This window comes from Miscanthus floridulus, chromosome 8 (assembly GCF_019320115.1).
Source record: "Miscanthus floridulus cultivar M001 chromosome 8, ASM1932011v1, whole genome shotgun sequence".
Taxonomy (NCBI): domain Eukaryota; kingdom Viridiplantae; phylum Streptophyta; class Magnoliopsida; order Poales; family Poaceae; genus Miscanthus; species Miscanthus floridulus.
Window position 1 is genome coordinate 204,987,107 of NC_089587.1, and position 71,791 is coordinate 205,058,897.

At 45.9% G+C, this 71,791-nt stretch overlaps 2 protein-coding genes across 8 annotated transcripts; both read right to left on the reverse strand.

Moving 5' to 3' along the window:
• Window positions 1–48,194: 48,194 nt before the first annotated feature.
• LOC136477987 (uncharacterized) lies at window positions 48,195–50,942 on the reverse strand. 3 transcript variants are annotated; one of them, XM_066476295.1, is made up of 3 exons: window positions 50,474–50,942; window positions 48,787–48,899; window positions 48,195–48,607 (listed from the first exon to the last, which is right to left on the reverse strand). In XM_066476295.1, the coding sequence occupies exons 1-3, from the start codon at window positions 50,628–50,630 to the stop codon at window positions 48,449–48,451; spliced, it is 429 nt and encodes a 142-aa protein (XP_066332392.1). In that variant the 5' UTR covers window positions 50,631–50,942; the 3' UTR covers window positions 48,195–48,448. The 3 variants fall into 3 exon arrangements, with proteins under 3 accessions (XP_066332392.1, XP_066332390.1, XP_066332391.1); XM_066476293.1 differs by having other exon boundaries at window positions 49,101–50,942; XM_066476294.1 differs by having other exon boundaries at window positions 48,750–48,899; window positions 49,101–50,942.
• Window positions 50,943–53,977: 3,035 nt separating this feature from the next.
• On the reverse strand, window positions 53,978–59,551 carry LOC136477988 (fatty acid desaturase DES2-like). 5 transcript variants are annotated; one of them, XM_066476302.1, is made up of 3 exons: window positions 59,410–59,502; window positions 56,229–56,286; window positions 53,978–55,659 (listed from the first exon to the last, which is right to left on the reverse strand). In XM_066476302.1, exon 3 carries the CDS (start codon window positions 55,653–55,655, stop codon window positions 54,492–54,494), a length of 1,164 nt encoding a protein of 387 aa, XP_066332399.1. In that variant the 5' UTR covers window positions 55,656–55,659; window positions 56,229–56,286; window positions 59,410–59,502; the 3' UTR covers window positions 53,978–54,491. The 5 variants fall into 5 exon arrangements, with proteins under 5 accessions (XP_066332399.1, XP_066332398.1, XP_066332396.1 ...); XM_066476301.1 differs by having other exon boundaries at window positions 56,229–56,291; window positions 59,410–59,486; XM_066476299.1 differs by lacking the exon at window positions 56,229–56,286 and having other exon boundaries at window positions 59,410–59,551.
• Window positions 59,552–71,791: the final 12,240 nt, after the last annotated feature.

A 71,791-nucleotide genomic window follows, 5' to 3' on the forward strand; every position in this document is an offset into this window, starting at 1 on the left:
GCCAAATCGATTTGAATCGTCATGCTCCTCTATTATGGAGACTTGACCCTCTGACCATACATCATAGTTAATCAATGGAACATGGTTACTTATGGATAAGAGATGAGATGCTTAATGAAGTGATTGATGTAGAATAGGTGCAAATTGGATATTGATAATAACTTAATACAAAGCTAAAACATTGAAAGTAAGCATCCACTTATAGAAAGCTTTTCTACAAAAGCTACTCTTGCTTCCAACTTTCCTTTAAAGCCCTCATACCCTTGTAGTCTTTTCTTTTAATCGGGTAAGACTTGTTGAGTACCCTTAAGTATTCAGGTTTGTTAACCCCTATTACAGGATCTGACTAGTACTGCTAATTAAGGTCATGTCGGTGGGCTTGACATGATCTAATGTTCTCTCCTACCTTAGGTGCTTCACCCAAGTTGTTTCTGTAGTTCTCCTCACCTTTTGAAACTTAAGTTAAGATTTACTTAATCATGTTTTGTAAACTAATAAGTCTTTCACACTCCCATGTAAGTTATTTTTGTACCAAATGTTGTGGTAACTCCATGTTGATCCTGTATGAGTTGTAAACTATGGATGATTCAGGGGTTTGTCGAGGACACCCGACAAACTACCAGAGTTATCTGGCTCTCATGTGTAGCAGTCAGAGGTCTTTAGGACAATGATAGGTGCACGTGGGCCATATAATTTAGGTGGTTCTGCCACACTATCACAATGCAAATGGCCAAGAGAGTGAGCTTGAGCTGGCCAAACACCTTTTATAGAGGCTCCATCGAAATAGAGTTGTTGGACTCATAGAGCAGCCCACTGCACATCGACCGGACACGCTAGTCGGGGCGACCAAACACACCCAAGCTAGCATCCGATCAATGGATGTGCACCATGTGTCCCTACCTTTGAACTATGCTCGTCGATCACCAATGGCTAGTTAGCCTCACGCCATGCTTTAAGTCATGACTGGACACGCCGTCCCAAAGACCAGATGCACCAGTGCTAAGTCAGCCCACACACATGTGCCACTACCATGCCATGACCAGATGCACCGCTCCCCATGAGATCCCAGTGTTAGGTCACTTATAGAGAGCATCTAGAGCCACAAAACTGCTACCGGACACGTTAGATGCACCATGACCAGACCTAGGCTAGTGTTTGATCAGTTCTCCTCCTCTGCGCACCAAGTTTCATGCTCGACGTCAACGTATGTCACCTATGACTGAACACAAGCCCTGCACATCCAGTCACCAAGACTGCAGCATTCGGTCAACCACCAGACCAAGCCCGAGCGTGCCAACAATTTTATAATTGACCGGACGCTGGAACCCTGAGTCCAGTCACTTTGAACTCAGCGTCTAGTCACTATTTGATAGTGAAAAATATCTCCTTCACTTCACTAACTTGTCCACCCTTGCTCAAATGTGCCAACCACCAAGTGTATCACCTTGTGCATGTGTGTTAGCACTCACTAGAATCTAAATGCATATGCAATGAGTTAGAACATCTAGTGGCACTTTGATAACCGCATTTCAATATGAGTTTCACCCCTCTTAATAGTACGGCTATCAATCCTAAATGTGATCACACTCGCTAATTGTCTCGATCACCAAACCAAAAAGCTCCTATCAAGTTTCACCTTTGCCTTGAGCTTTTTGTTTTTTTGCTTTCTTCTTTTCCAAGTCCAAGCACTTGATCATCACCATGGTCACACCATCATCATGATCTTCACCTTTGCTCCACCACTTAGAATAGTGCTACCTATCTCATGATCACTTTGATAAACTAGGTTAGCACTTAGGGTTTCATTAATTCACCAAAACCAAACTAGAGCTTTCAGGGGTGCAAGAAAGGTGGAGGAGATGGAAGGTCTTATGTTTGGCGAAGGGCTGCCTAAAGAGAAGCTCTAGGAGCCCTACTACGATGAAGAATGAACGGAATAGTAGAGGATTCAAAATGTCTAGAGTGGGTGCCATGGCTGCCCTTATATAGAGTTTAGGGCCAGGGCGCATACAAAGCAGGAGGTTCTCCCAACCGAAGGGTCGAGAGCCTGAGGGAGGTCCTAGCTAACTTGGCTTGCAAGCCACGCTGTCTTCTGATGCTTGTCTAGGCATGGCTATCATCATGGTCTTGAGGCCATGTCATGGTAGGGTGTGATGAGGTGCTACTATGCTGGCCATGGCAGCACTATAGATACGGTGGTGGTTCATCATCCATCTGGTGTGATGCGGTATCCGTTATGGCCTTTGTTGCCATCTCTTGGTTTCCCGAGGCATCGCATGGGAGTTGGTAGCCACCCTAGGTCATCGATCGCCTAGTCGCTTCATGGGGCTAAGGGCCACGACCCCATTTGTTGGGGTCGAGGCTTTTAGTCGGTCTGGATGGCCTTTGTGTTGAGACCTTCATCGTGGATCCCATCCTATAGTGGGTGGGATCGTACATATGTCTTATCGACCCATATCTGGATGGTGGTTTTTGTACTCATTGCCTTTGCTATGCGGTATTGTCTCATTGGCGTGGTGTGGCGCATGGATGGTGTCTAATGAGGCCAAGGTGACTGCTATCCCCTTGGTCCTTGCGAGGTTAGCATGGCATGCTTTCTCTTGTCAAAGCAGGAGCACCTAGCTACACTCAACCTACCCCCATCCCTCCCGAGGGTCATGATAGGGAGAGGTCATGCATCTTGTGAGCATTGTGTACTAAGGCGGGTGGAGGAGGTCGGGGATGACCCCAGCCTTGGTGGCTGGCCCGCTCCGCTCGGCTTTCGCTGGGCCTCGGTCATTTGGGCCCTTGCTGACTGTTATCTTCTAGGCCACACGACCTGCTAACTAATCGGTGCCTTGAGACACCTCGGGGTTATGACCCCAATAGAAGCCCCTGAGCGTTTTTACGATCCCTAAGTGATCGTGAAAGTGCTGATGTGTGTGCGTACTAGAGCGCATGTTCGTTGTCGTGGCTTTTCTGAGCTTTGCCGCTTGACCCTTTGCGGGCTTGGTGCATTTAGGATGGTAGTTGGACGTTGCGCTCTGTCCTGTTCTATCGAAGTGATATGTGATTCATGAGCCTTGCAATGCCAGCATGCCATTCATCGGGGTCTGTGACCCAGGCGGGGCCGTGTGGTCTTGTCGACGCTGTATCGGCCTAGCCTTTAGGGAGGTTTTGATTTTCCCAACCTTATGCGGGCGTCTGGTGTTGGTTGTGGCTTTCGCGATTCTCTCTTGGGTCAATAAATATTGGTCCTTTGCTTGAGCTATCCATCATTGTGTCTGAGAACCTGTTCTACTAGTTTTCTCAAGATGCTTGTTCTCGAGAGAGAGAGGGGGAAGGATAGGAGAGAGAGAGAAACATCATGAGTTTTTGTTTTGTTGATCTCTCCTAGAGAGGTCATGGACCTCTGACAGTTTGTGAGTCTCTAGAGCAAGCCTTAGGCTTATGACCTAGGATGCAGGGAGGAGTTAGTCATGGCTTGGCCCTGACCTCTTTCGGGGTCACGGGGACCCAACTTCAGTTTTTCCCCGGCGTCCTTGCGAACCCCGAGAGGCCATTGTTGGTATATTTTAACGCACACAGATAAATCTGCATACGCACAGATACCACTATAGCTTTCACCCAGAGGTATTCCAAGTATCGTATCCATAGGAAAACATGTGAGACTAACTACAGTCTAACTTAACTAGGGGTAGCAACAAGGTTAGGATAAATAGGAGCATAGAGAGGATAACTTAGGTTCTATAGTTCTAACTTGGGTAAGCTATGTCTTCTATTATTCAACTGAGGACATTACTAGGGAAAGACATTAGCAGAGGATGATTTCCTTCGCAACCGCGTCCTATGTGCGCCTATAGATGGGAGGTGGACTACAAAGGATCAACGAAGCTATATAGTATAGGCTATATAGAACTTATGTCACACACGCGATCTACCACCTTTTGAAATGCAGGGGGCCTCCACAATTAACCCAAGTCTAAGCACCATGCTTACACTTATAAATAATACTTTAACCTAGAGCGTCTATAGATTAAAGCACTCAAAAGAGAGTCGTGATCCTGATGAACAATATAAACAATTACTTACTTGAATTAGAAGTTGATTACCAGAGAGTTCTCGAAGGCAAGCTTAAGTAGAACTTGGATCCACCAAGGTATAAGCTGTAGAGAGAGCACCGATAGGCCAGCACCTCCTCCAAACTCTTCCCTCACTCTCTCACTATTCTATTTATAAGACTAGATTCTATGGAGGACTCATCTTCTCTTGATTGCTGGCTCTGATCCTGAAGATATGAATAAGGGTTTCAGCGATCTACTGAGGGAGGGGGGCAGGGGCTAATATATATAGGCCAAAGCATCCAACAAAAGCCCTTGGATCAAACCGACTTAAAGGATGGCATAGATGCAACCTAGGAGGCGATGGAGAACCGACATTGCGACACGGAGGCTGACAGGTGAGCCTAGGGGCTGAACGACCTATGGCCAGCCCACCTGGCAGCCCCTCGGCTCCTGCTTCGGTGTGGTGTCCTCTGGAGTCCTCTAGAACCTTTTGGTGCCCATTTTGTGGCGGATAAGCATGATTAATTCTGACATGTAGGTCCGCCTTGATTATTTTCTGGATAAACCCTACAGAAAATACAGATTTACCAAAACTCATGGAATTTGTTAGTTTAAGCCCCTAGACCTTTGTTGGTGATCATAATTGTGCCCTTATATATGTTCTATTGATGGTTTATAATGGTTGTTAACTACCATCAACAATCTCCCCCAAGCTTAACCTTTGCTAATCCCTTAGCAAAGCTAAACTCGACAAAAATGAATCAGTAGTTGTTACGATGCTTTCACTCCTCAAAAGTACACATGCGTTCAAATAAGAATTCTCCTCTAGATTAGAATAAACTGATCTAGCTTCAAACTTACCCATATTACCTTCAACTATGGGGCTTCTTAGCCTTCACTTGGGTCTTGAACAATTGAAAAATAGAACGATCAAGTCAAGCACTATGTCTCAAGTTCTTTGCTCAACTATTATTCTAGAGTTTTTTTCAAAATAAAACTCAGAGCTTCCATTGTATGACACTCTCAAATCTCTCAATATATGTGGTATTTGTGGATCCTCGCCAAGGCAATGAAGATGTTATGCCTTTTTCTTTTCCTACCACTAAGGTTTATGTGGAGTTCATAGGTAGGGAGAAAGCTAGACAATACTTGCAATGCATATATTGTAAAGTCAAACAATGGATCCAAAGAGAGTTAAGTCATACAATCAAATCAAGATGTGCATGTGTGTGGAATATATGATGGCTAATCCTAATTCTGCTTTGCTTCTTGAAAACTTATCTCTCTTTTGAAACTTGGAAACACTTGCTAGAGAGCAGGGGCTATCTTATTCATCTCTCTTCTTTTTTAGGCGGGCATCTAAGTACCCATTGTTTTAGATATCTCGGACACTTGTCCATTTTTTCTCAACTCTTTTTTTCTTCTTTTCTTTCCTTTTTTTATGAATAACTTTTGCATAGCCCCATGACTCTTTTCTGTAACAAAACTTTTGAGAGATAGCAACAAGAATTTGGAGCATTTATTTGGTGGATGGAAAACATAATAAACATATTTTTGTGTTCATCCCCAGTATAAGAGTAGAACATTTTTGGATGGATCTAGATGGAAGGCATGTTTTTGTGCCTACCCCCAGTGTAGGAGTAGTGCATATGTGGGTGGTGTGTACGTGATCTTGATTTTAAGAGCATGACAAACCTCTCATTAGGGTCAACAAAGCTTGACAAAACTCAATGCAAAAGCAAGCATCATATATCTAGAAGTTTCCTAGCCTAAATAACATGTATGGCTCTGGTGTGAATTCAAGCTTTGTCATACGGGAACTCATCATGTAGCATTTTTATGTTTTTCAAAAGATAAATCTCCAGAACTTTGGTGTCACTTGGAACAAGATAAACAATAGCTCAGACCTTCTCATATCATATCTGTCAATTACCTAGACTTAGATCAAGCATATGCTACCCACGAGTTTCAAGTTCAGAGTAAACCCTTATGTCAAAACAATCTTATCCAAAACTCGAGAGAATTCAAGGCTGAAAACTAGGTACTTGAAGGAATTACAACAAAGCAACTATTTATCATTTCCATTCCAGAGATTATTCTGAGTCCTCTTTATTTTATTTAGCTCTTAAAAATAAACTAAAGCAAACTAGACACACTTTTTATTTTGTTTTTAATTTTACTAGATCACATATTATTACTATAGCTATATATATTTATTATAAAGATAACTTTTTATTTTGTTTCATTTATCATTTTCTTAACTATTAAAAAGAAACTAAAATCTAAAACAAAAGGAGAAAGAATACTTACCTAGATACATGGAGGTGCTTCTCCCCCAAGCTAGCTCTTTCGGTGAGGGTTCGGTGTTGTAAGTCCTTCAAACTATACTTCTCCTTGTGAAGTTCATTAATACCTCAGTTTGTTCTGAAGATGAAGATTCTTATGAAGATGCCTCTAATGGTGCTATCACCTTCCACCAAACCTGTCTTGATTTTGGTTTGACAGGTTCAGGACCTTCACTTGTAGAAATTAGGGAATTGACTAATTTCTCCACATTTTGCTTGAAGTGTGTCCTACTATAAAATAAGGTAGAGATCAAGTGCATTGGCTCTGTTGGTGAGAAAACACCAATAGAACTAAAACTTTACTTATTCTTTTCTAACCTTAGGCACATTGAACAAGATGAAGTTGATGTTATGTGCTTTGTTCAATTATAACATAGGTGGTAAGATCAGAAGGTTGAGCATGAATGTAGCATTTAAGTTCATTTGGTAGAAAAGATTGAGTTGCTTAACCCATAGAAGGATTGCCTATCTGTGCATAATGTATCAATCTTTACATGATTATGACTACCAGCTTCCAGAGATAGGATGTCCATTTGTTTAGTTTATTTAGTTAAGACTATGGTCACAAGAGAGTGGTGCTAGGAACAAGCTCGAAGAACTAAACATGTTGAGTTAATCAGGTTGGATCAAGCAGAACTGTAACTCAAGCATGTTTATTTCTTATTTGTGTGCCTACCAGAATCAAGGAAAAACTTCTTAAATGATGACCATTTACCTTAGGAGGTTACCTTTGTCATTGAAGTGTGATGTCGCCATATGACGAAGGGTAGATGACTCGTGATAGTCCTTCCCATTTTGCTTGAAGTTTTCCTTGTTTGGCTAGCCTTGCAGCTTGAGCTGTTCATGAGCTTCTTGTCTCCTAGATTGCACCCTTTCTTTCTCATCCTTTTGTCATGCTATCTTTCTGCTCTTTGATTTTTTAACACCTTGTTAGACCTTTTTCCTCACTCATTGTTTATGCCAGCAAAGGATTAGTGGACAACACATACCCGAAGGAATATACAATTTTGAAACATGGGTTATTTGTCTAGGATTTTATAATTTCCCTCTATGCTAATGAAAAGACGGTGTTACAATTATTTTAGCATAGTTTTTGTTTATCATGTTCTGTATAGGCATGGCTCAAGGCAAAGGTAACTTGTAGCTAAAGACAAAGCAAATGACCATGAATGAGTTGTGTCTTCTTTGCGCAACGTTATTGTAGTTCATCATGTGCCTTGCTTCATCTCTGATTTAAATTCATCTCATAACTTACCCAAATTGATTTGAGAGTTTTGTGTATGGGTTAGTCCAACAAAATAACCAGTATCTACTAAAGCATACTTTTGGCTCAAAAATCAACCTAGACACCACGTCTAATTTAATTTAGGAAGGCGCCCTCGCTTAATTTAAAAGCCTTTGGAAGTAAAATTAGTATACCTTTTGGTTTAAACTATGCACCATGCCTAATTTAAAAGGTGTATGAAAATACTCCAAACCTTAAGTATACTATGGCAAACAAAGGTGGCATGAAAGCATTATAGAGATTTATTCAATTGGAGATAAAAAAGCATGATTGTTATTGAGCATGATTTAAATGTAGAGACAACCAAAATAAATTAGCAACATGGCATAAGATTTTTCAGAGAAGCCCATCCCCTTGGCTTGAATTTTGCAAGGCAAAGTCAAGTTTGGATGGATGTGATTCAATGTTGCATGATGATTGGTTGGACATACCTTGAGTCATCATCGTTCATTCTTTTTGCTTCAAACCTGAAATGGTTAGTGACAGAAATACCCAAAGGAATATGTTCAAAATTATATTTCTATGCTCACTTCATAATTGAAAAAAAGTAAAAGCTCATGTTATCTCCCAAAAGTGCTTGTTTTAGGACAGAAGCTCGTCCTTGGGAAACCTTTGAATTGTGTTTCTAATTGGTGAAGTGGTTTCCCTCCAACACCAATCCTTGTGTACCTATCTCAAGATTCCCACAACGAGATTTGCAATATTTATGATAAACATATGCATCTACAACCACCCTTTCAATGTCTTTATGAATAGGGAGTATGAGGGGGTTGAAGATCTTGTGTGTGGTAATGTTGGAGAGACCAATTGATTTAGGAGATTTCTCATGTAAGCATGGATTTGATGAGGTGTTCATGAAATAACTCCCATGCTCATCGATGTCACCTTCCTTTTCAAGCTTCAAGGATGTTTCTTCATGAATGTGCAATATTTCCTTGGATTGGAGGCTCTTGAGGTGATCTTCTCTAAGGCCTCCTCCAAACTTGGATGAGTCATGTTTATTAAAGAGGTTGATTTAAGCTCACCATTTGGATCTAAGCCAAGTTTGGATTCTACACATAAGGCTTCATCCTTGTCCATCCAATCTTTAGCAACGGCATATGAATTCTTAATACATTCTAGCCATTGTCATTGCTCATCTTGGTCATCCTTGTGGTCTTCATGATTCTTATACTTCGGTTATCTTAATGGATTTCTAGGGTCATCATAAGACTTAGGAGAAAGAGCATAAGAGGGATCATCGAGGTCAAGGATGGGTTGAGAGATGGGTTCAAATAAGACATGTAATGTGGGTATAGAAGGGAAGAAGATAGGATTGTCTTCTAAATGGCTTGGCTCTCCTTCTATGGCATCACTAGACATGCCATCCTTGAGTTCTTCCCAATGTCCCACATGGGAATAAGGACACTTTCTAAGAGATCCCTTCTTGAGAAGATTTGAATTATATTCGCTTGAAGGTCTTTTATGAGAATTTAATGCTCTCCCAAAATCAGCACCAAAGAGGTCATCCTTAATCTCAATAGGGATTTCCAAAGGTGAAATTCCTTCTTCTTTTGGGGGATTTTGGGGTATTGGTGGTTTGAGATTAATAGCTAAATCTTGGGATCGGAGTGGTTGTGATTTGGCTATCAAAACTTCCTCTTCTTGTTTTGGAGAGGATTCCTTCTCTTCTTTGAGGAGTTCATAATGAATGCTAGTGCAGGGAGTCTTTCCACTAATTCTATCAAGCATAGCCTTTGTTTCACTAGCAGATAAATGAAGGAAAGCTCCTCTAGAGGCTGCATCAAGGGATTCCCTAGAATCCTTGCTAAGATCCATGTAAAAATGTTAAAGAAGTACAAGGTCTTGAATGGCAAGGTCTGGGTCAGTGATGATTAGTTCATTAAAATGATCCTATGATGTACCAAGAGACTTTTCTTCTAGTTGTCTAAAATGTAGAACCTCTTTTCGAAGGCTGACTATCTTAGAGATGGGAAAGAAACATAAACAAAATTTAGAGCATAATGTTTCCCAATGTCCTTGCATATGTCCTACGGTTAGACTGTACCATTATTTAGCTCCTCCCAAAAAAGAGAATGAGAATAACTTCCATCTTAAGGTTTTGTCAGACATGCCAGTGATATGCAAGCATGCACAGGTCTATTCAAACTTCTGTAGGTGTGAGTATGGGTTTTCATCACCTTCTCCCGAGAAGGATTTATCTCGAATCAGTTTTATTAAATCTAGGCGCAGCTCATAACCAGGTGTTATGATAGGGTTTGAGGATTCTGGTGGCCTTAGGCTTGCGCTCGTGGGTTTAGCATATTGATAGATAGGAGTGGAATCCATGCTCAACAAAAAAGTAAAACAAAAGAAATAATAAAAGATAAAAGGTTAAGCTAGGCTCGTAGTCAATTCAGCAACTGTTTCCTCGACAACGGCGCCAAAAAGCTTGTTGGTATATTTTAACGTGCATAGATAAATCTACAAGCACACGGATACCGCTGTAGCTTTCACCCAGAGGTATTCCAAGTATCATATCTATAGGGAAACATGTGAGACTAACTACGGTCTAACTTAACTAGGGGTAGCAATAAGGTTAGGATAAATAGGAGCATAGAGAGGATAACTAAGGTTCTCTAGTTCTAACTTGGGTAAGCTATCTTCTATTATTCAACTGGGGACATTACTAGGGAAAGACACTAGCAGAGGATGCTTTCCTTCGCAACCGCGTCCTACGTGCGCCTATAGATAGGAGGTGGACTACAAAGGATTAACGAAGCTATATAATACATGCTATATAGAACTTATGTCACACCTTCTAGAATGCAGGGGGCCTCCATGATTAACCCAAGTCTAAGCACCACACTTACACTTATGATTAATACTTTCACCTAGAGCATCTATAGATTAAAGCACTCAAAAGAGAGTCGTGATCCTGATGAACAATATAAACAATTACTTACTTGAATCAGAAGTTGATTACTAGAGAGATCTCAAAGGCAAGCTCAAGTAGAACTTGGATCCACCAAGGTACAAGCTGTAGAGAAAGCACTAACAGGCCGACACTTCCTCCAAACTCTTTCCTCACTTTCTATCTTACTATTATATTTATAAGAGTAGATCCTATGGAGGACTAATCTTCTCTTGATTGTTGGCTCTGATCCTGAAGATATGAATTAGGGTTTTAGGGATCTGCTGAGGGAGGGGGTAGGGGCTGATATATATAGGCCAGAACATCCAATGTGAGCCCTTGGATCAAACTGACTTAAAGGACGGCATAGATACAACCTAGGAGGCGGTGGAGAACCGATATTGCGACGCGGAGGTAGATAGGTGGGCCTAGGGGCCAGGCGACATGCAGGTGGGGCTGGCCAGCCCCACCTAGTAGCCCCTTGGCTCCTGCTTGGGTGTGGTGTCCTCTAGAGTCCTCTAGAACCTTTTGGTGCCTGTTTCACAGTGTATAAACACGATTAATTCTGACATATAGGTCCACCTTGATGGTTTACTGGATAAACCCCGCAGAAAATACAGATTCACAAAAACTCATGAATTTGTTAGTTTAAACCCCTAGACCTTTGTTGGTGATCACAATTGTGCCCTTATACATGTTTTATTGATGGTTTATAATGGTTGTTAACTACCATCAATAGCAGTGTTGCCCTGTTGAAGGCAGGTTTGGTTTCGCCCCACGCGAGGAGAGGCATGTCCACCGTAACCATGTGGTTGGAGTGGTGCGCCTCATCGAGGTCTATGGGTAATTCGAGTGGGACTCGATATCCTCCCCAATCGACATGGAGTTCGGCTATGCCTCATGTGAGACGTTCCATAAATCATCGATCGTCATTCCTGTTGGTCCCTAACCGCCTCCGCAGTGGCCAGAGGACAAGATGCCTCCCCTAAAGGGGGTCCACTCGGTAGACTTCGAAGCAGATGACTCACACATAGGGAGATGGTCATGTGGCTCTACACCACTGATTAGAGCTATGGGGGCCGATCTCCTCCCTACCCCTATCCCTTTTGTGGCCTCGAGCCCTTCTAAGGGCCGGCCTAATAGAGAGTTTCCTAAGTATGACACGGGGTCATGGATATGTAGGGCCGCTCGACATGTGAACCTGGGGGGCTATCAACCTCCCCTAGCCACATTGCGTCTTGGCAGTGCCCTCTTGTAAATGGTTGTGCGCCATAAAACATGGGCGCATGAATCAAAAGATAATGAAACATATGAGGCTTACTCGATATATGCTATCGTGTTGGCGTCCACCACTTGGCCTTTCATCTGACTACTTCCCCTACATTGTGAGAAGGTGGTTAGTAAATGGTGGAGCGTACACGTGCATTTGATGTACCTCCTATGACCGTTGTTGGGTCTTGTGTCACCTAGGAGACTGAACCACCGTGTCTTCTGCCTCTTGATTGTGAGTGTGTCTTGGGGTTTGCACCCATCTTGAATGTCGACCATCATCTTCTCCACCTTTGTCTTCATGTCGCCTATTTAAGTCAAGGGAGAGGACGGCAGTGCTCCTCATCCTAGCTTCTCCCCTATCTTTTGAGTTTTCCCCGACGTACAATCTGAGTGAGAGAATGGCTATCTCCATTGGGCATCATGGTTCGTGGTCCGTTCCAGCGGCTTTGCCACCATCGGGAGGGACCCTCAGAGATCAGGCTCTGCCACACCTTGCCGGCATTCGTCCTCCATGGGTGTTAGAGGAAGCTCTGCGAAGATAGGGAGGAATGGTACCATGGGAGGCTCTGGCCGTTGGGCTACCCCATGATTGGCGGGCATGCAGCTCTTAGCTCTGGGTCTGGGAGCACTCGAGCATCAACTTGGTGGCTTGCTTGCTGGCTCATCACTAGGCATTCCTCCCCTACTCTATCAGAAGCGGCATCAAGGTGGTTCCTGGAGGGGCTTCTCTTCCTTGGATGTTAGAGGAAGCTCCATGAGGTGGTTGTCCTCAAGGCTTCTTTTGATAGCCCTCTCCTACCCGTGATGCAGCTCTGAAGGCTAGAGACACCTTGTACTAGTCTCTTTGATTTATGAGATTCTATCACAAGGGAGAGGGGATCTAATGATTATTGTAACCTCGGGTTCATCTAGTCCTATAATGTGCTAGACTAGATGTTTTTGTTCACGTCTTTAGAAGCCAATGATCCTAATGTTTAGGACAGTGTTGTAATTGGCAAACGCGTGAGTCCTTGAGGCTCTAATGGGCGCGTTGCTTTTTCTGATTTCTCTTTTGACATCGCCAGTGCCAATTGTTTGGATGATTTGTCTCAATGTTTCTCGGCATGAAGGGTTTTTGCCCAAGCTACTTAATCTCCGTGTTGTCGACCTTCATGAATCATCTTGTTCGGCTAGGCTCATCGTTGAGCCATCATTGGGCTATGAGGATTTGTGCCCGCGCGCCATGGCATGCTCCACCATAATCGAGAGGGGTGGCGTGTTTGTCGCTCCCCGCTAGGCCTCCCTTCGGGGGAGCGGTTGCCACGGACCTAGGTGGAGTGGCCCTGATACACCATTCAAGTATGCACCGAGGCGCCTAGTGTTCTCGAGTGGGTCGTGCTTCTTGGGGCCTCGAGGAGTTTTCGATAGTTTTGTTTGGTCGGATGATGCGCCTGCCATGGTCGTTTGGGCAAGCGTGAGTGCTCCACAGGTGAGTCACTCTTGTTGACTCGATCCTCATCGAGCTCATCATGCGGGATTTGTTCTTGCCGAGGTTGTTCACTTGGTCTTCTTCTCTTGAGAGTGTGGGGTCGGCTGTGAACAACTGTTTGCTTCTGGCTCGGGCAGGTCGAGTTACTCGAGCATCATGCATGCTGAGGGCTGCTTGGTTGTCATGTAACTTGCTGCTCCCACATGCGGTGTTGTTGGCGTGTGATCCCATCTCATCGTGTTGCTACTTGTGTTCCTCTTGTTTAGGTTGGAATGTGCTCCTTCTCCATCAGCTTCACGAGCACAGGTGCATGTTCTGGCCTAGGGGCTGGCCTGTAGAGCTAAACGTTATGCGGCCCAACGCTACGGTTGAGGCATTGAGGTTAGGTCACCGATCTAGTTTGATGCAAGGGAAAAAGCGAGCAGATGGCATAGGCTTTGATTTTCCTAGAAAGATGAGTCCAACCTCCACAAAAGGCAAGCTTGGGGGAGAGCCTCCCCTGCTCAGGTAAGAAAATCTTGAACCCCTTCTCTCTCTACATTAGTTTTCAATTTTACAATAACAATAATCATAAATGTAGAGACAAAAATTTGAATACCATGAAAATTGCGTAAAAAGAAACTCTGCACCAAAAGATGATGTTAAGTTCCTTTGGAAATGATGAATAGTTGCTCTGTGATACTTTGTAAAAGCTTGTTATACATCCTGATACTTCTTAAGTTTTGAGCATGATAATTTATAGTTCATCTTAAGTTGAATGCTTTTGTGGGTTGCAAATGCTAGAACCAAGTATAAGTTCTTGTGAGATATGTTGTGGCAAGGATTATAGTAAACCTTTTGACCTATCTAAGGAATGGTTAAGACAACCTAGAGTTTTGTTTTACATATTGCTAAAAATTTCTTGCTAGAAGTTCCTCAATGGTGATGAATTCCTACTAGAGCCAAAATACATGTTTATCCTAATACAATAAAGCCACTATAAAAAAGTTGCTTATTTATTTTGAGCTTTTTTTGAAATAAATGTTTTGAGCTTTTTCAAGCCTTGTTGATCTAAGTAGAGAAACTTGTCATGCTTTTTGATCAAGATCACATACACTCCACATATTCATGCTACTCCTACATTGGGAGTACACAACCACATGCTTTCCATATTTTTTCACCCTTGCTCTATGAGAATTATAGTTACCCCTCTAGCTATGTTTCATCAAAAGAGAGGCATGGGCTATGGAAAAAAGAAAAGAGAGATAGAGTGAATAAAGAGCAAGAGAAGCTCTAGTGTTAAAAAAAAGAGGAGTGAGAGAAAATAAGTAGTCATGCTCTCAAAAAGAAGCTAGAGGAGGGAAACTTCTCAAAGGAGTGCCACTTCCACCATATACACCACACATGCACATCTTGATCAATTTTGTATGACTTGTTGCTCCTTGTGATCCAAGTGTTTGACTTAGCAATATATTCAATTCAAGTAAGCTATGCTTTTATTCCCTGCCTTTAAGCTCCGCATAAGCCTTAGGATAGGATGTTAAGGCTAAGATCTTTGGCCTTAGTGAGGTTTCAAACACCATTGAGAGACTTGAGTGTACCATCTAAGGAACTTAGGCAAGTTTTCTTTTCAAAAATGTTGAAAACCTCTAGGAAGTCTTGGCTAAACCAAAGTAAGGGAAGAAGTATGTGTCTAAGCTACTCTGTCTTACAATTGCTTATGTCAAGGTGAAAGCTATAAGCCCCACATTGCTAAGACTGATGATGGGTTTCTAATACTAACATGTTCAACTACAGTGTTGGTCTATGTATAAGTTTTTGTAGGGTGTTACATTGTAGAAACTCTTGATCCAACATACTATACCCACATCTTTGCCATGCTAAACCTACATCTTTGCTCAGTACGAGCAAAGGGGTAGCTTGGGGGAGTTTGTTGATGGCTAATAACACCCATTTTGACCACCAACATTTCACCCAAAAGCTAAGTAAAGCAAGGTAAATCATCATCACATGTGCTAAATTTGCTTTTTAGTTCACCTAGTTCCACTTGTACATGGAAATTTATTTGTATGCAGCAATTTTTGCAAAAATTATACAAAACAAGTGCATAGGAGGCAAACGGACATGGCAGGGGCCTTGGGCCCACATGGCCACGTCGGTCAATGCCATGTGGCATTGCCTGATGCCCCCCTAGCCCTGCCACGTCACTGATCCATGGGAGAAGCCAGGTGGCACCCCTAGGAGGCCTCCCAATTGTTGATCAATGTCGGTTTGATCCAAAGGTGGAGGTTGAGCTCCCTTGGATCCATGGGCTCACTGTCATCCACTTGGAGGGGCCAAAACTAACCATCTTATCGCCTTACCTACCAAAGTAACTAGCCTACCTACCATGCAATCGCCTTTGGGAGCCATCCATCACTATTGGATGCAAAGGCGGTGCATCCAAGGGTCGACCGACGCCCCTAGGTATCGGTCGATGCCCAAGGAAGCTCCACCGCCTCACTTGGCTACCTACAAGTACCCCCTCACCTTCTACAAGCTATAAAAGGAGGTGTGGAGCTCGGTGGAGAAGTGCCCCATACATTCTCAAGCATTCCAAGCTTCTTCAAGCTCTCTAGCTTAGAGTAGCTCTAGAGTAGTAGCTTAGTAGTGAAAGTAGAGCTAGAGTGGAGCTTCTTCGGAGTCCAGAAGAGTCTTTAGGGTCTGGTATAGCTCCTTTGTAATTCTTTCATTTAGCATTTACTTTATTCAATACTTTACTTTTGAGTACTTTATTTAGCATTATTGTTTTGCTTTGTTCAAGTACTTGTTCATTATTGTTCATCATTAGTGATCTTAGGTGCTTGTTCTTAGCATTAGTATCATAGGTAGTATTTGTTTAGTTAAGTATTCGTTAGTACCGGTTCCACCGTCTGGTTAGGGTACTTTGATCCCATTTCATCGGAGCTCAGATCAAAGTAGTAAATTTATAGATTAAGCATGGTGCTTAGGCTATAGATTACATGTGGATATGGCTAAGCCTCTGGATAGATTATGGTAGGTGGTAGGTGGTGATAGCCCTGTCCATCCTCTATATTCCACCACGATAGATCTAGTTATTGAATCATAGGGCTCGTGGCAGACCTTGTCTAGTTAACCCTCTTGGTTGTTAGGAAGGTTGTGCCCCAAAGTACTAAGGCTCTCTTTCTAAGCAAAGGTCAGCTTTGCTACTTAAGATAGTTGCTCGCTCTCCCACTTAGCTATTCTACTTCTAGTTAGCTTGCTTGCTTGCTTACCATTCACTTCACCCATCCATTCACCTTCACCCACCATTTCCATTCACCACTTAGGCTAAGGACCCTCTTTCCCTTTAGCAATCCTAACCACCTACATTAACACAGCCTCTCGCCTTCCTTTGGGAAAATATAAATTCGACACTTGGTTCTCACCAAGTGAAGTGCTACACAATAGTTCTACACAGTTGCAGAATTTCTCCTATAGACATATGAACCGTCAATAGCAGGTTCCTCACGTAGTGTGCGCTTGCGCTAGTGCATCCATGTGAAAGACCTGGAAGCTGAGCAAGGGCATCACCAGTCTCCATGTCGACCTCCTGTTCCCATGTGCTCTTGATTGTTAGCCACCATCCACCTCACTGTCGACGACAATAATTCTATGGATGGTGCCCTGAATGTCTTTGATGAAATGGACACAAGGTATGGATCCCCCTCCCCCTCTATCTCTCTCTCTCTTTAATATTTGTTGTTGAATCTACATTCCTCATCTCATTAGTACATTGATTCTTGCAGGAGGTAGGAACTTGGATATCCATCTTTCAATAAGCGTTCTACTACTATTCTTGTTTGAAGACTGGTCATGATTATAAAAAATGAGTGCTTAATAGTTATAATACCATATATATAACTGTTTATAGATAGTAGAAGAGCTTACCACTTAGTAGCATATCTAGTACATAATGTCTAGTAATGATAAAGCTAGTGGTAGTCATCAACACTCATGGTAAATACTCTTTTTACACCAAAAGAGTTTTCACAAAATAAGCCTCCCTACTGCGATGATTACCTATTGAGCTAGTGACTTCCAAATATCCTAAAATGAAACATAGAGCAAGAGAGTAATCATGCCCTGTTATTTTGTTGACTTATTTGAATCATGTGGGTTCCTAAAAGATTGAAGAGAGCAATTGTTTGTTTTGGACAATGTAAAACTTGAAAAAGGTTGATATCATAGTGTTTCATACCTTAATGCTTTCCTCTTCCTTGTGTGCATAGTCTTCTCCCTTTCTTTTGTTGATTGTTATCTTCATTGTCATCGCTAACCGCATATAATTAGTTTTTGTTTTTAAAAATCTGGAAAAAGTTTCATTGTCACCATTAAATTTATTGTTGTTGTTTAATTTGTGTAAGTTGGACATACCTGGGAGTTGTCATTTGTTCCTTCCAAGCTTCTCTTGTTTGAGGGATGTATGTCATCCCAAATCCTGAAATTTTATTAAAAAGGGGTTAGAAATGTGAGTTTATCTATGTTGTAATATATTCGAGCTGTAATTAACTTTTATTTTATACCCTGATGGATCAAGTTCCATGTTGGGGAGCCCATATTCACATAGGCCAAGTCCCCCTACAAGAGGCCCAACTAGTGTCCTCAGAGTGGCAAGTAAAAACTCATCCCCACTAAGGGGTCGCATGTAAATCGACGTTACCTATATATAGTGCCAAGAGCATGAGCACAAAGGGGCCCTCTCTCTCACTCATTTGCAAACCCTAATGTCTCCTCTCCACTTCACTCTCCCTGTCACTCTCTCTCTCTCTCTCTCTCTCAGTTGTTCGGAACCAAGTTTCCAACAATGGCTCCCCCAACAGTATAAGCTTGGACCTGTGAAGATGAGTCTTGTTTTTTATGATAATGTATGAGTTTGCTTGTAAAGTTGAATAATTTAGATTGTGTACTTGCAAAGTTAAATTATTTAGATTGTGTAAGTTAAGAAATTTACCTATTGATCTGCTTTGTAAGATGTGATAGGGATTTGTGGCGGTAGATCTTCTTGTTCTGTATTAATAATTGATGTTGATCCCATGGAGATATTGTAAAGTGACCTAAATGTTAGGATAATTGGTTGAGATTTTGCTTGCGGAGAGCTTCATCAATTTTCCCAATTAGTTCAACGCCTCTCTTTTCAAGAAACATAAACTCAAGGTTGTAAGTTTCATTGGTTGTAATGAACGAGATCTTATATCTGTGCAGCAAGAAAATAGATTTGATTTGAATTAGTGTACATGTTCTAATTAAAATTTGTGTGACATGTGCTAAACATAATTTAAACTTACTTCCAGTCAAATTGTGTTCATGGACACTTTTCCTTTGAGCATTTGTATGTGCTGGAGCTACTGACTCTACATGCTCGATAACACCATGTTTGCCCCTCTAAGATACTAACAAGTGTTGTTGTGCACTTATACTTCTTTCCCTAAACATATATATTATCATTGTTTTAAAATATGAATGATCCAATGTGTATTAATGAATAAATTACGACATATATCCTGAAATATCTCTTGAAATACAGTAAAGATATTAAAAAAAATAGTTTGAAGCTATAAAATATATAGAGTCAATAATAGAATCAGATGTGTAAGAACGGTGACAACAGTGCTTTTATCTATGTTAAAGGAATTTGGATTTTAATTCAGCATGTAATACTAATAAATTACATGACAAAAAGTATTCAAAAAATCTATATAATGACTTGTAAATTAAAAATCTTATTTTTCATTTTCTAAGATAAAATTGGATTGCAAGTGTACGACTTCAGCTAAAGTCGTTCAGCCAGGAGGACGACAAGGTATAGTTTTGTAATTTCTATATACAAAAGTGCATTAAAAAATGAAAATCATTATGATCTCGCGTTCAATCTGTTAGAAAAACACATGTATGAGACCTTGTATCTAACAAGGTGATATCCAGCGTGTTGCTATGGAGAATTTGAATTATGGTTACATAAACATCTTAGAACCCAAACTAAACATTTGATCATAACATTTTGGGAAAAGACAAACTATTTCTTTTAGAATTAGTAAGTACAGCAAGTGCAAAGATCAAGATTTGCCTAAGAGTGTTTGGTCGAAAACTGAATGAAGACATATAAATAAAAAATAATGTGTAATGCAAGGGAGACACATGCACACATTCGAGAATCACATATTTCATTAATTCTTTCTTGAATATACAAAATACATGGTCAACGAAAAAAAATGTCTTCTTCCGTCTTCAGCGTCATGCTTAAGGAGAGGTCTGACTTGTAGGAAAATTGCGTAGTTCGCCAATTCCCGGGGCCTGTTGGGCACGGCCGGTTAATTACATCCGCAAGACGAGCTTGCGGAAAACCTCCGATTAAGCTGCACTTTATGGTCGTCAAAAATTCATTTGCTCATCATCAGCCATATGTGATATATGGCATAGTAAAAATATGGGTGGCTTTATATCACCGAAGCTCGATCATGACATCGCCATCGTCACGTCGGAGTAAACGGAATATGTTGATGAAGGGGATGACTTTCGCCTCATCGGTGCCCAGTCATGTACGCCGGCCTTCATTAACACGGACATGTGAGTTGCCTTTGCCTCGTCAATGCCCAGCAATGATCTGTCCTATCACGTAATTGGGACGTATAGATGGAGTAGTGACCTCGCCTCGTCGGCACTCGGCCATAGCTCCGTCTAGCCTCGTCGGCACTAGACGTCGGCACTTGGCCAGAGCTCCGTCTAGCCTCATCGGCACTAGACGTGTAGTGATTATATAGTAGAAAATCCGCAACAAATTAGCGGTATAAGTATTGCTTGGACCATGCTTTCTCATGAAATGAAATCGACAGCCTTCTGGCATCGGTATTTTATAACAAAACGTTACATTCTCGTCTCGTGTGTCAACTTTTCCATCATCGCGACGAGCGGGGGTTTCCTGTCTCGCGCATTGTATCAAATCATCGAGCTCGCTGAGGGCAACCCCTCACTATAATCACCAGCATCCCGAGCTCGAAAAGTAATCTGACCCGGCCAATACAGACTCTTTGCCAAGTTTGGACAGTAATGTGATCCAGCCAATACGACCTCTTCGCCGTCTTAGAAATAACAGGGATCAGGCCAATGCGATCTCTCCGCCATCGTAGAATTAATAGGGATCAGGCCAATATGACCTCTCCGTCATCGTAGAAATAATAGGAATCAGGCCAATACGACCTCTCCACCATCGTAGAAATAATAGAGCCAGTAAGTAGCTCAGAGTAGATGCATCTTACGAGCAATTGTTCATGCTCATCTGAACTTGTTAACGCATCAGATTAGATGCGGACATGATCGGAGTTGAGAACTCGGTGAAGGCGTTCAGCAGCAGGGCGTCCGAAACGGGCGTACAGCAAGCGTATCCGGTGTGCAGCAGGTGTCGCCGGCGTGTGCGTAGATGCATGGCGATGTGGGGTTGGTGTCTGGCGATGCACCGGGGCTTTGCGTACCACATGTAGATGCAGACGTGCAGTCGGTGTGGCAGAATTGCCATCTGGCGAGACTTGTGCAGCAACTAGCACGATCATATGCATGCATGGCGTGGAGCAACAGGCGCCGCCATCTATTCTTGATACGGCATCCTCTCTAAGCAGCAGAGCCGAATTTTTTGAATTTTAGCAATTTTTTGAAATTTTTTCACAAATATGTCCCTAGAGGTATGCTTTCAAAATCTGGACCCTTAGCCCAGCGTCATCGTTGGTGGCGTCGAGCTTACCTGTCTCGGCGCCATAGATTTTGGCGCCTAGGTCTTGGGCTCGGCGCAAACGTGGCGGTGACATGGCAGGCACCTTGGCGTTGTAGATCTTGGTGCCGAGTTTAGCGTCGTAGATCTTGGCGCCGAGCTTGGCGCCGTGGTTATTAGCGCCGAGAACAGCACCAAGATCTATGTCACCGATGTGGTGTTTTAACTCGGCGCCCAACCTTCCTGCCCGAGCCTTCTTCCTCTTCTTTCTCCTCCCTCTCGGGTTTTTTCTTTCCCCACTTCGCCCTATCTCATGAATTGGCATATTGGACCTTGGAAACTTTGATTTGATCTGTAGATCTTCAAGAGCAAGGTATCCTCGCTCCCTCCTAATTTTTTTTCACATCGATTCGGTATATATTAGTCGGATTTTTCAACTTAAGAATCGCCATTACTTATGGTTTCATGCAATTTTAATATTTATATTATACAACCATAGGATGTCAAGACGTGGAAAAGCTAGCAAACCAAGGTAACCTCAGTGCACGTTGTTATGTTATGGGTTCATTGTTGTGGATCAAATGGAAAACCCTAGGTGTAGGGTTTAATATTAATTGCTTTCAGTTCTTAGAACGAAAATGGCTAAATTATAGTTATGGCCGGATGACCGGAAATGCTTTTGACCCATTGCCTCTGCCTAGTGGTGTTCCAGTGCCCATTTGCTTTTGTGGCGATCCTTGTAAGGTAACCAAGTCGGATGAAGAGGGTACGTATAGGCAGAGGTATTGGATGTGTTTTAATTTTTGCGTTTGAGCCAACACTTCGTCAGCGCCACATTAACAAGATGGTGAGGAATTGATGTTTGTGTCATATGACATCTTGCATGATTTTTTTGTTTTGTAACAATTGCATTTTTTACAAACCCCTCCACCGCTCTGTGATTTTGAGCAGTGGATCGATACTAAGATCAAGCCTCAAGACAAGGAATGGATGCAGAAACTGTTGCGGTGGGAGACAGAGGACAAGAAGATGATGGAGAAGATACACGAAGAGGAGGCTACAAAAAAGGAGCACAAGACAAAGGAGGAAAGGAGGTGTGTTGCTACATACAGGGAGGAGAGGAAGAAGAAGCTTGAGCTTGCACGTCGAGCGAAACTAGCGATGGAGGAGAACCCTAATGCCCTGAGGAAGGGAAAGTGGTCTCGTTGCACTCAGTAGTCTCCATTACTTACTAGTTTTATGGTTTATTCATGAACAATGTTGTCTACTATTGGACTTTTCATTATGTTGTCATGTAATGCACTTTAAGTATGGACATGCTTAAATCATGTACTGCGTTATTTAGTTTGTCAGCACGTACTTCTAGTATTATTATGTTGTTTAATGTATCATAGTATTGGACTTTTCATTATGTAGTTGTTTTCATTATTTGTGGTCATAATATTCAGTTTAAAATTGCGGACGTAGTGAAATGTGATCACGTGCTCCAAACAAAACCTAACGAAGTAGGGCATTTGAAGAAGCAACGACCTCCGTCGATCCCCTCGGTGAACATCTGCACTAAGCAGTCCTCACCATGCATACATTTTGACCAATCTTTCTTTCTATTATCGTATTTTCTGAGAGGGCACTCTTTAGTGAAATCACTCTTGCTCTCGGGGGGAACTGATACACTGGTTCCTCAAAGAAATCAGGCCTAAGAGACCCCTCCCACACAATGGGAGTTCCCTTCATCCCCCCTTTCCTCTCCTACTCCCGAAACCCTTTCCTCTAGATGACATTCCTACTCCAACAAATCTGAATACTGGTTTGGTTTTCCTTTTGGTTAGCAATGTATCGACATGGAATTTCGTCCTGTGTTGAGGACACACGTAGCAAGCCGGAAGGGTCCGCTCGATGGAGCTAGAGATCCGCCTAGCTTCAGCGTAGGGGTGGTCGATCCTACGCACTCCTCTCAAGATATGCTAGTCAATTTGACTCTGCAATTGACAAGGAGAGAAAGCTTATCAGTAATTAAGGGGGAAATATGCCGGTGTTGCCAGGCAGTCCCAAATGTGCGGCTCTGAGAGCCGATATGAAAGGAGATCGACTAAATAGCCGATTTTAGCATATTCATAAGAATAAATCGATTAAAGCTCATGGGGTTGTGTAAAAAGAATCGGTTATCATTTAGGATGAATATCATTTTTTAAACAAATATTAGTCAATGGCAATAAAATATTAATAATAATTAGTTCATGCTAAGCCAATGACTGCAAGTAACCGAATTCCTTCATAAAAGAAATAGTTCATCATCATTCAATCATTTAATAGAGATAAATCTAATGAACATATTAGATCTCATCTATCGCTATGACTAGTGGGGCATGAGACAAAATCATGCAGGCCGTAGAAACAACAATAGAGTCGATGACCCTAACTTATTACTAATATCAGTGGGGTATGAGGCAGAATCATGCAGGCCATAAACAATAATAAAATCATGGGGCTAACACATCTTTCAACATATCGCTACTTCAACGATCTTGTAATGCGAACTGTTCGTGAAAGCACTCGATATTGGCTAAAACAGCCTATTCAGGCAGAACGCACAGTTAAGGTCATGCCTCTCAGGAATAGATCTACCAAATAACGATCCTCACTCCACGGTGCTAATAGTGGGGTGTGAGGCAGAATCACACATGCCATGATAACGAGCCATGGAACAATTTTCACTAGCCACTAGATCTACTCAAGATCTAACATGCCTTAACCGCACGCTATGCACGATCAAGATTGACATAAAATAGTCTATAAAACATAACTCATCGTTTAAAGTACAGATTATATCAGTTTAGATTAACAAACGATGGGTTAACAAAGATATAAGGCCGATTTAGATCAATCCCAATCGGACGAAGTGATATTACTGTAATTAAATAAATAATGGAAGCAATAAGCAATATCGGTAACTTAATGAATCTATCCGAAGAAACGCCACCCTTAGATAGAGCCGATAACTTGACCTTAATCTAGTTCGAGCAGTGGAGGTCGACCGGATCGATGCAGCCTTACTTGAACTAGACAAGAGTCGATAACTAACTCATACCAGAGTCGCAGTGGAGGTCAACCGGATCGATGCAGCCATACAAATAGAGGTATAAGCCATGATGGTACTTACAGACAAGCAGTGGAGGTTGATCGGATCGATGTAGCTGTACTTGCTGAAGAACTCACCGATATCTACTCTACTCCTACTCCTAAGGTGTGGTCGGAGCCGAAAAAAGTAAATAACTGGTATTTGATTGATTGTGTGTCTTTTATAATAGCCGGGGTTTGATATTTATACCTGGGACCTACGCATGACTCCTATCTAAGCATGACTCATCACAATATTTGGTCCTAAGAGAAAACATTCTAAATTTAAGATAACTTGGACTCTAATTTTTTCCCTTTTGTAGAGTCCATCATGTCTCATCCTGGCACCGATCGTAGCCTTTGTCATTATCTACCAATGCTGCCTGAAGAAAGCCGATTCCAGTGCTGCACTCGAATTAGCTAATTCTGATCTGCACGCAATCGATTCCCTACTGATATGATCTCGGGGGCTTTCAAGTTCCGATGACTCTTCTTCCAAATTTTGGTGTAAACACAATGCATCCTAGAATGCATATATATAGGCAGAGGCAGGTTTGCTAGCTGTTGTATTGTGTTATAAATGCTCCTGGAAAATCTACTCAGAATCACTGAAAAGCCTACATCGTAGGACACTGGAGAGCCCAGATTCTATGACTAAAAAGTCTATTTGATTTTAGACATCAATCACTATTTTGAAGGACACTAAAAAGTCTATTCAACGGTGACAATGCAAATCACTGTAAAGGCTATTTCCCCTAGATTCCATGACTGAAAAGCCTATTCGATTTTAGACTTCAATCACTATTTTGAACCAGAAAAACTGATGCCGCTGATTAATACGTACTTTAGGCAGAAAATTTCGCCATAATTTCCCCTATTTTTATGCCATCCATACATAAATATGAGGTGAATATTTAACCTCAATACAACATGTACAAACATACAAATATATGCCACATTCATCTAAAACCATATACATGAGTATATTAATAGTCCACACAACCCATAATTATAGTCCGTAGTAGTTCATATTCGATAATAATAGTCCATACGGTCCACAATAGTTCATAATGAAAGTCCACAAAGTCCATAATACTACATAATAACATCTATCACAAACCCTCACTGCCTCCTAGTCTTACCCTTACCCTTGTGACCGCTGAGTTGAACTTGGGCAACCCACTATGAACCTGAAAAGAGATGACATCTAGGCTAGCTCTTTATAGAAAAGAAGTGTACCTATTGTCATCCTGCATCTACAAGAACCCATTGTGGGTTCTAGGACGAAGGAGCGGAAGGTCCTGCATGGAATAAAATAGTCTCCCGTTACTTCACGAACACATGTACACTCACAAAAACTTGAACAAGACATATAGATTATTACCTGCCCCTCCGCTATGAGACATCCTCAGTGGGTCTCCTCGTACGTCGGGTCGAGCAGGTGGAATTGCGCCATCCTATAAAAAAGTCAATGAAATAGAAATTCAATATACAATGAAACATAAACTTAGAAATATACAAGTAATTGACACAATTACAAGCATAAATTGAGACATGTATAATTAATTGAATGAATATGACAAATATGAAATAATGAAAACAACCAATAGTCGCACCTCACTAATCTGCCAATGGCAAGTGCGTGAATTGTGGCCCAGTCTACCACACTTGCCGCACTCGTACTGCTCGAGGTCAGTAAGAAATGGGGTTCCTCTCCCACGCCTCGTTCTTCCAGGTATCTGATCCATAACCATCATGTGTCTCATCCTCTTCCTTGATCCACGATTGTTACAACAGTAAGCTGGATCCACAATGTACTTTGGCCCATGATATAGAGGACACTCTCTAGGGTCCTAGAAAGGCACGAAGCGGGGGCTCCATGTGTTCACAAGCGTGTCGACACTAACCTCGTGAGGTATCCTGCTCTCGATATTAAAGTTGTGATGCCTAGCTGTTGCCACCAAATGAGAATATAGAAAGTGGTACTGCCTTGGTTTAACACAAGTGCATGTGAAATCTTGGAGGATTACCACATGCATCCTCGACTCTTGGACCTCGCCGTCGGACATTGTACCGCCCCTATGCTCAACCTGATAAGTCCCTGTGGCGTGGTCAAAACATGTAACCTCACCTCATGTGTGCTAGCCCTTTCATTTGCCTTCTCTAGGTGTGCCTTTAGTTTCGGAGCCCATATCTCTCCATCACTTCGCAACTTCAATGCATGGACGTGTCTATTGTTGAACCAGGCAACAAGCTTGTAGAAGGTGAATTGAATGATTACATTCATGGGCATACCACGTATCCCCAATAGCAACTTATTAAATGACCCTGCCATGTTGTTGCACTAAAACTCGTACCACCAGCGTCGTGAGCTCTTGTCCATTTCTCTAAATCCCGCATCAAACATGTGAGCCATTGTCTACCTTCTACATTTGATGCGGTTCTAACCTGCTCTAACTTTTTCTAAAAGTACTTGTCCTCAAGTTGTTGAGCAACCTCCTGGAATAGATCAAAGTTATCCTTCACACCATCCTTCCGAAGTAGACTCTCGGCAAGGTGCCGAGTACACCAACGATGGTGTAAAGGTGCATACCCCTCTATCTGCTCTCGCATGACATTAAGTATGCCCTAGTGCCTATCAGATATGATGACAACCTACCTATCAGGCCCAACCACATATATCCGAACTAGCCTCAAGAACCATCCCTAAGTGTCATTGTTCTCCTTCTCAACCAAAGCAAATACCAAAGGAACCAACTTGTTGTTCGCGTCACAGGATATGGCTATAAGAAGTATGCCCTGGTATTTGCCAATCAAGAACGTACCATCAATGGAGAAGACAGGACGATAGTGCCTAAAGGCCTCGACACACTGAGGGAAGCACCAGAAAGCATGGGAGAATATCTATCTCCCATCCTTCCATGCATTTGGTTCTAGAATGTACTCATAATGCATGCCTAGATTCACCGCTTTAATTGCATTGAAAAGTATCATCTTCCATTCTCGATGCTTAGCCCTCCAAGCTTTACCATAAGTTATCACATAACCTCCATACAATGCCTCAACAGTCATGATAATTGTCCTAACCTTCATATTGTGTTCTCCCTGCAATATTCCCATCAACCGCTTGGCAATGAGGGAAGATGTCAACTGCCGATGCTTTAGTGTCAGCACAATTATGTGGCCCGACAACTTTTGTGATCTTCCATTTTTCGGTGACCTTTTGCTTCCTTGCACAAACCCTCCATGGGCAGTGTTCCTTGTCATACACAACTATGTAACGGTGCTCTGCATATGAATGCAAGACCTTGTAAGGTCTCTTTTGTATCACTGCAAATGCCTACAACCACCTCTTCAATGCAGGGAGGTCCTTGAATACCCTACCCTTCTCAATTACCATGTTAGGGCCGGCCTCAAGAGCTTCTAGGAGCTCATCATCATGTCCTTTTGCACATGCCTGATTGAAATAAGCAAGATCGCTGAACTCGTGAACTCTTGGATCACAGCGGCCGGGAAAGATACGCCTCGGCATCTCAATATCACTCTCTGTCAGCTCTCCAATAGAACGATCATCATCAGAATCAAGAGCCCTTGCCATCTCATATGACTCCGAATCATTCATAATTTCAACACTATTGGAGCCATGGAATCCATCTCCATAGTGCACTTGTGCAGCAACAGTGGGCACATCCACATTGGCAGGAATGTCTCATGCAATATAAGTAGAAAAATGAGGAAAGAATGAAAAAATGGATGTAAGGAAGGGGGTAAGCTTCCAATAACCATGCATATAAGACACTTACTTGGATGATTCTGTGTCAAAGGGATCTCATGAGGAGGATCTACCACAACATCATGAGTCTGACAAGCATCTCCAACTAGCTCATTGGGGGCAGATTGAGCATCAGGAACCCTAGGTGCAACCTCCACATCTATATCAGGTTCGGGGACGGGAGGGTTGAAGTGTGCATGTTGACCCATTGGTAGGGAAAACCCATGAGGGATAGGATTAACTAACACCCAACGCACAACCATGTCCAAACTTTAGAACTGTCACTTCATAGCCGATCTCACATAGTTCTCCCACTGGTCTGCACACCCAATTGGGATCATCTTCCTTAGAATGTTAGGAGGGGAACCTAGGTGAAGTACACCCTCCACTGTGATGCCATCATCATCATGGCAATGTAGCTCCTCCTGAGCCCTTGCAACCAAATCACTAAATGAAGGCTTCTCACTAATAACATAGGCACGCTTTGTATGTCAACAAACTCAATATATCCATAGCGATCTCTTTCCATGGTGCCTCCATGATATATGCTCACTAGGTTGTCCATCTATTTCATACACATAAGGACGCACAATTCCTGTAGTCCAATACAAATGAAGCATACTAAGTACAAGGTCTCTAGTATGTAATAACTAACTAAATAGATACTATCAATTCACTACTAACTACTAAGTACTACTAACTAACTATGTCAAGTAACTATCTAACTAACTATGTAACTAAGTATATAACTATTTAACTAACTATCTTACTAACTATATAACTATGTAACTAACTATATATCTAACTATGTAAAGTATCCATCAATCAACCTATCAATCTAAATATCTTTATACCTATCTAAATCACTACCACACTAACCAACTATTAACCACTGTTAAATAACTAAATTTAAAAACTAATGTACCTCGAGTGCAGGGGAGGCGCAGCCGGTCGATAAGAGGTAGAGACGGCTGGCGGGGAAGCTGTCGTGCGTCCATGCATGCACCCGGTCGGCAACCGGAGTGGCCAAGTGGGCGGGGGCGGGCAGCCATAGGAGGTCGACAAATGGCACCCCGCTATCAGCCTACCGGGGCGAGGTAGCCGGGCCGCCGCAGCAGGGAGTTCGGTCGGCATGGGCGGGGCACGACGGCCGTAGCGGGGATGTCGGGGTGGGCGGGGCGTAGCGGCCGCGGCAAGGTGGGAGGGGCGCTGGCAGGCATGCGGCGCTTGGGGATAAGGGAGCGGGGCGCGGCCGTTCCAGCCTACGCGGAATGGGGCGCCAAACCGGTCAGCGGGGCGGGGCGGGGCGCACGGCCGGCCGGGAGCGGTGACGGTGGTCGGGGCGGGGGACGACTAGGACGAGCGACGCTGGCGATGGGAGGTGTCAGGCGTGAGAGAGAGAGAGAGTGGGAGAGAAAGGAAGATAGGAAAAGGAAGGAAGGAGGAGAGAAAGAAAACGGACCCACCTGTAAGGCCGGCTCGGCGCCAGGATCTTCGGCACCAAGCTCGGTGCCAAGATCTATGGCGCCAAGCTTGGCGTCAAGATCCATGGCTCCGAGCTGGCTGCCATGTCACCCTCGGCTCTACTTTGATACCGACGTGGCCCCTGACCTAGGCGCCAAACACTTTGGCGCCGAGACGTGTAATCTCGGTGCCATCAATGATGGCGCCGAGCTTAGAGTCCAGATTTTGAAAACATACCTCCAGGGATATATTTATGAAAAATTTTCAATAAAAAGGACCAAAAAATAAAAAATTCGGGCAGTAGAGCGCCGGCGTGTTTATGCGTACGCGGAAGCCCCCACTCTCAAGGGGCCTCGAATGTTATAGGGGAGAGTAAACCGGGCGTTTGCCCCTCAGCCAAGCAAACATATTTGGATTAGATGGAAAATCTCTTTCTGTAATGGACGGCAATTAGCAAGCAGATTAGGACTCCATCTGTAACCAATCAGGTTCCCTTTCTATCCCAATTATAGTTGGCCTCTATATTTTTAATATAACTAGGAGCGTGCCCGTGCGTTGCTATGGGACAGCTGAACTTTGGTAATAGAAACACATAGATCACACGATAAGTGGCATTTAATTCAAAAGGCAAAGTTCATGAAATTAACAGTCACGGAGAGCGTGACGTCGCAAGCTCAAAAATTATATTGTATAGAGCGTTCTATGATGCGACTAAGATAATATTTTATATCGGCAGAAAGATATCTCTGATATCCATTTCTTTCATGCGCCAATAAATCCATGAATAAGTTCTGCTGCATCTCCATAACATCCTGTATACAGGTTCGAGTATATATGTAAATATTAGTGCCTATCACATGGATAGTACTAAAAATTTCTCACAAAATCTCCATACCAAGGTTCGAGTATATATGTTAATATTAGCGTCGTATGGCGGCGGCACGACCTCCCCACGTCGGACGGCAGCGGCAGCGCTAGGGTTGAGCGGCGTGGCCTTCCCACGTTGGACGGTGGTGGCGGTGGAGCTAGAGTCGAGCGGCACGGCGTCACAGCATCGAACGGCAGTGGCGCTGTGACCTGGGAGCGATGCTTCAACTAATGTAGTGCCTAACGTTTAAGTAATAAGGTCTACCTAAGAAAATGTATGAAGTACATATTTCTAAAAATAAACCATCCTCCTCCGTAATCGTACTTTTAAAACCCCCATTCTTACCTCATCTTTGCAATACTTGGCACAATCATGAATTTATAATCCATCTAACCAAAACTTAATTACACCAGCACAAATTGGTATTAGTACCCATTCATTGTATTATGCACCAAGCATCTTCAATGGCCTACGTTTTGCCAAGCATATAAGGGGCTGCATCAACTGATTTCTCACATCTGAAATCATGATGAGTATCATCAGCCATGTATCGATAATGGAATGCATACTTGATGCTTGTCAGACAAGAGAAAGGAAATGCAAATTTCTCTGGACACGGAGCCATTTTTGTAGCATAGCATTACCATATAACCATCAGATTCAATAAGGTTAGGGAACACGTGCCCTTCAAGGCTTAGTTTAGCTTCTGCTATTATCCCAACTACTTACAAAAATAAATAGAGGATGAATTACATACAACCATCAGGTATGCCAAGTAACCAAATAAATTTTGAGCATGTCTTCTCTACTTCCTATGTTGCTAGTACCAATGACAGTTTCAAACTTTCAGTGTTGTATATGTTACCAGTGAGAGGTACTCCATCTTCCTAAAGCTCCTCAGCATCAGTCCCCTGCTGTGTCGCTAGAATGCTACTCAAGATGACATGCTGCTCAACCTGGAAAAAGGAGAACGTATCAACAAGACTAATCTGCACATATCAGAAAGAACACATCTTTCTGATGAAGACAGTAGTCTAGCACAAGAAACAATTTCAATATTTCATATTTCCATGATTCCATCAAATCCTACAAGGGCATAAATTCCAACTAAGAAATGTGCTGATTCTTTAGACTTAGTAACAAGTGGCATACCTTAGTTTTGTAAAACCAACAATTGGGATGGAAATTTCGCGAAGCCACTGTTTCAGCTAGCAAAAATCCAATTTTCTCCTTAAACAAAGCAGAGAAAAGGCTTGTTTGTCAAAAGCAAACTTTAAACCAAGTTCCAAAATATAACTTATACATAAATTAGTTTGCACCAAATCTAAGTATATACCTACAGCTATGGGAGCAGGTTTCTAATATCCGTCTTTTAATGAGTAATGATACCACGATGTCACCAACCCTAGAGAGTTCAAGATCTGTTAACATATAACCATCACTCATGCAAAATATATATGGAAAAAATAAATCATACAGAAGTATGAACGATGTACTTAATTAGATATCCAATTTATTGGTACTTACAAATCGGTGTCATTTAGATCCTTGATTAATTTCCAAAGCCTTGTATCAAAATTTGATATGTCAGCTATAACACCATAGGTGTTTGTCACTAGTTAAGCAATGGGTTTGAGCTCAAACATAACATGTTAAGTGGTGATGAAGGTGAAAGATCGAATCTACAAGAGTGAGCTCCAACTTAAACTTGGACAACACACCCTTACTTACATGTGGACCCTTGTTAAGATTATGCTAGAGTAATGTTAAACATGCTTATTTCATGTACATTACATCAACATGTATCCATCTTGACCAGTGGAAAAGTTTCATGAAGTTCGGAATCAAGAAGTCACATGAAATGATAAGTTATAATCTTTCTTGGATTGCTTTATTAGGTAAATGGGAATATGAGATGTCGAACAAACCTTCCTACCTTGCCCAAATGACTCTAATTGAACTCTACAACAAAAGTCATGAAGAGCTCGTGTTGAGCAGAAGTCAAGAAAATGCCTCAATCGGTCTAAAACTCTAATTTAAGCTTTACCGTGAGCTACTTTGACTTGGTTTGAACTGTGGCTTAGAGTATTTGCATGGCAGTGGAACCTAAATAAAAGTTGTATTCCATGTTATGTAGAACAAACTTTATTTTTGGATCAAGGCTTGATTCAACTTCTAAGTGCCTCGAATAGGACTTTCAAGAATCAACTCAGTGTTGTTTTAAAGCTCCACAAATCGGCTAAGTGTTGGAACTGAAGTACTCAGTTTTCAAGTTTCGTGAACCTCACTTTGGAACCTCGTATCTCTCTAACCAGGCCGAATTAGACTTTGAACCTTTAAGCAAAGTTGTAGTCCTCATATAGATCTACAACATTTGTTACTACGTCTTATTCCAGAGCTTAATAGGTTAGGTGATATGAAGGGACAAAGATTGATGTCCAGTCATATTTTTTGGGGTAGAATTGAGTTTTGAATCTGATTGAATAGAACCGACCGAGCACAGGATGTCGCTGCCGCCTGGCCTCGTACACTCGCTGCTTGTGCGCCACCTCGCCGTCACATGTCGTTTTGGAGAAGTCGAGCCCGAGCCTACCCCCTGCCCTCTCCATTCTCCCTCTCCCTCTCTTCTCTGCCTCGCTCCCTCTAGCGCCATGGCCATGGCCACCATTAACGCCGAGCGAAGCTTGAGCTGCCGCTGCTGGACTCCCTCCTCTACGTCGCCCATCACGCTCACCGCGCTCGCGTCATTGTACCCATCCTCGGCGGGAGCATTTCGAGAGGACCTCGCGCAGGCCGTCATGAAGTCCATGCTCGACTTCCTGGCGTAGACCGGGTCATACCTCATGGTGAACGCGTACCTGTTCTTCGCCTACTCTGGCCATGCCAGTGACTCTCCCTCGACTACGTGCTATTCTGCCCCAACATCGTGGCGTACAACGGCAACCCGGCGCACCGCGTGCTCTCTGGCAACACCGGCACCCCTCGTCGACCCGACGCCCTCTGCCCTTTCTCTGCTCTGCGTGAGGTTGAAGAAGAAGGACCACCTCGTAAATAGAAACTTTTTTATGTGCTCACTTTGCATAAATACCAGACACATATATTTACATATATGGACTTAGTTAGTTTCTGAGATCTCCAAGGTTCCCAATGCAAAAGTATTTTCCTTTTTCGGTTTAATCTTTTCTTTTGTAGATTTCTGTGCTGAAATTTCGAAAATCATAATAATTAGTAGAAAAAATATTAAAATAACAAATATGGACTTTTTGGAATCCTTGTGAAATTATCTATGCAGTAGATCTACAATATGGCATGTTTTAGTTTAAATATTTTGCTATAAAAATAGATTTATGCACTTAGGTTTTTAATACTAGTTATGTCTTGTCTTTTTTATAACTGCAGTTGTTGTGCTCAAATAAATGTGAAATTTTTATGGTAGGCTAACGATGCTATGTGTATACTGTGCTAAAATTTTTAGGATTTTAGGCTTGATAGTTTAAGAGTTATAAAAATAACAAATGCCTATGTTGCTTTGCTCCTATTCTGAATAGGCCTACATGTTTGTATTATTTGGCTTAGTTAAGTTATGAATCATGTCTTGATGACAATAAATGAGTTGTAGTACTTTTATTAATATTTTCAAAAAGCTAAATAACATAATTTTTGGTTAAGTAGATTTTTAGTTATTGTTGCTTAAATTTCTGTTGTTGTTTCTGCCCAAACCCAGATAGGGTTGCCTTGTTGGTACTGTGGGGCCTTTTAATAGCAAAATTAGCTTTAGGTGCTTATAAAAAAGTTGTTTAGAATTTTCTAAGCATTCTAAAAAGTCTAGAACCACATTTATTGGACATATAGAACTCAAGTTATAGCTATTTAAAGTGGTATATCAGATTCTATCCATATTTTGGATAGAGATGCAATTATTGAATTAATTGACCTTGTTAACTATATAATAATCTTAAGATGAGAATAAGAAAGTTGTAGGTAACTTCATAATATTTTCAAAAAGTTATGATTCATATTTGTTGGAGGTCTACAACTCCAGTTATGCTTCTCTGAAGTTCCTATCAGCTTTCTATAGCACTGTTGTTTGGGCTGCATGTGCAGTTTTACTTGTGCAATTATTTTCGTGATGTAAATGATGTTTGCTGTGGATCTTGTGAATACCAAAGTTGTAGATAATTTCATAATCTTGCTTGTGTTCAAATTGCATGACCATAGGCTAGATAGTTTAGGAGTTATGAATTTGACAAATGATCTCTCATGTTTGGTCTATGTTCTGTGTAGATTTGAAGGATTTCAGTGTTTGACCTAGTTAAGTATGAACTCATATCTTAGTGATAATATAAGAGTTATGTTCCTTCCTTAAGCTTTCCAAATTATCCTAGATCACCCCTTTTGGTGTTGTAGAGCTCCAGTTATAAGCTTGTGAAGTTGCATAGCAGAATCTGTCTAAGTCTGGACAGAGGTGCTCAATTATGCTTGATTGACCTTGTTAATAGTGGAATCACCGTATGATGTTAATAAACATGTTTTAGATAATTTAATAATATTTCTAGAAAGTTAAGGTTCATGCTTGTTTGATGTTTGTAACTCCAGTTATGCCATTTTGAAACCACTACTACTTTTTTGTCCTAGTTCTGTGCAGATCTAAAACATTAGCATGTTTGACCTAGTTAGCTTTAGAATAAGCTTTTGGTGATAATAATAATAATGTTGTAGGCAATTTCATTATCTTTCTAAAAAGTCTAGGATCACCTTCCTTGGATGTCTGGATCTCTAACAAGTGACTACTGTGTTGCTGTCCAGATTTCTATACATGTGCTAGGTGATTGCTTTAGCTTACTCTTATTTTGGCTAAACATGTTGGGTAGTTCTTGATCAATGCATGGGTGCAATATCTGAACTTAAGTTCACTTATGTGCCATACCTTATATGCTTGCTATCCCTTTTTAATAGGTTGTGTGATGTTTAGTTAAATAACTCTAGGTGCCTATGTCTTGCATGATCTTATGTTTGACCTGAATAGTATTATGTGATGCATCTCATATTACCATTCTTCATATTCATGCACTTGCATCTTGCATCTCATCTAGGTACGCTAGATGAACCACGTGAAGGATGTGATGTTGGAGCCGAACCCGAAGATGGTGTATGGTGGACCTATCCCGAAGATGGAAGGACTAAGCAAGTGCCGAGATGGGAGATACTCACCAAGCAAGTGTTGTCTAACAAACACTAACCCAATGTTGGATCATAGGCAAGCCCTGAAGCATTCTAAGCCTCCTACGTTTTTATAAATATTACTTGAGTTCTTTATGTTTGATGCATAAGGTTATAAGAGTTGATTGGAACCACTTGATGCATAGAACTACCTTGTCCAGAAATATACCTTGAACCCTATGTAGGTCTAGGATCGACTGTATGCTTAGCAATGCTTAGATTGGTAGAAGTCGGATGATTTCCTGTCACCTGCGAGATATAGGTGGATACCAAAGTACGGTTGGCTATATTTGCTATCGTAAAAATAACAATGTGTTAATAATAAATAGAGACCGAGCAGGATGTCGATAGAGAAGCAACAAGACATGGAGGTCTTAGGTGTGGATCTATCCCCCATCTACGCCGTTTAAGGACCGATTCGTTGTACGTCCTCATATCATGTTGAACGCATATCTATCACTTAGTTGGCCGGATAACTCATTCTGACCGCAAAGCCGAGTAGCTCAACTCAGGCTAGAAGGCCGAGAAGTGAAAGTGCGCACTCTAGCGGTAGTAAGGATGTGTGGGGAGCTATTGGCGTAAGTCTAAAGGTGAGATTGACCACCTGGCAGAGTGGATTCCCTAAGAGTGCGGCGTTGTTCGAAACCATGAATTTGTTCCTAAGTTGTACCAAAGGTGACCCGAGGCAACCACTGATCAGGTTGATTGGGTTTGTGTTAGAAATAATTCCCCAGCTAGGTAGGAATCGATTCAAATCGCCATCTCTCCTGAATAGTGAGAACTTGACAGAGTAGCGACAACGTAGAGACACTTAATTAACTTGATGGTTATAATGATGATGATGATGTTACAACATTATACCAGCTATGGTTACTATTGTCTGTTACTAAATGATATCACATATGTTTGACACAGGTTAGTTGCTAATCTAGAGATGAATAGCTATAGTTAACTTGGTTACTGAATTGTAAAAATGTATAGCTCAACTCTTGGCTTTTATGCAAAATGTTGTCAAGCTAGCCCCACCTATAAAGCCTTGCATACTCCTTGGTGTCACTTTATTTCTGGTTTATGATGGGTAAGTCTAGCTGAGTACATTCGAGTACTCAGGGTTTATCCCACCATGTTTCAGGTGAAGTTCTTGGCCTGCTGAAGATGGTGGCTAACCACCGGTGGGCTCGATGACTCTATTTATTTATCATCTATATACTTTTGTCAGAGGATGTCACTTATGCTAGCAATGTATTTGGAACTTATATTAATATAATCATTTGAAAGCTATGTTGTTTTTCCTAATCGGTTTTGAAACCCAAACTTGTACTATTATTTGTGAACCCAATTATAATATTATTTTTGCTGCAACTCTACGTGTGTGATGTGTATTTGCTTAATCATATGATCTTGGTTGTGATGTTGATTTACCGAGGTCCTTCGTGATACTCGGCGGACTATCGGGTTTATATAAGTGAAAGTATGCGCGTGTCAACGTGTTAGCGGGGACAACCGTACTTGATCTTGTATAAATTGGGTGGTTTTGTCACATCAGCTAGCTTAACTACAATTGAGACATATTAATGTTAGCCATTTGCACATAATAGAGTAGGGATACGGGCATATGAAAAGCTAGATACTAATTGCAGTAAAGAAAAGCCAGATATTGAATCAGTAGAACATATAAGAATCATAATATTAGTACATTCTTCTCGGTGCTCTAGTAATCATAGAACATCTTCTCAGTGTTGTAATAAACCAGCATTGACTATCTTGACTGAATTTAATAACCAGCAGTGACTATCTTGACTGAATTTAATAAACTAGTAGTATGAGTTTGATAGCTACTACTCCAGGGCCCTGCAAATGGTATTATGTCAAAGAAAGTTAACCTTCAAAACTAACAAATATGCTTTAAGGGGAGACACAAAATCTCTCTGTTAAAACTGGCAAAAAATAGTTTGAGACACGTGTATATACAGGCTTCAGAAATAGGTTTTCTTTCACTTTGCTGGCAAACCAGTGCAGCTAATAAAAAAATAGATCTGCAAAGTCCCTAGCTCCAACATGGTCTGCATGGAAATAGTGCAGTTATGCTAACAACAACACCTAGTAAGCATGACCTACCAGCGCATACAACCATAGGCAAACTCTGAGCGTGTCTAAACTTATCTAGTCTAGGGATTCAGCATGTATGAGATGCAAGAATTCAAGATAAAACTTATTCTTCTTTTTTTGCACTTTAGTAAGGTTCCATGTCGGCAGCTGGAAAATATGATCATAAGAGAAAAAAACAAAGTAGCCAATTAAGCATTGACTCTGATGGCACTTGTGCATGCAGGCAATGAAGATGTTTGGTTTGTTGGGCACTGCATTGAAAACTGCAGTGGTCGATTGTACAGGAATAAAGCATTGAACAGTGCAAGTGAATCGTTAAATGGAAAGAGGACTTATTAGGACACAAAACTGACTTATTAAGACACAAAACTGGCAATCACTTTAACCATATTTGGGTTCATAGCAATGACCTTGCAAACAAACCTTCAATGGATCGAAACTCCAATGCCAAGCAACTTACCATTGTGGGGAGCTCGATTGGCTGCCTGCCGTTCTTGCGGGCGTGGGGAGTTGTTCAGAGGAGTCAAACAACACCATTGCTAGAGCAATGCGCCAGTGCTGAACCAAGAGCGCAGATTGGCAATTTGTAGCAAGACGCGTTGAATCGGGTAGAGATCTCACCAAGGGGTAGCAATGGCGGCGGCACTGATCGATGGGGGTGACGTTTAGTAGATCTAGTATTGTAGATATTTATTTATGAATTCTAGTTTCTACAAGTGCAGGAATGAATATCATTCGTTATTTCATTATTTGCAGAAAAGACAAATTGACACAAAGAAGTGAAACTGACCCCTTTTGTAAAGACTTATAGTATATCCGTTTATAGTGGTTGTAAACTGCAACAGATAGCACCTGCAGGTTTACAAGGCTACATCAGTGCATCGCTCCCAACTAATTCAAAACTACAAAGCTATTGTCAGTATACGAGCAAAACAATAAAAGAAGGATTTCCAAATGTATTAGAGAGATGGAAAACAACATATCATGTGAAGAAAAAAACAACACATCTTCAATTAGAGTGTTGGACATTTTTCTAGCATGCAGAAAGGAGTGGAACTCTACAATTGATGAACTATTTTTTTAATATAATTCAAGGGTGCAAGCAAGATCTATTTCAAATTAATAGTTATCTAGAAAACATATTCTATAAGAAACTATTTTATACCATATATTGTAGTAGGTGTTTGAAAATAGAGCCTCCACCAACAGTTGACATGCAATGGTGCAATCGAAGCTCACAATTCTTGTCCCCTACGGTGCAAAAATTATGAATGACCTACGATGCATTGAACACAGAGAGTAGAGTCAGCTAACAGAGCACAGTTGCCCAACCAAGATAAAAAATAAGTCGCATTTCAATTAAAAAACAAAGGCTCCACCATTTTCAGTACCAGCAACAGAAAAAGGCAGCATTATAGGACCTTCACAAAATTCACATTTAGCTGTTCACTTCAGGTCAAAATTTTTCTTCCCAACAAGTAAAGTAGTCATGTGCCATAATTAGTATTTATTAGGAAGCTAGGGCGCTAGAAACATATGTTATAATTAGCTGAATATTTTTAAGCATTGTGGTTAATTTAATTTGCAACCACTATGCATAAATTTGGACACGTAGGGGTAGTTTCCCTATTGTCCACCAACACCTAGGATCACATCAAGAGGAGGTTGTAATATAAGCATTAAAAAGAATCTTGCTACAAGATAATGTAGAGATCGCATCATGGCTACTAACACACATTCAATCTTTAAGCTATTACCATGACTAATGGTAACCTCATATTACTATGCACAGAGCATACACCAAATCTCTACATTTAAATAAAATATCTAAAACACCATCAGAATACTTTGATTGCATTATAAGGAAATAAGCTACATATGAAAAACAACTTTCCAGTGCAAAAGAGACAAATCACCTTTGTTTACAGAAGAGAAAAATGATCGACGTTAAAGGTAAACAAAAGGGACAAAACAATAGGTTCGTGGTAGAAAAAACTACTTAAATGATTCCCTTCTATAGAAAAAATGCATCATCCAATCAACCAACATGCAAATGACATTAGAAAAAGGCTAATCACATATTCTACTTACTCCTGGACCAACTAAATCTAGAATCAAAGGCAAGGACATAGGTTTGTAGATTTTTAATACGCAGAACAAAACGCATGGAGGGTTAAGCTCCGATGGGGAAATTTTGCATGCATGGAAAATAGATTTCAGTGTGCAGTATACATGAGGCTGCAAGTCGGTTTAGTAAACACCAAAAAAAGCAAAACAAACTTAAGTGGAATTTCATCGAACACGTTACCTACAAAGAAGACGCGTATCACAGAGATTGGGAAACGAAACAACAGCAAATTAATAATTGCACCATAGAGAGTTCGAGCTTGTTAGATGTCTCCTCATCAATCTGACACCCAACTCCTCATCAATCTGACACGCAGAACCCAAAGCAACCCTCACATGAGACGTTGCAGATGTTCTTTTTCACCCAAAACCCATCTCAATGACCAACTTGAGCAACCTGACGCGTATCAAAGATCTCTCCACAACATGCATAACCACAACCACCGACGTACCTACCCTCGCATATATCCTTTTGGTATTCCATCTCTCTGGGGAGGGGATTGGGGTATCAGGAGAACAATATGGAAGAGAAACAGGAATCGAGAAGTGATGACCTTAGCAGTCAAGGTCTCAATGTAGATCGAGATCCATGGAGCGCAGAGGAGGTGGATTAGGGCCGGACAATGGACGCATCATAGTCGTCGTCCACGACAGGTGTGGACGTCAGTTGCGGCAGCGGTTCAGCGATAGAGGGCGGGGCCAGTCATGGCGCATCGAAGGTCTCCTGTGGCGTCCGACTTGGCGAGGTGCCGGTGCAGGCGCGGAGGATGGTGGAGAGGCGGTGGCGACCTCCATGTATCGTTGTCTTGCTGTCCTAGAAGATGAGCAGAAGGCGGCGCGGTGCATGAGGGCCGAGGGTAGGGAGGGAGAGACGGCGTCGGCGATGCGCGTGCACAAGCGTGATTGGAATGGGCTCGCGGGAGCGGATGGAGCGTGGATGGATCGCGGGATTGGGGCGAGTGAGCATCACGGTCCCACCTGCCGGCGCCTTCCATCTGTGCTCGCGGGATCGCACGGGGAGAAGAGGGGCGTCTTCCTTCGAAGTCGCCCAATGTACGATGCCCTCCTTCCTTCGCCGCGGTATCGTATCGCACTGGGAGAGGCAGACCCAAAATAAATGTTGCACCAAAAAGTATCTACGTTTTGTTCTTTTTAGTTGTAAGGAGAGATATATCAAATTTAAACAAGGTCGTGCGTGACGTTGACGTGAAGAGCCTGGATTACTTGCTTTCTACCCCAGGCTTCTCAATTCACGTTCATAGCATCCCAAATTAATCTCATGGGCCATTTTAGATTAAAGCGAATATATGGGCTGATTAGCCCTATATAATTTCCTTATAAAATTGATAAGACCACCCAATAATTTGCGATCAAACTCATGGTGCTTGCAAATACCAACACCATATATTTGGACGACTATGGCCCCGTTCGTTTGGAGGAAATTTAGAGAAATCTGGATGAATCTGGAGGAATTTTAAGAGAAAAACATTGTTTTGGATGAAAAAAAAGAAGCGGATCAAGTCGGGTCTAAGAGCACGCGAACAGGGCCTATTTAACAATGGTAGCCTCAACTACTTGGCATAGCAGATATATTTATATGCAAAAATTTCATCATACAAGCAGATATTAGAAAAAAAAAACTAATTACTAGGCATGAGTACACAGGAAGAATAGTTTTAGTTGCTGCACAAATAAGATATAAGATATTAACTCTCAAACGCGAATAAAATGGAGGCCTCCCAGCGATTTGGCTGGCGTATCCATTCGCGACACATGGTGCTCCAGGAATCGCCAGAAGTTAGAAGCCATCGAGTGCCCTCCGCGTATTGACGCAGGCCGCAAGTGTCCACCTGGAACGGATATTTTCCGACCGTATTTGAAACCGAATCCATTTAGAGGGGTTGAGATTTATCCGTATCCGAGTCCGGATATCTAACATCCGATACCGTATCCGTATCTGTATCCGAATACTCAAATCGCATATTTATGATGTCGATATTCAATCGTATCCTATCCGACATAGTTGACACTATCCGTATTCGAATCTGAATCTGGACAGAAATATAAAAACAAATGTAATATCGGTGATATCCGTCCGTATCCGATCCGTTTTCATCCCTACCTACAACTCCGCTCGGTCTCAGGTCTCACCGGCAAAAAAAAAGGAAAATTAGCTAGCGGACACAGAAAGTGGAGGTCGTTTGCTAACGAACACTTAAAGTGGAGCCATTTACTAAAAGACACTCTCGTTGTTGATAATTATGCTACTGAACACTGTGTCCTTTATTTTATTCATTTACCGTAGTTGAGGAGAGATAAGAGCGGTGAAATGACATTCTTGTCCATGTCGCTTTCTTCTTCCTCTCTCCCTTTCTCTTTTTTTATGTTTCCTGTGTTAGGTCGGCGCACGGAGGCGAAGCTGAGGCGGTGGCTGCCAGTGCGGCGGCTGTGGCGGTCGACGCCGCGCTGCTGCTAACCTCGCCTCCGTCCCCCGTGCGCTTAGAGCTCGGAGCTCGCCGGCCTCCATGGCCACGACCTCCATGGCAGCAACCTCAAAGCGTGTTCGCTCGTGCGCCCGCTCCGCTGAAGAGGGGCAAAACAGATCTCTCTCTTCCCCAGGTTCCACGTGGACAATTTTTTGGCTTCATCCCTCTCTAATCCTCTGTGTGAGCAGGTTTTTAAGGGCTTCACCGGTGAAGCATGTGAAGCCGTTTCATTTTATCCTGTTTGGAAAGAAAACAGCTCCTAAAGCCGGTGGAGAAGCCTTGCCAAACGGGCCTGAGTGGGTTCCATTTTATATAGATTATAATATATAGATATATAGATAGATAGGATTAGTAGATCTAACTATCTGATTAGTAGATCTAATTATGCATGTGATTGATCGTTACTCATCACATTAGAGCTAATTGATCCAATTACAAGATAAAGCCTACTATTTTGCCTACTTTCTAAAATAAAAAAATACATAAATATATTTTCTTCTATTGTACCTCCTAAAAGGTAATATATAGTAATAGGCATTCAGATCAACAGTTCACATTTAATTGGGAGTACCGTAGCAAAACCCAATATAGGAAATGTCTTCTAAACAATTTTTTAATATCCAACCATGACTAAGGAAATCAGTTTATCAAATACGTGTATGTCGCACTTGTATAAAAAATCTCCATTCCAATTGGCGGTATAAGGTTAGATTTGCATATCTTTTCTAGCGGCATTTATTTAGCAAAAAATAAAAATAAAAATAGAAGAAAATACACTTGATGACCCAGTGTGTTTCTTCTTATAGGCCCAACTCAACAAGCATAACACCAATGTCTGGCCCAACTCTCTCTATAATCGAGCTTAGAACAGTTGGGCCGATCTATGCTGCCATGGCCCGTGGGTCGTGAGAGCAAAGAGTTGGAATGGCCCAGAAGCTGGCGCGGTGCACTGCTGGATCTGCTGCGCTATGCCATCGTGAACACCTCAGGCATGACGATAGACAAGTGCTCCAATTGAACACATGGAGCCCGTCAAACCAATGTAACACTTGAATGCTGCTAGACTAAGGAGTAAGGACTATGGGCATGTTTGATCGACACCTCATTGTGTAACCTAACTCGTAAAATCTTTAGCTGATCTATAAACATCCCAGCTTTTAAAGTTCAAGAACCCCTGCTGCCTCTCCTAGATTGTAAAGACAAATTCCCATTGGCACGTACCGGAAATTACCAGCCTTACAATTTGTCCACTACAATACATCCTGGTAAAGGCATATAGACAATCATAAGTGGGTTGATGTTTGCTTTGAGTTGAGTGCTTGGAAAACTTTGCAATGCAAGTCGGTAAGCCCAGCCACGATCATTGGATTTCGTTAAGCTTTCTAATAAATCCGGTTGAATGCTTTTGATCTAAAAGTAGACAATTATAACACCGAAAAAGGAGAAATCTAGCCCCTTTTTCCAACCACATCTTTTTTCCTAAAAAAGAAACCGAGGATCAAAGCAAGCACTAGCTTTTATTTAGTATCTAGATCCAAACGCCTCCTACGCTTTACATGGCCTATTGGCCTAACGTTGCTTTCACATTATCCTCAATTCACGATAAGGATCATATATTCATATGAAAGGTGAAAATCACAAATGCAACTTGCAAGAGAGCTCCAGCCATCCCTTCGTTTGACGTGGGAAAGACATGCTTGCAGATCAACGACCACCACGACCTCGCTCGCCGAGCAGATGGCACACCTTCAAGGCACCCGATAAATAAAGCGGATAAACGGACGGGTCACTTGAAACCCAGGACACAAGGCACGGAGCAGCAGTGCACCACTGACCACCCGCTGGACTCTGGACCCCGTTGTGCAGTTGCGCTGTCCGCTGCTCGCGTCGCTGCCTGTCATGGACATACCCATGCCCCGACGCCCGGCCGAATCTGTCTTGCTGATGCCTTTTTTTTTTGGACACACATATGGTTAGCCCAACCTCTTGATCAGAGCTTGCCTGAGATTCACTCTTTTGCCAAAAATAAGCTTATTTCTGTCCGCAGAGCTTTCAGCCATGATGCAGTCACAGAACTTTTCGATCTACCTCTTTCTCAAGTTGCCTTGACACACTTGCAAACTCTGCAGCAGTTAATGGAAACCACAACTCTAGAGGACAGTGAAGATGTCTGGTCTTATAATGGGGGTTCAAGCCAAATTCTCTCTTCAATGGTTTACAAAAAGCTTGTTGGACATCATCAAACTGACCCGGCTTTCAATTGGATCTAGAAGTGTTATTGTTTTTTTTTATGAAACTGGAGGGGCCAAAGCCCCTACAGAAATTTATTCAAAGCAAAGAGTTCAAAGAAACAAACAAACAGGGGAAGTACAATTAGGACACAAAAAAAGAAAGGAAGAAAATGAAACTGACAAGCAGAATTACAATAGATTTTGAATCCATAGGTAGAAGATCTGTGAGTCTTTTACTTTGGCCCTGAGGGTCAAAAGTTTTAACTCCTTCAGGAAGACTTCCTTGGCCTGTTCAACCTCCGGTTGAATATTGTTGAAGATGAAGCCATTTCTGACAGTCCATATTGCCCAACTCATTAGAATTGTCGAAATCATAAAGAATCTTGTATTGGTCTGAGATCTTATCTGGATGACTGCATCTGGTAGATTTAAGTTACTCTGAAAGGTTATACCCAGAAAATTCCAGCAATTTGTGGCAAAAGGACATTCCAGGAAGAGATGAACAGAGGTCTCTTCTACCATCAAGTTACACATAACACAGTTATAGGACTGCAGGTGCATGTTTTTTCTTTTTAGGATGTTTCTTGTGCTTAACCTGTCTTTGAGTAGTAGCCAAAAGAAAACTTTGTGCTTTGGTTGACAAAAGCATTTCCAAAGCCACTTGAAAGCTTGATGAACCTGTGTCTGCCCAATCAGAAACTTATATGTCCTTGTTGTCGAAAATTTTCCCCAAATTGAGTGCCAGTTATCATGCTGATCCGTCAAAGGAAATTGATCTCTCAAAGATTCAACATGAAGTAGCTGATTATAAGCTTCAGTTGACAGTGGCAAGTTGAACTGATCTGTCAAAGACTGTTGTCCAAGCATATTCTGCACTGAAATCATTCTGTTCTAAGCAAAAGAATGCAATTCTGGGTATTGCAAATTCAGAGATTGTTGAATCCAAGTGTCTTGCCAAAACAGACAGGTTTGTCCATTCTCAACATTAACTGAGGAGAAAGTTTTGAAAGGGTCAAGCAGTTTAAGAACATCCTTCCACCAAAAAGATCCCTTTTTTATATGACTTGGGAGCTTTCCATTAGTATAGTGTTTTTCCCATATTAGTGAAACCCATGGAATATCTTTCCTATTTAGGAATTTATCCAATTTTTTTCATGAGTAGGGCCTCATTCTGCTTTTTAAGATCAAGCACTCCAAGCCCCCCTTCCTCTTTAGGTTTGCAAATCATCTCCCAGGCAGCCTTTGGTGGTTTTTTAGAGTTAAGGTCAGAACCTCTCCACAAGCAATGCTTTCTGAATTTGTCTATCTGTTTAAGCACCCCCTTAGGAAGAGCAAGAGTACTTAGTTGGAAATTGGGCAGGGCAGTAAGGACTGCATTAGTGAGTTCAAATTTGCCAGCTTGAGAAAGAAAGATTGAAGAACAAGCAAGCCTTCTTTTACATTTGTTAATCAGAGGAAGGAAATCATCAACCTTGGGCTTGGTTAGTCCCAAAGGAAGTCCTAGGTAAGTGAAAGGGAAAGATCCCTTGGAGCACCCAAAAGTATTGGCCAGATGATTGAATCTATCTTCAGAAAGGTTGATGGGGACCATGACAGATTTAGAGAAATTTACTTTCAGACCAGTGGATTCAGTGAAAGAATGAAGAATAGCTTTCAGGAAAACGAGCTGCCTGGCTTCTTCCTCAAGGATGATTAAAGTATCATCAGCATATTGGATAACAGGGAAGTCAGAGGAGGAATTAAAAGGGATTGGTAGGTTAAGCAGGCCTTGTTCAGGATAGATTGAAGCAGATCAGCTGCAAGGACAAAAAGGAGGGGAGATAAAGGATCCCCTTGCCTCACACCTCTCTTACAATGAATTGTTTTCCCTGGGACCCCATTGAGCAAAACCTTAGAAGTTCCAGTGGAAAGGATATTTTGAATCCAGGAAAACCATAGTCCACCAAAGCCTTTAGCTTGAAGCAATTTTCAGAATTGTGGAGTGCTCAATTTTGTCAAAGGCCTTTTCAAAGTCAAGCTTAAGGATGATGATTTCTTTTTTAGAATGATGGCAAAGATGAAGGTATTCAAAGGACCAAGCCAAGCAGTCTTGAATGGTTCTATTCTTAATGAACCCATATTGGTTTTTATGAACTAAGGAAGTGATGATGGATTGAAGCCTGTTGGCCAAGAGCTTAGTGATAAGCTTCATGGAACAGTTGAGAAGAGAGATTGGCCTATAATCATTGATCGAAATGGGGCTTTGATTTTTGGGAATTAAAGTGATGTAAGAAGCATTAATACTCTGAGGGCAGACATTATTGCTTTGAAAAGCCCAGCACAAACCATAGAAATCATTTTTAACCGTGGACCAGCATTTTTCAATGAATTCATTGGTGAACCCATCAGGGCCTGGAGATTTGTCATTTGGTAATATTTTGACCACATCATCAATTTCAATTGCTGTGAATTGCTCTTCCAGCCAGTTTAAATTGGGATGAACCTGAATGAGAGAGGACAGGACAAAGTGCATTTCATTGTGTTCAGAAATCCCCAACCTTTGCTTGAAAGAGTGCCAAATTTGCAATTCTTTGTCTTGATGAGAGGTGACAATCTCCCCCTCATCAGTAATCAGTTTAGAGATTAAGTTCCTTTTATGCTTAATGGTTGCATTAGCATGAAAAAATTTTATGCCAGCATCCCCAAGTGTGACCCATTTCAGAGATCCTTGAACGCAATACCCATTTCAGAGATCCTCGTTGTTTCTAGTAGATTCTCTGCTGCTCAAGTAAAGCGAGGAGTTTTTCTCTGAGAATATCTCTAAAGTTCCATTCCTCCAGACTCAAATCTCTATAATCTTCTAGGACCTCCAGAAAATGAATGGTTAGGGAGACATTTCAATTGTGAGTTTCAGATTAGAAAAAGAATTCCAAACTTTGAGAGTAGCCCTCAGATTTTTATATTTTCTGGAAATGTTTTGTGCCTTGTCTTCATGTGAAGCAGCTATAGACCAATTATCTGCTGTTAGATTCTAGAATCCTGGCCTAAGAAGCCAGAAATTCTCAAACCTGAAAGTATGGGCTCTTGGTAAATCTGTTGAGATTGAGATGACCAAAGGACAGTGGTCTGAAACTTCCATTGTGAGGGCTTTGCAATCAGTGCTTGGGAAGGAGAGATCCCAAGTGTAGCTCGTGAAGACCCAATCAAGTTTTTCTAGGAGTGGAGGAGTCTGCATATTGGACCAAGTAAAATTTTTTCCTTGCAGAGGAATTTCAGTGAGCCCCAAAAAGCTGATGGTGTTATTGAAGAGAGACATAGTAGCAAGATCAGCCCCGGGCTTATTTCTATTTTTAGGATATCTGTACATGTTGAAATCCCCCAATATGATCCAATCTTCATCTTGGTCTATGTCAACAGATTTGAGCCAATCAGTGAATTCAACTCTCCCCTCTTGGTACAAGGGCCATAGACGTTTATCAGATTCCACATTGTACAATTATGCTTAGAGATGAATTGGACTGCCAGAGCAAAACCAGTTGAGAATTTTAAAGAGCCATAAAAAAGATTGGACTTCCAGGCAACAAGTAAACCTCCTGAGGCACCCACAGAGGGAGCAAAAACATAAGCATCAAAACTAGCTGGTAACACTTTCCTGAGAATTCCTTGGTCAAAATTATCTTTTTTGGTTTCTTGAAAACATATTATATCACAGTTGGCTTCCATTACTTTGTTTCGGATTGAGTCCTATTTTCTGACAGCATTTATACCTCTAACATTCCAGCAGAGCACATTCCATGATCTAAACATTGTTGCATTCATTTAGGAAACTTTTAAGAGTAGCAAAGGCTCCAAACTGAGCAAGTCTTACAACTGACAGGGGTTCAACACAACTGCCCCGGCTAAGCAAATGTGATAACCAAGTACAAAGAAACTGCCTAATACAAGAACTAAAGGCAGAACAAAAGTTTCTCCTCAATGCCCAGATTACAGCATGAGGGGTTCTTCCAAAATATTCCTGTTTCTGACATCATCTGACTGTTTTGCTTTGATCAGGCTTCCCCATCAGAGGCCTGGTGCTTCTCCAGCAGCTGAAGCTGATCATCAGTCCTTTCATCCTGTTCCTGCTCACCCTCCTTCTCTTCTGGATTATCTTGAATGACAGGTACAATTCTTGCTCTTGCAATTGGCCTGCTTTTCTTCATTTTTGTCTGCAAAATATCGTTGTTTACTTCAGTTTGGTCCAATTTGCAGAAATCAAAAGCCAATTTCTTGATGGCTTCATTGTTTAATAGAGGGGGCTCTGGGCCACAAGCTAAGCATTTCTTATAGTACAAGAACTGGTTTTGAAACCTTTGTTGTTGTGCTTTAGTCTGGGGCTTCTTCTTACCTGCGTTTCAACCAGGGCAGGGGAGCATTTTGCTGATCTTTTCCTTGTGCTGGATTGGGCCGCTTCAGCATCATCTAACTCCTTTCCCTTGGAGGAGTCCTCAGCTTCAGAATCTGTCAGACATTTCAGGGAGTAATCAGGGCACTTAGTAGGTATGCCAAACTCAATGGACCCATTGCCAGACAATAACATTTCAGGGATCTTGGAGGATAACAGTTTTTTGGCCCATTGAAAGTTAGTGGGCGACAGTAACATTACTGTGAAGAAATTGGCCCAAGATGTTGGAATGCTAGTATGAACAACAGTGATGTTACCTGGGGAGAAAAATCTGGCCCAAAGCCTGGTGGCCTCAGCTTTTTTTGCTCTGGCCCAAACTGGATCTGCTTGCTCACTACCCATCAGGGCCAGCCCAACATGGATATTGTTGTTAAAGTTGTCAGCAACTTGGGGTTGGATCAGGTCTTCTTCTGCAGGAAGAGCAGGCCCATCTGCTTCTGGGATTGCTTGAACATCTTGAGGTTGTGCTACTAGCTGTGCAGCTAAAGGTGGCTCCTCCTCATTATGCTCCACAGGATTTTTAGGAAAATCCTCAGGTCCAACTAATTGGTCCGGAGGTATTTCTTCTCCCAGGTAGTCAATAGGTGACTGAGGGTTAGCTGGAGGCATCTGAATTTGTTCCTAGAGCTGTTCCTGATGCATTCCATCTGCTAAATCCATTAGTTCTTCTTCCATTGGATCAGCTAGGTACACCTCATTTTCAAGATGAAGCAAGTGCTGCTCAAACATGTTGACATGAATGTCATTGAGATCAATGAGGTCCTGATTTAGAGGCACTTCTGGGTTCACTATCACCGGATGCAGATCCAAGTCTAATGCTGGCTGATTGAGGTCTATTGCCGGATTTTCAGCTGCAGGCAGTTCATTCAGGTTCTGACCCAAAGCAGGAGCAACATCGATCTGCATAGGTTGCTGTGGTAAAAATTCTGCTGGCCAAGGATCCCAGACGTTCTGGTCATGCTCATGATGCTGTTCTTGCTGCTGATTCTGTCCATCTTGCCCAAACAATCCAGCCACTTGATTCTGATCATCATCTTCTTGATTTCCGTTTCCATTGACTTGTTGACCCAGTCCGAAGAAATCAAAAGGCATTCCATTTTCAAAGTTACCTTCTTGTGGAACTTGATCTTCTTGAGGGGGAGCTTCATTGGGATGATGTAGTAAGAGCTCACACTGAATGGTCCAAGAGTCACCATTCAGTGTGTCAGGATCCGAGTACACAATGAACTGTGGCACCTTCTGAAGATCATTCACACGAGCCCTAACTAGCAGACGATTCATGTGTGCTTCACTTGCTTCCCAGAGCAGGACTTTGGCAAACTTGCCTACCGCTTCTGAATATGTCTTTCAGTGCGATAGTCAATGGGAAATCCTAGAAGAAGCAACCAACAATGATGATCGAACTGCAGCCTACGACAGTTCCTTCCCTCATTATGCTTGACAAAGGAGACACTGACATTGCCAAAAATATGAGGGCTATCCAAAACCAACGTATCCCGATCATAAACATGAGCAAACTTAACCATAGCCAGACACAAGTGAGTGTGGATATCCCGGAAAGCAATATGCACCTCATCACGCAAGAAATCCCTAAGAACCGCCCGAACAGCAGCAAATTGAAGTTCATTACCAGGCAGAGGGTCGAAGACGGCAATGGCGAGGTCCTCGTTTTCCGACGGCGGCGTGAGTGGCGCAATAGCACGGGTCATGAACTCCTGGTTGGGGATTTCTTGGAGTTGCATGTTGTGCGGGATGAAGGGAGAGGGGTCGGCGCGCTGGTACACCATGATCGCAGCTTGAGAAGAAGGAGGAGGCAAGGAGGTCTGAGGCACGGGGGTCGGGGAGGGAGTTTACACTAGGAACAGGTGCCGCGCTAGAACTAGCCAAGCAAGACGAAGAATACGAAGGGACATGGAGCGTCCAAGACAGGGGGTCAAGAGCCTGCACAGTGGAGGAAGGGGCAGCGCGCGTGGGCCGTAGAGACCAAGGAACAGTAAAGGCCAGCGCGGTTTCCTTGGTGGCCCAAGAAGGGAAGCAGGCCCGAGACATTTCAGCAAAGGAATTAAAGATAGAAGGTTTGGAGGTAGAAGGCATATCAGGCCTCGTTTAGTTTGCGAAATTTTTTAAAAAATGGTACTGTAGTACTTTCGTTGTTATTTTGTAATTAGTGTCCAATCATAATCTAATTAGGCTTAAAAGATTCGTCTCGTGAATTTCGTCTAAACTGTGTAATTAGTTTTATTTTTTATTTATATTTAATGCTTCATGCATGCGTCTAAAGATTCGATGTGACGGGAAATCTTGAAAAAAATTTGCAAAATTTTGAGAACTATACAGGCACTCAGTCACAACTGTAAACCGGCCCGAATTAATTGGCACCTCTGCCTTGCCTTTGCCTTTGGCCTGAAATCCCGGGTTAGATGTCGAAGCTGCCCTGCCATTACCGCCAGAGATATCCTGTCGCTCACCAGAGATATCCTGTCGCTGAGAGTCTTCCTTAGGACCGTAGCACGAGGCTGCAACATGCCCCCAGCCAAGGCACGCGTTGCACCTGATAGGCCGTTTACAATTGACCCTACGGTGACCACTCGAGAGGCAGCGGATGCAGAACAGAGCCTGGGCCTTGCTATTCAAATTTGGAAACTTGCTAGAGTTGCGCGCGGAAGAAGAGCGAGGAGGAAACTCAATACGATTAAAAACAGAAATTCTCCGATGTCTGGATTCAACGGGAATGGCATTAGCACCAGTGAAAGAAGGTTTCTGGTAACCAAGAGGAACGACACTGGCACCAGAGAGGGGTTTTTGCTTAACCACGTCAGCAAACGATTTTATTGAGCCCTTAGTGCCAGCAGGCGTGCAGGACCTTTCTTCCTCCTGCAGATAGAGATTTAGCTCCGCGGTCCAATTTGGCCCGCCATTACCCCAGAGGTGGAAGGTGAGCAAATAGGCGTCGCAAGTGAAGGATCGAAGGTTAGCAACAAAGAAGCCAACCCGCTTGGAGGAAACAAAGAATTTGAAGGTCCAGTCTTGAAGATGAGAAACTTTAAAATGAGATGCAGCACCAACAATGGTGGCTTGAAGAAGAATGGCCACAGATTCAGTCGAGAGGCGGAATTTGCATCTTCCAAACACCACAACCAGGGCAAACGAAGAACTACCAAGGTTCGGCCAGGAAATGGGAAGACCAAACTTGCTCCAGACTTCCCCTTGAATCCGCACACCAGGGGTGAAGGAAATCCCCGGCAGATGCATGGAAGCACTGAGAGCACACACCTTAAACACAGGAGGGGGGAAAAGGGGCGACACACACCTTGAGGTGGCGACCAGCGACGGAAAACCAACCATTGGCCCCATTCAGCCTGCAGCTTCGCTTTTCAACGGGGACTTGTCAATGCCGCAAAAACCTCGAGCACCTTGAGTGCAAGGTTCAAGGCGACATCCTTCAGGCTCGAGCAAGCGCAAGGGACGAGGCCGAGACGATGCCTGGGCACCAGCAGGGCCCAGGCGAGGCGGCCGGAGCTCAAGGAGCGGTCAAGCAAGGCAAGCTCAACGGCTGGCGAAGTAGAGGACGGCCGAGGACGGTTAGAAGTGTTATTGTCAGCCTAAGCACAAGGTTTTTTTTGTTGGTTGCTTCTCAAAGACAGGCTAAGTACGAGGAATATTCTTAGAAGGAAGCACATGAACCTGGAAACCTATAACTGCGAGTTTTTTTTTTTTTTTTTGAACTGCATAACTGTGAGCTTTGTTCCCTTCAGGTTGAAGAAACTGCTGAACAATCTCTTCCTGCATTCTCCTTTCGCTCAGCAATGTTGGGACATGCTCAATTTGATAATCTCATTAGATAATGGGATTCTTAAAAAAAAAAATCTGCCTTCAAAGATCAAATCCATTCTCAGTTTTTCATGGTGGCAGTCATTGTCATGTGCTGGACGATTTGGTTGGCCAGAAATGAGCTGATCTTTAATGGAAATCAAGTAAGCATACAAGATTGCAGAAGGGTCCTTAAAGAAGTAAGACTGGTCTACCTAAGGGTGAAAACGAGTCTCTCGAGACTGATTCATCAATGGACTCAATCTTTAGGAACGATCTGAACCCGGTCTAAGCCTTATTTTCTTTATTTTTTTTCTTTGTCTTGAGCTGTTCTATTTCTTAACAGCCCCTTTTTTAACTCTTTGTAGCTTCTTTTTTTTGTAATTACTTTTGTTTTACCTTTTAATAAAATTCTCTATAGGGGCTGCGGCCCCTCCAGTTTCCTTGTTAAAGAAAAAAACAGTTCCGTCTGGTCGCCGGTCGATCCGTGCGCCATTACAATATTTGGTTCTCTTCACACCGGGCGGATCACGGAGAGCAGTGATCTTGTACAGGGCAGTACGACGTTGCACCTGCACTCGAGTATGCGTGTACTATTCGAAAGAAAAAAAAGTTGTGACCATGGGCCTGAGTGCCTGACTGACCCGCCATGTCCCATCTCGGCATCTCCACGTCTTAATGGCGTGGACTCGAGCGCACGGTTCTGCGGTGCCCATCACTGTAGCCGGAGAGGGATGGATAACGCCGGGCGGCGGCCGCCCGGTGACGTTGAGCTCTCCTGCCGACATTTCGATGGCATCAGCGGCTGCGGATAAGACGCGTGGAGTGGATAGAGACCGATACTGAATTTCTTGGACGTCATGCCAAGACACGAGATTTGTGACACAAGAATGCGCATCTGATGGGGGAATAAGGTACCAGCACAATAATGTACGTTGATGGGCTCAGTATGAACGAGTTTAGCTTCCATCCGTAAGACAGTTGAGCCGGTGCCGAGAGCAAAACACTGGTCCTCCCGGGCAGGTGATTGGCACAGAGAGCAGTTCCTTTCCATCCACACGATAAGCATTGTGCAAGGACCACAGTGTTGCAAATTGGCACTACAGCCAAGCAGAGCTGGGGCAGAACAGAATGTCCCAGCTCAGAGAAACGCAAGCAAAGCAAAGTTCCTGCTTACCACACATCCTTTGTGTGGATGGATTTGTAGGGAGTCAATCGGGGCAATCTTGGCAGATAGAGCCAGCTAGCAAAGACGACCCCCAGAAACGAGCAACGCGACACGAGAATCGTGTGTGCGTGATCCGACTCGGAAATCCACTACAACTGCCCAAAAAAGTTGTCGTTCGACGATCTGTAATTCCGCCAAAGACACCAGGATATTTTGTTTTACAACAACACACGGGGAGGACGAAGAGATGACGCCAACGCCAACGCCAACGCAATGACAGACGCACACGACAAGCGCGGCCACGCACGCACAGACATGGCCACGGATGCCAACCACACAACGATCGCCGCCGGCAAGCCTACAACAGCGACGACTAAGACGCAAACGAGAAAAAACAACTTGGGACTACTCAAAGCTCAGAGCCATGGACAGAGACACAGTAAGTTGACGAATTTGCCTACTTGTACTTGATGGCAGCTCTAGCGATGGCACTGCAGTAAGCCTTCTCTGTGCCCAAATGCTCTCTTCCTGTCTAATAGACTGATGACTAACCATAGATAGGTAGATGGAGACTTTGGTACGACTACCATCTTCTCCTCCTGATTTCTCCTCCCATTCCTAGGGTAAAAGTATGGGCGATCGCCTCCGTCCTCAGCTCTGCAAGCGGCGGCTAGAACTTGTTGTTGTACCAGAAGATGCCCTTGCGGTTCTCAGGCTCGACGTAGATGCACTCCCTGGCTTCGCGCCAGGTCGCCTTGGCAACAGGAGTTGGGTCGAACTGGTAGTACTCGCCGAGGATGGGCTTGATCGCCTTGGTGGCCTCCATGGCGTGGTAGTGCGGCATGGTAGAGAAGAGGTGGTGCGCGACGTGCGTGTCCGTGATGTTGTGGAACACGCGGTTGAGGATGCCGTAGTCGCGGTCCATGGTGGCCAGCGCGCCGCGCAGCCAGTCCCACTCGCTCGAGTCGTAGTGGGGGAGCGCCGGGTGGGTGTGCTGCAGGTAGGTGATGATCACCAACCACGCGTTCACGATCAGCAGCGGCACGGCGTAGACGCGCACCACCCACCAGAACCCAAACGTCGCCGCCAGCTTGTACAGCCCGAACGAAAGGGCCATGACGCCGGCGTCCGAGATGAAGATCTGGGCGCGCTCCCGGTCGTTGTAGATAGGGCCATAGGGGTCGAAGTGGCAGGCGAAGCGTGGGTACGGGCGTCCCGACGCGTTGGTGGCCAGGTACAGTGGCCACCCGAGAGTGAGCTGCACGACGATGTGCACCAGCCGGCCGACGGGGTTGTTGTACACGTACGGGGTGTACCACGGCAGCGCTTCCTTCTTCTTTGGCACGAACACCTCATCACGCTCCAGGGAGCCAGTGTTGGAGTGGTGGCGACGGTGGCTGTACTTCCACGAGAAGTACGGCACCATCAACGACGAGTGCAGCACCAGGCCAACGATGTCATCCAGGAGCTGGTAGTCCGAGAAGGCGTGGTGGCCGCACTCGTGCGCGATGACCCACACGCCAGTGCACACGCACCCCTGGGCGATCCAGTAGAGCGGCCAGGCCGCATAGTGGAGCGGGCTTGGGAGTGCCGGTATGATGGCCAGCGCAAAGTACAGGAGCGCCGCGGCAATGACGAGGTCATGGACCACGTAGGAGAAGGACTTCAACACTGAGCGCTCGAAGCAGTGTGGTGGGATGGCCTTCTTGATCTGACCCACCGTGAACGGCGGCTTCTCCACCGGTGAGCGCTGCATTGCAGCACCGCCGGTAGCAGGGGCGAGCTGCTCCTGCTTCTCCCGCTCCTTCTCGGTCATCCTGCCACCGGCACCCATTTTGCTGCTGACACAAACACAAACGAGATACGTTACAACAAAGATCAAGCAAGTGTGAATCAAGAACAATATTACAACGATCTCATCCAATCAAAAAGCTGTCATGTGAACAAGAAAAAATATCTAGCAAGTTGGCACAGATTCAGCGAGGGTACAAGAAAGGCATCAATCAACCAAAATAAAACAAATCACGGCACGAGGGGCGTCTCCACAAAGATGGCATGTGCCGTGCATGATCGCATCACTTTCTTGCCTAAACATTGATTAAACATATTCCTATGTGCCACAGCAAGTTGGGGATCGCATCGATCGCAGCATGTGTGAGCCCAATGGCGTATGTAACATACATACATGTTCAGAATTCAGATTCGCTTTTTCAAAGTGAGTGTGCATCATGAGTTGAGATGCCGCACGCTCTGCTTCAGATGTGTCTAAACCTGTAGATCTGAATCACCACACAGAACTAATAAAATGTAAAGTCTTACAACAAGACCAAGTATGGTAGAAAACCCCTATGGTAATGGTAAATAAATTAAATTAAATAAGTGGAAAATAGATTAAGGTCATGGTCACCTGTGATGTTACGTGCCACCAACTGTCCCAACAATCCCCTTGAGAAAAATGTGATGTACTGTACTGCATATAATTGGACGGCATGCTTTGTCAAAAGGACTTCTGAACCTTATAGGAAAGCAGCACGCATGACGCATGAGAGACTACAGGTGCCAAAAAGGCGTGTAGAAAGATTCATTGCAAGTTCGGACCCAAAAAATGGTACCACATCTGGTCAAATCTAAGCTATCCAATAGCCATACGGCAAGGCAATATTGCATCATCTGTAGAAGTGGACAATTTTGACAAGCTAGCAAATATGAACTCTGAAGTCATCTTTCTATAAGCAACAACCTAACAGAGCCTAGAGGCACCCCATATTTTTATTTTTAGCATAAGATGGCTGGTGCTCTTCCTTTGCATTGAAGGTGGTGGTAAAACGGTTCGATTTACAATCCGGTCATAAGACCGGGCAAGGAGGAGAAGCTAAGAACTAATGAACAAAAGGAAAAGGTTGAAAGACGATAGCCTAGTGAAGCCACATATAGCAATGTAAAAGAAGCACAACGTATTAGTAAATCTAAGAACCAGCTTATTTTGGTGCGAAAATTAAGAAATGTTCGATTTTCGTTGCCTGTCTGCTTCATCTTGTTACCAATTTTGGGCGTTCATTAGTAACTTTAGTAGTGCAGCATCCAGTAGCTGCACATGTGTTCCCACAAGGTGGATTCGGATGCTATCTGTCTCCCTTGGGCCTTTGAGCAAAATGACACAAGCGTGTCCTCTCGACCCGCCAACTATATGGCGCCAAGATGGAGACAGAAATCACATCCGTCGAAAGAGATGCTTGGCTGTGTTGATACTGTGCATTAATTCTGACAAGACAAGTGCGCCCGACTGATTTGTCTCCCTAAGGCCCCCCTAAGGCCCCGTTCCACCCAAAAACCAAAAATTTTTGCATAGTAACTGTCACATCGAATCTTACGGCACATGCATGGAGTACTAAATATAGACGAAAAAAAAACTAATTACACAGTTAGCCGAGAATTCGTGAGACGAATCTTTTAAGCCTAAATAGTCCATAATTAGACAATTTTTGTCAAATAAAAACGAAAGTGCTACAGTAGCCAAAAGCCAAAAATTTTCGGAACTAAACACGCCCTAACTTTCTGATTGGACTGCGGGAGAGCCAAACAAGCAGGCTGCAAATGGCACATGCGACTACCATGTACCATGGCCATAGCAGTAGCAGCAATGCAGCCATCGGCGAAGCTAGAAATTTATACCACCGGGGTCATTAGGGTCTCTTTTGCAATCTTATATATTTTGAAGAGGTGATTTGCTATTCTCATGGTATAGTTATTGAAGGATTAGCAAATTTCGTTGGGGTCCGCGGACCCCAATGAATGCACGTAACTCCGCCCCAACAAGGGCATCAGTGTCATTACACAGCCAGTTGCAGCAGACCAGGCCAAGGTGAAAAACCAGTCACAAGAGGGGCCAAGCGTACCCAGATCTGCTGGTGCGCGCCTCTGGACACTTGTCCGAGTCCAGCTAAGTTTATTCTACGACTGGAAATCGTGTCGAGAAATAAATCGGTGCACAGTGCACCGGCCACCGGTGATGCATGCCATCATGTGGGCCTGGATTTCGGTGCCGCCCTGCCGGCCTTGCAGGCTGTGACCCCCTGCTGCGTCGTGTACCGTTGCGCAGACACGGCTGCAGAGCCCTGACATGCACTATGCCGGCAGTGAGGCGGAGTAGGTGAATCTCTCTGTCGCCACGTGGGAGGAAGAGAGTCGCCACCGTCCAAACTCCAAAGACATCCAACGGTGGCGCCTCGTTCATCACGATGCCTTTTTCTAGGTCAAGCAGACAAGCACTACGCAACGAGCCGCCGCCCCCACCGCCGGCCTGCCCTCGAGCGCGTGATGACTAGGCCTTGTTCAGATCCATGTCAGTAAAGTTTCGGGGAACATGGGATGTTACAGAGGTGTCGAGTGTTGGAATACTAATAAAAAAAATAAATTATATAATCAATCGATAAACCACAAGATAAATTTATTAAGCCTAATTAAACTATTATTAACCTATGTATTATTTTAGCACCAGATTGATAAATCATGAACTAATTAGCGTCTCGCAAAATAGTTGCAATTAGTTATTTTTTAATATATATTTAATACTCCATGTATATGTCTAACGTTCGATTTGATAGGATGTAAAGTTTTGGGATGAACTAAACAAGCCACGAGGCTGAAAGAAACAGGCTCTATTTTTTTTAATACTCCAAATTCCTAGCACCTGATCACTAGAAAGCATATACGGTTTCCCATCTGGAGAAGTAGATATTTTTTTTATGTCAGAAACATGACCAAAGCAAAACAAGTTGCTTCGTCGATGCAGCAGTTGCACGAGCTAAAAGGTCAGTCAATTCTTGTGTGCGGTCATCGCCAACTCCGCGCTTAGCTAATAGTATCAGTAAAAAATCAGGAGCTCGAAAAACAGAGCAGTTGACCACAAATGCAGAGCATCATCATGCGGCGCAGGCGCAGCGATGCCCAACATGGAGGGACCGAACGCCGAAAGAAAGAGGCTGCCTTTGGACTCAAAAGACCTGTAAAGGTAGCAGCTTTTATCCACAAGATCAACGGGAGCTGTGAAAAGTTTGTGACCAAAGGTGGCATGTCATGTTTCCCACAACGAGTGGTAACGGCAGAAGGGGGGCAGAAATCATGGTCCCATTGCACGGGCAAAATATCTAAACAACACCACTCTACGCTACAGATCTGATGAGAAACAAGCGTGCTTTGCCAGGATTCATCTAGGCAAATCCACATCAGCAGGCCAAGGCCTCTGCGGATGCCCGCGGGTGAGGGTTCGGGTGAGTGAGATCGATGTCGAGCTCGGCCGGCAGGCGCGACGGCGAGTTCAGCCGCATCCTCATTACTTTCCCAGACCGAAGGCTACGGATCGTCGACGACGAGCTCGGCCCGGCCCGCCGGCACGACAGTGAGTGCCGCCGCCGAACCGACGGCCGGCCACGAGCCCGCTACGGCGAACTGTCAGCCTGTTGCCGAGCTCAGCAACCCAAAATCGAAACCCGGGCAATGGAAAAGTAACCGATTCCTCAACAATCCATTCAGAGCAATCTATGAAATAGTGGCAGGGGAAATTTAATCCAGGAAGGCTAATGGGATACCTGAGACTGAGAACGACGGAACAGCTGCGTCGGGGCGGAGCAGATCGGGAGGACACCGCGCCTCGCCCCTCTCCCCTTTTCTCCTGTCCCGGAGAGGAAAACGAGTGGTGGTGTGTTCAGGATTTGCGGGGGGAGGAGGGAGGAGCCTGGCCGCCTCCGATTCCGCCGGGGGAGAGGCGCTATTTAAAAGCGGGCGCGGCCTCCCTGGCGCGTGGGCCCGGAGGTGCCAGATGGGACGCACTAACCACGTCGGCGACGGGAAATCTGGCCCCGTACACGTGTAGAGCCCTGTTTCGCTAGACCAGGGGAGGCGTGACCCAGATCGGGCGGCGCCGGACGCGGGCCGTCCGTGTCTCGCATCCGACGGGCAGGGTCCCCTCGGGAAAACAGGGGACATCGGCGTATTTGTGTTCTCTTGTGAAACGATTGGTTCACGAAAGAAAATGCCGCTTGTTTTTCACATTTTCCTTCGAGAATTAATTTTAACTAGCAGTTGTGCCCAAGTGTGTTGCAACATGATGTACAACTTATGGCATGGTCATCTAAATAATCTGCAACTCTGAGATGCACTCGAATCGAAGGGTGCACCATCACTGTACACTTCTTCGAGTCAGACTCCATATAGACGCGCGTTGTTTTAACTCGTATGAACATGGCTCATGAATGCAAGTCATATACTCTATCCGTCTCATAATAGATGACATTTTAGGTCTGCTAATGGGGATTAAAGTGCAAGTAAAATGTGTAGTGCACAGAAAATAAAAAAGAGAGGGATGTACTTAGGAAAATGAGAAAGATACATTAAGAAGTGAGAATGACAAGTAAGGGTGTGCTTGGTATAGCTCTTAGAGCTGTTTTTGAGCTTCATCAATCAAATAACCTCAAGGAAACAACTTTGATTGTGAATGTCCTCAAAACGCGCTGACTAGAGCCGCTTTGGAGGAGTTGGAGCTAAAAAACAAGCTTCACCTACTCCAACCTCTATCGTTGCGGGCCCTATCCCAAATTCCACTCCGTGCATGTGGGCAGCCGTTGCCCTTGACTGCACGTGTTAATGGGCCGGCTGTGACAGCGAGGCGGAGCACGGCCATGGCCACGATGGCTATGCTTGGGGCGCGGGCCTCCTCTGTGCGTGCGTGAGCGCGGACCCCTCCAACCTCCTCTATGTGTGTGTGCGTGAGGCCAGGCTAGAGATGATGGAGGCAATGGAAGAAGAGATGGAGTTGGTGTAAGTTGGAGAAGAAGATAAGGCGGAGAGATAGGAAGAGAAAAATAAAATAAGTGAGGAAAAAATGAAGGAAGTAAAAAATAAAAAATACATGGTATTTGTCGGTGTTTTGGAACCGGGGGTCCCTCAACCAACGAGTGAATTTGTGCTGCGTGTCCCTAATCCCGGATGGTGATGCAAAGAGACACAGGGTTTATACTGGTTCAGGCAATCGAGGCCCTACGTCCAGTCTGGGAGATCGATCTTATGTTCCTTGCACCAGAGTGCTCGTAGTAGGGGATTACAAACTAGGTGAGAGAGGGAGCTAGCCCCAGGTCTCGGCGAGGGTGGTGCGGGCTGCTTGAGGCGTTGTTCTCAAGCAGCGTAGAAGTGTGTCGTTCTATCGGTGTGTTCGTCTCCCTTTTTTCTCCCCCTACGATGCCCAGGTCCTCTCCTTTTATAGTTGAAGGGAGGACGAAGGTAGTACATGTATCACTATGCGACGTCGTGCCAATAGAAGTGGCACGTCCGAACCCTGTGGCCCGTTCCGGTGGCGGCGTGGCCGTAGGAGCGATTCGTCCTAGGAATACTGGAGCGACGTGGTTGTCCCATCAGGTCCTGTGCGTCGTGGGAGCCCCGGGAATGTCTCGGAGCGGACGTGACGGCGAACGTGCAAGCCCTGGTGGACAGATTGTGCGCGAGGCCGAGGCCTGGTTGGTGCCGAGGCTTGTACTGCGGTGGGGGTCTCGGCGGGCACGAACCCCGAGATTGCCGAGGCCCCGGTGTACAGTGCCGAGGCCTTGAGCGGGCGGCGGGTCGCGGGTGTAGCGTTAGGACACAGTGGCTGGTAACCCCCGTCACGCTCTGTCCCAGGTGCTGATCGTGGACACAGTGCCGGGACACAGTTGCCGGTAACCACCGCCGTGCCCTGTCCCAGCCGGTACGGCGCTGATGCGACTTCGGGTCGCATCGGCCATTCTATGACGTTGAGCCGCTGTCCGGCGGAGATTGCGGGAGTGGTTGAAAGTATTAATGAGACGTGACGCGCTGTCGGGAGGGTCGACCAAGGCGGGGGGCGACAGACCACGGACAAGCCGGCCCCGAGCGATACAGAGAATGAGGCCTCGCGCGAGACGAAGGGTCAGGCCCCTCGTCGAGGCCTCGCGCGAGAGGCCTCGCGTGATACGGAGAACGCGCTTCCCGCCGAGGCCTTCCGTGGTGAGCCTCGGGCGGGGCGGAGACGGTGTTTCTTGCCGAGGCCTTCCCTGGGGAGCCTCGCGCGGAGCGGAGTTGGCGTCAGGATGCCGAGACCTCCTGCTCTATAAATGGGGGCGGCGTGTCCGAGCCCTGTAGCGGCCACTGTTGTGGTATGGTCGATGGAGTGGCCTCGTCCTTGTTGTGCAGAGGTGATGCGCCGGTCATACTTAATCTTGTGCGTCGTGGGGCTCCAGTACAGCTTGATGCAGGATATGGTGGGTGACGTGCTGGTCATCGTGTGCTGACGTCGTAGGGAGCTGTGGCTCTGCAGATGGCGAGGCCGAGCCATCGTGGGGGGTTCGGCGGACATGGATCCTTAGGCTGCTGAGCCCCTGAAGCATACTACCGAGGCCTTGGGGGGAATTATTGATCCTGGGTGCTGATTCCAAGGCCACAGTATCTCAGACGTGGCTCCCCACGCTGTGTTGTTCTCGGAGCAGGAGTTGGCAGCACAGTGAGGCATGGGCGTCAACCATGTGCTTTAGTGGTTAGCACAGTGGCGGGTAACCTCTTCCCAGTCCTGCCTCCTGTCCCGTCAGCCATTCTGTTGTACTGTGCCGAGCATGCGGCCGATGTCAGGGGCAGCAGTTGGTTGAGTTAATGTGACACGACGTTGTGTCAGAGGGGCGGGTGAAGGAAGAGGCAGCGGAGTGCTGCTGAGCCCGCCTCGCACGAGACGGAGAGTCGGTGGCCCGGCCGAGGCCCTTGGTGGGGGGTCGCTCGAGGCCAGCGGTGAGGGAGCTTCGGGCGAGTCGGAGAATCGGCCGAGGCCAGTGGTGTTTAGCTGGTTTTGACTTTTACAAAGTCTAAGCAGCCATTTTTTGGTTCTTGCTTAGGGTACCCCTTCTCACTGTATCCGACAGTAGCCCCCGAGCCTTGGGGGGAGTGGAGGTACTCCCCCTGAGGTTCTGACGAGAATTGGCTCTTGATAGTTCCTGTTTGGATGGTGTTTTGTACTTGAGGTTTCGGTGGGTGCGCGCGAGCGCACCCGCTGGGTGTAGCCCCCGAGGCCCTGGAGGAGTGATTTCACTTCTTCAGGGGCTTTTTTCTCTCTCGAGCGAGGGGTTTTCATTGTGTTCACCGGGCCCGTGGGTGCGAGTTCGGATCGCAGGGCCTCGACGATGCTGCGGAAAGAGCCCCCTAGCCTCCGCCTGGGGCGAGAGGGCCGTCAGGGGTTCCCCCGGCTTTTTGTACGACCCTCGTGCTTCCTTTTCGCTCGGAAGGAGGGGTGGAAGATGCCGTGCTACCCTCGGTGGGCGCGAGCGATGGCATTTCCGGTGAGCTGTTATCGGGTAAGTCTGAGTGGAGGCCCGTACCCCGTTCGCTGGGGGTCGGCTAGCGGTCTAGAGACGCGCTCCAAAAGTGCCGGTGGGATTCTCTAGTGGGTGCCGAGTAAAGATGGCAACGGGGACCCGATCCCCGATTCCCCGCGGGGAATTCTTACATTAGGGGATGGGGATGGAGGAAAATTTATCCCCACGGGGATGGATTTGGTAGAAAAGTGGTCCCCGTAGGGGATGGCGGGGACGGGGATGGTTCGCTGATCCCCGACCCCGATCCCCGTCGACCCGCCCCGCGAAGAAGGCTGTGAGTTGTAAAACGAAATGATCTCATTTCATATTGATTCAAGATGCGTCTGTGTGTTGCTAGAACTATGTTGCTAGATTGATTAGACTAATGAGTATCCCAGAATTTATGAATATGTGATCTTTTATGAATCTATGAACCTTTGCTGCTAGATTTATGCAAGTGTGAATCTATGAACGTTGCAAGATTTATGCATGTGTGTGTTGCTGTATGCGGGGACGGGGATCCCCGCGGGGACAAAATCCCCGCCAGGGATCGGGGATGGTGGAAGAAGGCTCCCCGTGGTTGTTCGCGGGGACGGGGATGGGGAAAATTCCCCCCCCCCCCCCCGCGGGGATGGGGATGGTGGCTTATTCCCCGACGGGGAATTCCCCGTTGCCATCCTTAGTGCCGAGGCTGTTCGCTGGGCCTCGGTGGCTCGGTGCCTCCCTACGGTGGGATCCCATTCGGAGACCTCCCTGCTGGTCTCGGACACGACATAGGGCGCGCTCGTATAGGCTCACCCGTAGCCATCCCTGACTCTTTTGCCCTAGGGCAGCTGTCGAAACCCCTGGGGGCCCAGCCTTCGAACCCCTGGACCGTAACGGGCTCTGGTCGCTTGTCTTTATCTTGGGTGCAGGAAGAGCCCCCGAGCCTCCGCACGGAGCGAGAGGGTGGTCAGGGGTCCTCCCGACTTTTTTGTCCGTCCCCCGCATGTCCTTTTCGCTCGGACGGGGGGCTATTTGCCGAGCCCACTCGCGTGCGAGCCTGAGCCACTGGGTCTCGGCAAAGTTGCAGGAGGAGCCCCCGAGTCTCTCGCACGGAGCGAGAGAGCGGTCAGAGGTCCCCCTGGCTTTTGGTTCACCCCTCGCGCGTGAGGGTCTGTCCGCTGAGCCCCCCTCAGGTGCGAGCCTAGGTCGCGGGGTCTCGGCGTCTTTCGCAGAAGAAGCTCCCTAGCCTCTGCATGGAGCAAGAGGGCCGTCGGGAGGTCTTCTGGCTTTTTGAACGACCCTCGCGCTTCCTTTTCGCTCAGAAGGAGGGTTTGTTTTGCCGAGCCCCCTCGTGTGCGAGCCCAAGTCGCTGGGCCTCGGCAATGGTTTGCAGGAAGAATCCCTTAGCCTCTATGTGGAGCAAGAGGGCCGTCGAGGATTCTCCTGACTTTTTATTTGACCCTCGTGCTTCCTTTTCGCTCGGAAGGAGGGGTGGGACATGCCGCGCTACCCTCGGTGGGCGTGAGCGATGGTATTTCCGGTGAGCTGTTATCGGGTAAGTCCGAGTGGAGGCCCGTACCCCATTCGCTGGGGGTCGGCTAGCGGTCCAGAGACGCGCTCCAAGAGTACCGGAGGGTTTCTCTAGTGGGTGCCGAGGCTGTTCGCTGGGCCTCGGTGGCTCAGTGCCTCCCTACGGTGGGATCCCATTCGGAGACCTTCTTGCCGGTCTTGGACACGACATAGGGCATCCCAAGCGTTTCGCTTGCTTGGGCCTCGGCCTCGTATAGGCTCGCCCGTAGTCGCCCCTGACTCTGTTGCCCTGGGGCGGCTGTCAAAACCCCTAAGGGCCTAGCCTTCGAACCCCTGAACCGTAGCGGGCTCGGTGCCTAGTTCCTTTGCCTGAAAGGAATCGGGGGGGGGGTATTTCTCTCCCTACGGCTGATAACGGCAGGCGCGTCTTTTGAGGCGGCTTTTCCGGGGAGGCGAAACGGCGCCTGCTGCTGTGGTCGGACGCGACGTGGCGTCAGCCGACGGGACGTACCTGCACGCGCGATTAATGAGGAGGGAGTGGGCGCATGGGCGATAAGACCGGATCTGGATAACCGCGCCGGATTTTTTGGGGAAACTTCCCCGATTTCGTTGCCCGGTGGTTTCGTCTCGTCCCTGCATAAATACGCAAAGAGCCTCGCCCTCCCCCTTCTTACCTTTTCCGCATTTGCTTTCGCTGCCCCTGTGCCGTTGCTGAGAGCATAGAGCGCCGGGGAGGAGAAGGGCGAGAGCGAGAGACTGAAAGAAAGAGAGAGAGATTACCACCGTAGCAGCGACCTCCACCGCGCAATGGCTGGTGGTCCCGTCATCCTCCCGGCGAACCCCTGGGAGCGGTCTGACGTCACCGAGGAGAAGCTGCAGTCGCTCATGGAGGCCGGTCTTCTTCGCTCGATCACCGACCCTGACGAGCTAGAGTGGATTGCTCCGGGGGATGAGTCAGAGCCGAGGCCGCGCGACGGCTACGTGGTGAGCTTCGTCGTCTTCCATGAGCGAGGCCTCGGGTTGCCGGTGGATAAGTTCATGCGGGCGCTCCTGCACTACTACGGCGTGGAGCTTCACAATTTCAGCCCCAACTCCATCGCGCAGGTGGCCATCTTCGTCGCTGTCTGTGAGGGGTACTTGGGGATCGCTCCCCACTGGGAGTTGTGGCTCCACTTGTTCCGAGCGACGTTCACCACCAAGCCGGGGGGGACGAGGGGGGCTCGGAAGGTGCAGAGGGCCGGTGGCTGCACCCTTCACGTGCGCTAAGACCGGCAGTCCCTCTACATCCCGGCCCAGCTGTCATCGTCTAACCGTCGTTGGTACGACGACTGGTTCTACCTCCGCAACGACGACGGGGGACTTCCTCCTTATACCGAGCGGGTTGTAGAGAGTCAACCAGAGAAGTGGGGATACGGCGTCATCAAGGTTGATCAGCCCAGGCTAGAGCCGCTATTATGGGCCTTGGGGAAGCTACGTGACCGCGGCCTTTCGGCGGCCGTGGTTGTGGCGGCCTTTCACTGCCGGAGGGTGTTGCCGCTGATGGCCCGGCGGCGACGACTGTTCGAGATGACCCCGCGCGACCCGATTGCCGGTATCAAGATGTCCGCCTTCGCCCTTACCAACGACGAGACCCTACATCGGGTGAGAGAGGCGGTAGACGGGAAGCCAAAGATCGACGATTTAATGCCGTTCCTGATGCGCCCGTCGCGGGGGTACATCTCACTGGTGAGTTGGATGTTGCCGACGCTTTCGCGGCCTTCTTGTTTTCCGCCTTTTTTGTCTGCTGTCTTACTTTGTCGTTCCCGTAGGGGATAAGGGACGTGCGAGACTCCCCGCCGCCCGTTCCCGAGGACGCCCAGCTACAAGCCGTGAATAAGGCGCGCGCCGAGGAGGAGAAGAAGAAGAAAGATGCCAAGGAGGCGAAGCGCACGAAGAAGCTCCTCGCGCGCGAAAAGCTAGATGCCCGTCGCCAGCGTCAGAAGCTCGACGGTCTCCTGTTGGAGCCGTCTCCCTCATCATCGGTGTCGGATTCTTCGAGCGACGGCGGCGGGCACGAGGTGGGGATGGCCTGCCTGGAACACCTCCCCGACATTAGGGAGATGGTGCCCGGGGCGCCGGCAAGGAGCCGAACGCCCCTAGGAGGAGGAGGTGTCCCGGGGCCGGTGGCGGCCCGTCCCGGGGCCGAGGCCGACATGCCCGAGGCGCGGGTGTCGGAGGAGCATGCCGTCAGCCCGATGGGTTCGACGGTGGAGGTGGAGCGAGCGACGGTGGGGCCAACCCCATCGTCTCCGTGAAGGGTCGAGGAGGTGCCGGGGTCTGGTGGAGGCCAGCTGGCACCGATGGATACCGAGGCCGCGCTGCTGCCACCACCGGCGCCGTTGCAGAGGAGGCTGGCGGTGTCGAAGCGGCTGCATCCCCGTACGCGGTGAGCGTCTTTTCTGGTGGAGTCCGTAGTACTTCTTGTTTGTCCCTTGGTCGCATGCTGACCTTGGGAGTGTCTTTGCTTCCAGCCAGAAGCATCTGGTGGAAGATCCTGCCTTGGCGCCCCGTAAGGCGCTCAAGGTGAATGTTAGCTCCTCCGCCCATTAGGCAGCGGAGGCGCAGGCTAGCGTGCAGCATGGCGCGGCGTCGGGCGGGGCCGTTTCAGAGGAGGCGGCTGCCTAGGAAAAGGGTGTCGAGGCGGCCGTGGAGCGAGTGGAGGAGGAGCCCATGCCTCGCGATGTCATGAGTCTTGGGGCGAAGGAGGCTGGGGCGTCCACCATTGTCGAGGCCATTAAGGGTGAGGCCGGAGCCCCCAAGGCCTCCGAAGTCAGGGCGGTGGACGCCAGGGCCACTGAGGTAGAGATGGCGGAGGCCGGAGCCCCTAGATGTGTCGAGGCCGAGGTGATGGAGGTGGAGATGGAGCAAGTTTTGGCGCCGCCCCTGGTTCAGACAATCTCGTCTGATGATTCCTCCCCAGGGAAGGAGGCGGCGGACGTCGAGGCGGCCAGTACCGTGGAGCAGCCAGTCCTAGATCCTGCCGAGGGGAGTTCGGCCCTTGCCCGGCTACGGCCCGAGCCCCGTGGGTGGAACTTTCCACGTGTTTTCTAGCGGGACCGGGCTGATCCCAAGGGGGAGCCTGTGTTCGCCCTTGAAGATATCGTAGAGGGGGGGGCGGTGGGATACCCTCGAGCAGTACCGCCAACTGGCAGTGCGGTCGCTGCAGACAGCGATGACTATTATGGGACGGGACTTGCCCGGTGTCACCCAGGTAAGTACATTCCTCTCCCGTGCTGCGTTGTTTCCTCTCCGAGCCCCCTCGCAATGTTTGACGTGCGTTTTTTGTTTTGCCCCTTTAGGAGCTCGAGACCCGATCCCTTGGGAAATCGGTATTCCTACGAAGGGAGAGGGATATCTGGGACCAGCTCCGGTGGCAGAAAGGCCTGCTTGCCGATGCTCAGGGGCTTTTGTCAGCGTGGAGTGCGGAAGTGGAGGACCTCCGCCTTCATTGTGCTGACATTCAGGCCGAGTTGGCCACGGCTAAGGAGCAGTCTGCCCCTCTGGTAGCGAAGATCAAGGAACTGGAGGAGGAGCGAGACGCCTTTAGGTCTCGGGCCCAAGAAGCGACGGCCTCTGCCAAGGCCATAGTCGGGCAGCTGGGTGCGGAGCAGAGCGAGCATCCGCTGACGAAAGTCGCCTTGGCCGAGGCTACCAAGGCGGCCGAGGCCTCTTGGGTCGAGGCCTTAGACTGGAAGAGCAAGGCTGAGGGTAAGTTCCGCCAAATCGTGCTCTTTGTTCTTTTTGTTCTGGTTCGCATTTGACTCCTGACCCCTCGTTGCGACGTAGATCTAGAGAAAGAGGCCTCCTAGGCGGCTGAGGCCTCCATTGCAGCGCAAGCGGCGCTGGATGTTGAGGTCTGGGAGCACGAGGCGCTGCATAGCGCAGTCCGTACCACCTGCGAGGCCCTGGATGTCGAGGGGGTCCAATCGGCCAGCTCCCTTGGGAGCCGCCTAATTGCGTTGAGTGGCCGCGTCCACGAGAGGCTCTGGGGGGCGTTGCACACGGGCATCAAGCGTGCCTTGGCCGTCGTCTCCTCGCACTACGCTATCAACCTCGAGGCTATCAGCGACGGCTACGTGTTGCCAGAAGATGTCGAGGAAGCTGACGCAGAGGTCACGAAGCTGTTGGAGGCGGCCGAGGCACCTGGCATAGCACTGGCTGGTCTATTTGAAGAAGAGGTGGTCCCTCCCGCGCCGGCCACCAATCCTTGAGCTTTGACCTAGGCCGAAAGGGGCCATGTAACCGAATTGAGTTAGTTGCCATATCGTGACGTTTTTGTGGCCGTTGAGGCCTTTAAAGTATTTGCGTATGTGGGTCTTTTAACCGTTTTCTGTTCTACTTCCGAGCCTGTGCCCTCTGTCTCGATCTTGGGAACCCGCAAAGAAATCCCTCGGAACCTAAGCCGTCCTTTGGTGAAGGGTGGTGAGGGAGCTGCCGTAGCCCAGAGGCGTAGGCCGTTCTCATGACTCGACCGGCCCTTTGGCCTCGAGATAAGCTTTTGGTCTTTTTGCCTTTGAGACAATCGTACTATCCTTAGGTTCTATACAGTCGACTTGTCTATAAGGGGGTAGGTTCCCCTTGATGGGGGTTCCTCAAAAAATTATAACAACTAAGAACGTTTCTTTATTGCATTTCGAGAAACAATGTAAACGACGTTTGGAAATTTAAGGGTAGAAACGACGTAGCTGTTCTATGTTCCAAGCGTTGGTGAAGATTTCGCCCTTCTCATTGGCTAACTTGTAGGTCCCGGGCTTCAGCACTTGGGCGACGATGTACGGCCCTTCCCAGGGTGGGGTCAATTTGTGGCGGCCCTTGTTGCTCTGCCTCAGTCTCAGCACCAGGTCGCCCACCTTCAGGTCTCAGCTTTGGATGCGCCGGGCTTGGTAGCGTCGTAGGGCTTGCTGGTACCTGGCTGAGTGTAGTAGCGCGACGTCTCGGGCTTCCTCTAGTTGGTCGTGGGCGTCTTCGCGGGCGGTGCGATTGCTTTGCTCGTTGTACGCCTGTAGCCTCGGGGAACCGTATTCTAAGTCAGTGGGGAGGATGGCCTCGGCTCCATAGACCAGGAAGAATGGTGTGAATCCCGTGGCTCGGCTCGGGGTGTTTCGTAGGCTCCAGATGACTGATGGGAGTTTGTCAAGCCATTTCTTGCCAAACTTCTTCAACCAGTTGAATATTCTTTGCTTAAGGCCTTGTAGGATCATGCCGTTGGCACGTTCTACTTGGCCGTTCGTCCTTGGGTGTCCTACGGCCGACCAGGCCACCCGGATGTGGTGGTCGTCGCAGAACGTTAGGAACTTGCGACCGGTGAATTGCGTCCCATTGTTAGTGATGATGGTGTTAGGAACCCCGAACCTGTGGATGATGTCCGTAAAGAACAGCACCGCTTGCTCGGATTTGATCTGGGTGATCGGACAAGCCTCGATCCATTTGGAGAATTTGTCGATGGCTACCAGCAGATGGGTATAGCCCCCGGGTGCCTTCTACAGAGGCCCAACCATGTCCAGCCCCCACACAGCGAATGGCCATGTGATGGGGATGGTTTGGAGGGCTTGGGCCGGGAGGTGCGTCTGTCGAGCATAGTACTGGCATCCCTCGCAGGAGCGTACTATCTTCGTGGCATCGGCCACCGCCGTTGGCCAATAGAAACCTTGTCGGAAGGCGTTACCCACGAGCGCTCGAGGCGCCGCATGGTGCCCGCAGACTCCCGCGTGCAAGTCCCAAAGTAGGGAGTGCCTAGCCTTGGTGGTGATGCATCGTTGGAGAATACCCGATGGGCTACGCCTATACAACTCGCCGTTGCAGAGGACGTAAGTCTTGGCTCGTCGCGCAAGCCACCGGGCCTCGGTTCTGTCCGCAGGAAGCTCTCCTCGAACGAGGCGATCAAGGAAAGGGACTCGCCAGTCCGTTCCTTGGTCGACCTTGGGAGGCTCTGCGTCAATCGCCATGGCCTTGGGCTCGGCTGGCGGGGTCTCGGTGGCTGAGGGGGCCTCGGGCCCTGCGTTGGGCTCGGCCGATGTGCCCTCTTCTGTCGCTGAGGCGTAGTCGACGGATGGCTTGTGGAGGTCTCTGGCGAAGACGTTCAGGGGGACCAGGGCCCGTGCCGACGCCATCTTTGCCAGTTCATCCGTGGCCTCGTTGAACTTTCGCGCAACGTGGTTGAGTTCGAGACCGTCGAACTTGTTCTCTAGGCGACGTACCATCGCGCAGTACGCCTTCATTTTGGGGTCATGGTAGCTTGACTCTTTCATCACCTGATCGACGACGAGCTGGGAATCACCCCGTACGTCGAGACGTCGCACTCCAAGTTCGATGGCAGTTTGCAGGCCGTTGATGAGGGCCTCGTATTTGGCGACATTGTTGGAGGCGGCGAAGTGAAGCCGGATCATGTAGTGCATGTGTATCCCGAGGGGCGAGACCAGGAGCAGGCCCGCGCCAGCCCCAGTCTTCATCAGAGACCCGTCGAAGTACATGGTCCAGCATTCTGATTGGATCTGAGCGGGTGGTAGCTGTGTGTCGGTCCATTCAGCTACAAAGTCGGACAGGACCTACGATTTGATCGCTTTCTGAGGCGTGAAAGACAAGGTTTCTCCCATGAGTTCGACAGCCCACTTGGCTATTCTACCCGAGGCCTCCTGGTTTTGGATTATCTCTCCCAAAGGAAAAGACGACACCACAGTCACCGGGTGGGACTCGAAGTAATGACGCAGCTTGCGTCGAGCCAAGACCATGGTGTAAACCAGCTTCTGGATGTGGGGGTAACACGTCTTAGTCTCGGAGAGCACTTCGCTGATGAAGTAAACAGGTCGTTGGACGGGTAGAGCATGTCCCTTTTCCTTCCTCTCGACTACTACGGCCGCGCTGACCACTTGGGTCGTCGCGGTGACGTAGAGTAAGAGGTGCTCGCCCTCGGTGGGCGGAACCAGGACAGGGGGGTTGGTGAGCAGTGCCTTGAGCCTGGCGAGGGCTTCCTCGGCCTTGGTGGTCCAAGAAAAGCGCTCGGACTTTCTCAAGAGGTGGTACAGGGGCAGGCCTCTTTCGCCGAGGCACGAGATGAAGCGGCTTAGGGCCGCAA

Bases quoted from the DNA above. Each gene is read 5' to 3' on its own strand.
- LOC136477987 (XM_066476293.1), bottom strand. From the start codon at position 49,452: ATGCCTCCAGCTAACCCTCAGTCACCTATTGACTACCTGGGAGAAGAA. The intron at 48,900-49,100 runs GTAACATCACTG...AATGTCTGACAG, and splicing joins GGCCAGATTTTTCTCCCCAG to ATTCTGAAGCTGAGGACTCC. The intron at 48,608-48,786 runs GTAAGAAGAAGC...GATATTTTGCAG, and splicing joins CTGCCCTGGTTGAAACGCAG to ACAAAAATGAAGAAAAGCAG.
- LOC136477988 (XM_066476299.1), bottom strand. From the start codon at position 55,655: ATGGGTGCCGGTGGCAGGATGACCGAGAAGGAGCGGGAGAAGCAGGAG.